The 51,316-nt window shown below is 57.2% G+C and overlaps 7 protein-coding genes across 7 annotated transcripts; all 7 read left to right on the top strand.

Moving 5' to 3' along the window:
* Nucleotides 1-1,242: 1,242 nt before the first annotated feature.
* Nucleotides 1,243-1,930, top strand: LOC138559165 (histone H1-like). The gene has a single exon (XM_069642731.1). The coding sequence runs from the start codon at nucleotides 1,243-1,245 to the stop codon at nucleotides 1,924-1,926; it is 684 nt and encodes a 227-aa protein (XP_069498832.1). The 3' UTR covers nucleotides 1,927-1,930.
* A 7,112-nt stretch (nucleotides 1,931-9,042) lies between these two features.
* Nucleotides 9,043-9,820, top strand: LOC138559134 (histone H1-like). Its single transcript, XM_069642699.1, has one exon. The coding sequence runs from the start codon at nucleotides 9,091-9,093 to the stop codon at nucleotides 9,757-9,759; it is 669 nt and encodes a 222-aa protein (XP_069498800.1). The 5' UTR covers nucleotides 9,043-9,090; the 3' UTR covers nucleotides 9,760-9,820.
* Nucleotides 9,821-16,915: 7,095 nt separating this feature from the next.
* LOC138559135 (histone H1-like) lies at nucleotides 16,916-17,588 on the top strand. The gene has a single exon (XM_069642700.1). The coding sequence runs from the start codon at nucleotides 16,916-16,918 to the stop codon at nucleotides 17,582-17,584; it is 669 nt and encodes a 222-aa protein (XP_069498801.1). The 3' UTR covers nucleotides 17,585-17,588.
* Nucleotides 17,589-24,736: 7,148 nt separating this feature from the next.
* On the top strand, nucleotides 24,737-25,424 carry LOC138559133 (histone H1-like). Its single transcript, XM_069642697.1, has one exon. The coding sequence runs from the start codon at nucleotides 24,737-24,739 to the stop codon at nucleotides 25,418-25,420; it is 684 nt and encodes a 227-aa protein (XP_069498798.1). The 3' UTR covers nucleotides 25,421-25,424.
* Nucleotides 25,425-32,536: 7,112 nt separating this feature from the next.
* On the top strand, nucleotides 32,537-34,075 carry LOC138559150 (histone H1-like). The gene has a single exon (XM_069642715.1). It carries the CDS (start codon nucleotides 32,585-32,587, stop codon nucleotides 33,251-33,253), a length of 669 nt encoding a protein of 222 aa, XP_069498816.1. The 5' UTR covers nucleotides 32,537-32,584; the 3' UTR covers nucleotides 33,254-34,075.
* A 6,319-nt stretch (nucleotides 34,076-40,394) lies between these two features.
* On the top strand, nucleotides 40,395-41,078 carry LOC138559149 (histone H1-like). The gene has a single exon (XM_069642714.1). It carries the CDS (start codon nucleotides 40,395-40,397, stop codon nucleotides 41,076-41,078), a length of 684 nt encoding a protein of 227 aa, XP_069498815.1.
* Nucleotides 41,079-48,194: 7,116 nt separating this feature from the next.
* Nucleotides 48,195-48,972, top strand: LOC138559151 (histone H1-like). Its single transcript, XM_069642716.1, has one exon. It carries the CDS (start codon nucleotides 48,243-48,245, stop codon nucleotides 48,909-48,911), a length of 669 nt encoding a protein of 222 aa, XP_069498817.1. The 5' UTR covers nucleotides 48,195-48,242; the 3' UTR covers nucleotides 48,912-48,972.
* The last annotated feature ends 2,344 nt before the right edge of the window (nucleotides 48,973-51,316 follow it).

Below are 51,316 nucleotides of genomic sequence, written 5' to 3'. Positions count from 1 at the left end.
GATTACGCCTCCCTTGGGTGGGAAAGGGCTCTACACCTAAAGTTCCGTATTGGAATTCTGCCAATTGCCGCATTTCGGCATAGATGGAACAATGCCGTTTCAACATCATGTATTCTTTGAGGCGAGCCCGAGGAGACTGTTCAACATTACTTATTACTCTGTCCGGCCACTAAGCCACTGAGGAAGCGCTTTTTGAAGCCTTTGTTTCTAAGGCGCGGCCTGCAGGTCAGTAGGTGATGCCATGGCAATATGCCCGGACACTGCAGGCGTAGAGGCTGTTCTTGCTACTGCTAGTTATTTGAGTTGGGAAGGAAAAATACACACGAGAAAGGCTAAGGGAGTAGAATAATGCTTTGGGGTAGAGAAACCCATTTGCATTGGCTGTCAATTTTGGTAAAATGCTGATCCCGCTTTCATTTGCTTCCTCTGGCAACATGACGAATTTGTTTTCCGATTGGAAGTGATTCATGAGCTAAGTGATTACGATGTTGTTGCATTTGTGGTTTGGATATCTGTGTGTAGCTTTTATGACCTTTTTGTCGAATTAAAGCTAATAAAGTAAAAACAAAAAACAAAAAAAAGAAATCTCACACACACACAGGCGCGCGGGCGCGCGCCAGGATTGAACTCCAAAAACATAGAGCCGCTCTGGGCATGGAGCCCTGTGTCCATTTTCAAGGGGCGTTTCTAGCCTTGGCTAACACACACTCTCAGAGCTGTGTTATTTCCTTCCTCTTCGGTGCGCTTTTCCTTCGGTCCCCGGGCGGTGAGGGGAGCAGACTTGATCAGGCACCGTAGGGAAAGAAGGGAAAAAGGATATGCTCGCGCTGCTATGCGTGGGAGGTGAGCAAGAGAGGTCGAATATGAAGCGGAAAACAAAGTTTGCCCATGTTCCTGTCGCAGCTGAAGGCGGCATGCCGGCTTTACAAGACGCTTGCAAGGGAGCCGAGGCCCTGCCAAGGGGAAGCTACTTTTGTGTAAGAGCTGGGAGATGTTGCGGTCCTGGTGACACATGTAAAATGACATAAATGTATGCGTGTCGCTATTAAAAAATGGATCATTTAGGCGGAGGAAACACAGTGTGTCGTTCGCAGGGACGGTGCTGTGAGCTGGGACCTGCCTCCCCTTCTGTGGACCAATCAGAAGGAAGCTCCTCCCTATATATGCACGCCGCTTGCCGGGCCGCCCATTACTGATCTGATCTGATCTGTGAGCGCGCTGACCGAGTCCTCCTGCAGAACAATGGCTGAAACTGCTCCCGCTGCTGTGGCTCCGCCGGCGGAACCTGCCGCCTCCGCCGCCGCCGCCGCCGCCGCACCCAAGAAGAAGACGACGCAGAAGAAAGCAGCCGGCGCTGCCAAGGCCAAAAAGCCCACGGGGCCCAGCGTGGCCGACCTCGTCGTCAAGGTCGTGGCTGCCTCCACTGAGAGGAAGGGACTCTCCCTGCCCGCCATCAAGAAGGCTCTGAGCGCCCAGGGATACGACGTGGACAAGAACAACAGCAGAGTCAAGCTTGCCGTCAAGAGCCTGGTGAGCAAAGGAGCCCTAGCCCAGCTCAAGGGCACCGGTGCCTCTGGATCCTTCAAGCTCAACAAGAAGCAGTCGCAGGGCAAGGAGAAGGCGGCCAAGAAAGCGGCGGTGAAGAGCAAGACGCCCGCAGCAAAGAAGCCTGCCGGTGCTGCCAAGAAACCCAAAAAGGCTCCCGCCGGAGTCAAGAAGAGTCCCAAGAAGGTGAAGAAACCAGCAGGAGCCAAGAGCCCTAAAAAGCCCAAAGCTGCTCCAGCCAAGAAGGCCGCCAAGAGCCCCGCAAAAGCCAAAGCCGTGAAGGCGAAAGCGGCAAAGAAGAGCCCAGCCAAGGTCGTGAAGCCCAAGGCCGTCAAACCCAAAGCGGCAAAGCCCAAAAAGGCTGCACCCAAGAAGAAGTAGAGGCTTTCGCCGAGACCCTTCAAAAAACACACACAAAAAAACACAAAGGCTCTTTTAAGAGCCGCCCACAGCATCTGAAAAGCGAGCTAGCTCATGCCTCTTGCCAGACGCGTACTGCGATATACAACGGCATGTTTGAAAGCCAACATGTACCGGGCCCCGCGGCGAGAGTCTCCACTCGCTTCGGACGCCATGCGTGACCGTGGCCAGTGCGCCCCCACCTATAAGCCCCCACCAGTTGAGACATAAGGGCATCGTGTGCACAGATGTTGAGGCATGTGATCTGGCACAACCCCCCCGCCACCTCCTCCTCCTCCTCCTCCTCCTCCCCCCCCCCGCCCCTCCCCTCATCATAACCGCAGTGTTTCGAGGCGCTGCCATTGGGCTGGCCGCCGGCAAAGATGATGATGGTAGTGTGAAATGTCAGCGCGGGGGGCGGGGGGGCAGACTTCAGAGGCTGATTTGCCACTCTCGCTTGCCACCGGTCTGAAGGCTGGTGGGAGGTTGAATTGGGGCACGCAAGGGCTGGGTGGTGGGGCTATTTTATCTGTCCACAGCGACTCATGAAAGGCTGAGCACAACCCACGGCAATCTCTTTTTGCTTCCTGTTTATTGTTGGGCCAGCCAGCCAATCGAAGGCTTCCCATTCCTGCGTCACCGCTTCATAGCCATACCTTCGGACAGCGACCAATCACAGCGCAACGCGGGCTTTTTTCAAACCTGCGCCTGTTATCGCCTCAGCCAATGAGAGGAGAGCTTGGTCTTCATATACCAGCTCCCCGCCAGAGGAGCGCCATTGTATCTCGTAGAGAGAAAGCAGATCTAGCAGCGCTGCCATGGCCCGTACTAAGCAGACCGCCCGCAAGTCCACAGGAGGCAAGGCGCCTCGCAAGCAGCTGGCCACCAAGGCTGCCCGGAAGAGCGCCCCCGCCACTGGCGGCGTCAAGAAACCTCACCGCTACCGACCCGGCACTGTGGCTCTGAGGGAGATCCGCCGCTACCAGAAATCCACCGAGCTGCTCATCCGAAAGCTGCCCTTCCAGCGCCTGGTGCGAGAAATCGCCCAGGACTTCAAGACCGACCTGCGCTTCCAGAGCTCGGCCGTCATGGCCCTGCAGGAGGCCAGCGAGGCCTACCTGGTTGGGCTCTTTGAGGACACCAACCTCTGCGCCATCCACGCCAAGCGGGTCACCATCATGCCCAAGGACATCCAGCTGGCCCGCCGCATCCGGGGCGAGAGGGCTTGAGGCACACGGCAGCACCGCAACAACCGCAGAAAACACCACAAAGGCTCTTTTAAGAGCCGCCACATTGTCACAGACGAGCTGCTCCTATCCGCCCCTGCTCTTCGCTTGGCTACGCTCGTAGCTCGGGCGAGCTTTTGGCTTCAGAGGCAAAAGCCAAACATCCATTTGGCCCCATAGTTCACAGGGCTTTTCCGTGGCATGGAAGGCCCTCCAGTGTTGGGTGACGGAGGGGGGGATTTGAGGTATGCCCAAGATGCATTACTTATTCACCTGCCGGGCACACCCGGGGTCCCCCCCCCCCCCCCCCCCACGGTAGCCGCAGGCATTATTTACGCACCATGCCAGGTTTGCGCCCGTGGTCAGCGGTCCTCTTGAGTGCTCGGAAGAGAGTGCAGGGTGCCCTGACTCTGAAGCGCTTGGAAGCAGCTCCTTTTCTGATCAGTGTTTGCAACGCGCCGTGGGGGCAAGTGGGGAGGCGGGGGATGCCGCCGACGGCATGGTGCCTGCCCCTAAACCATCAGAAGCGGCAGCTGGCTGTGAGTTCTTTGTTTGGCAGGCTCTCCCACCTACGCTACCCCGCCCAGAGACCAACGGCTAGTAAGCGCGGTCATTTCGAAACGCTGCCGTCTCCCCGCCCACCCGGCCCTGCGCACGACCGCCAGCAGCCCTCCCTCTGGTCCGCCATGGGTGCATATAAGGAGCGGCTCAGGCGCTGAACCCGTCATTCTCCGCTCGCTTGTGAAGAAGAGAAGAGTCAGCATGTCTGGACGCGGCAAAGGAGGGAAAGGGCTCGGCAAAGGCGGCGCCAAGAGGCACAGGAAAGTGCTGCGAGACAACATCCAGGGCATCACCAAGCCCGCCATCCGCCGCCTGGCCCGCCGTGGCGGAGTCAAGCGCATCTCCGGCCTCATCTACGAGGAGACCCGGGGCGTGCTGAAGGTCTTCCTGGAGAACGTGATCCGGGATGCCGTCACCTACACCGAGCACGCCAAGAGGAAGACGGTCACCGCCATGGATGTGGTCTATGCCCTGAAGCGCCAGGGACGCACCCTCTACGGATTCGGGGGCTGAGCAGACCCCCACCCCCCACCGGACCCCACCTCTCGTTCCGACACCACAACACCAAAGGCTCTTTTAAGAGCCGCCCACACCCTCCCCGACCGAGCTGCTCATCTGCACTCTGCTTAAGCACCATACTCTGGCCCGCCTGAGCCAAAGTAGAGGGGCGTGCAAGGTTTATGTTTTGACTAGCAAGCCAGCGCCTTGAAAAAAAACCTCAGGCGAGTCTTGCACACTGATTTTATGAATGTCGCTTGTGTGTGAATGAAGAAAGAGATCAGAGCAAGCACATGGCGTTTTTGTGTCCTACTTGACAATTCTTTCTTTGCGCCCAGAATGTACCTGCAGGAGAAGGCAAAATCCTATGCCGAAGGTAAGGTCTTTCACACGGCTGTGCCTTCTGCCCCCGTGGCTATGAGGAGCGCTGGCTCTTGCCTAGAATGGGCCTGGCTACCAGTCGCGCCTTGAAACACTTGTGTATAGGCGCCTTTATAAATGCCATATGTCCTATCATATCATATCGGGGTCGGGGCCAAGCCGGCCCGAATCCCCTCCAGTGCGCTAGGGCTTCTCGCTCTCGCCGAGGGGCAGGCTTTCCGATTGATTTACCCTTTGAACGCATTCGGGGTTGACCACAGCGCCGCCCTTTAACGCAAGGGGGCAACTGCACTCGGGGTTTGTGTATCCAGAAGGGAGAGCCAGGTGTCTGTGTCCTGCTCAGTTTGCCCCTCTACCCATTCTCCTGAGCGTGTGAATGGGGTGAGCGTTGCCGGAGGCCTCTGCGCGCGTCATGCTGGTCAGAGAGTTGCTGGTTAGTTAGTTAGTTAGTGAGGCACGCAAAGCGTCAAGGCCCACCATGGCCTCCTCCCCACACTCCTACCTACCACTGGCCTCTGCAGAGAGCTGCCCGTCTCACTTCCTTGCTTTGCCACTGCCAAGCCCTCTCACTGAGATAGATAGATACATTGTACACCGTGTTGGGAGAGTGGCAGATGAGGGGAGGGACCTGTCTGGGGATTCCACTCATTACCCTAAGGGAAGTGCAAGGGTTCCTGGGAGGCATGCATGAACCGTTTGACTCCAAGAAAGGAAGGCCTGGCCGAGATATGAAACCCAGAGTGGCCCATTTCACCCTTTTTTTTCCCTTTCTTTCCTTTTAGTGTTTTGGTGGGCAGGCGGAGGGCCCTCTCTCTCAAACCTCACTCTAACTTGCTCAGGTGCTGTGCCCAGTGGGGTCTGCTGGGAATTTTGCCCGTCAAGGGCAAAGCCCGTCAAGGGCAAAGCACAGTGGCGTTTGTCAGGCGTTCGTCAGGCTTTCGGGGCAGGGGCCAGAACGCCTGGCTGGCTGGCTGGCTGGCTGGCTGCTGCAGCTGCTGCTGCTGCTGCTGCTGCTGCTGCTGCTTCTCCCAGAAACCCAGCCCAGTGTCCCCAAGGACAGGCCTCTCCTCCCAGCGATGAGAAGAGGAGAAAGGAAGATCAAAGTGGGGCTGAGGCTTCCTCAGAAGGGTCAGGCCCTGTCGCGAACCAGAAGATGGACTCGGACTCAGAAGGGTCAGGCCCTGTGGCGAACCAGAAGATGGACTCGGACTACAGTGGGTCTTGGTGGAGACTTGTTTATTCAGATAAAAGAAACACGCCTATCGGCTCTCCCGCTATGAGGGAAGTTCCCTGCCTTCTAAAACAAAAACAAAGGGCGCCCGTCGAAGTCCAAGAATGAAAGAGCCCTGCCTGAGTCCACACTCCTAGTTGCTGACTGGCCCTCCCACGTTAGAAAACCTCGCTAAAAGGAAAAGGAGGCTTGCACAATAGCCTCGGAAGTGCGCGTCTGTCTGGCCCGACTCGTAGAGGGCTCATTTGCACAGCCCACACTTCTCCAGATCCCACCTTTATGGCACCGGGACTCCCCAAAGTCAAGTCCTGTGGCTCTTTGGCAGGGTTATTGGCTCTCAGTCCAATTCATCTCGTATATTTGTCGGCTTTCCCAGCCTTGGCAACAAGCACGCGCATCCATTGCCCTCCTTTGTTCACAGGGCGGGTGCCCATTCGCTTCTCTTAGGATCTAGTACTGGGGCGGATACCCCAGCCTTGGTAGACCGTGTTTGGATCTCTTCCCCTCTGTTTAACTTGGCTCGCACGCCCGTTCCACCCCTTTCAGAATGTCGTACGTTGGGCGGCTTCTCCAGCCGTGATATGCAGTATTTGTATCTCTTTCACTCTCTTTTGCTTGGGTCGTGGGCCCGTTCCGCTCTTTCAGACTTTCACACGCTTGGCGGCTTCTCCAGCGGTGACATGCAGTATTCGAGCCCCTCTCACGCTCGGTCTTACCTGGGTCTTGTGGCCGTCCATTTTCCCAGCCTCTCCTGCCGTGGACGGCTTCTCCAGTCTTTGCCCCCAACGTTTACAGCCCTCCCTCCCGTCCTCACGTTGGGAGTGTTTGCATCGCTGTTTGTGCTCGTCTGGTCGGTACAGGCACTCGCCGGGTGGGGCTCGGGGACTCTGGCTCCTTCCTGTTCCCTAGTCTCGGCGTCGGTCGCTGGGCGCCGGGCCCACCACTGTTCTCTAGCCGTCGCGCCCCCGGGGAAGGCGGTTTTCTTCCCGTCTTGGCTCCGCTCCTGACCCGGGGCCTCTTTGATATTAATTTTGTTTAACTATTTTCTTCTACCATTCTCCAAAGTCTCACGTGCTCAAAAGTCTGAAAACACACATCCAAAATAAAAAAGACTCTCTAATACCTGCTCGGTCAGAGCTCCCGCCTTGTAGCCTCCAGCTAGCGGGTCTCGCTTTGGCTAGGCCAACCGCTGGCTCGGGCCCTCCAGGACGTATCCACAGCGGCTCGCCTCTGCGTGTGGAGGATTCTCCTCCCGTCTGCACGAGTCGGTCACGGCGTAGGAGGTGTCTCCCCATTCACAGTTCTTACTGTGTTTAAGCACGTCGGTACTTGCCCAGGCCCCTAGGCCGGAGGGTCTTGCCGAGCGGGCTCACCTCCCTAGCCCTAGGCGGGGCAGGGCCGTCCCTGCCAACGCTTCTCCCTGCGTGTGCCCCAAGCGCTGATTTCTGCCCTTCCTGTCCCGCATATTGGAGGTTCCACCTTTGGGTGGCACGCCCCCCCGTGTGCCCGGCCTGCCACGCCCGAGCATGCTCCTTCATGGTCGAGGCCAGTGTCTGTGTGAAAAGGACATGGACTGGGACGAGGGGGCAGAAGGCCCGAGATCATGTAGGGTAAAGTGACTGCAAGCAAACACGGCCCCTGCATGCATGTAGAATGCAAAGACAATCTGGTTTCAGAGGCTGGCTGCCAGCAAATGGGCCCAGCAATTGAACCCTGGAAGCAAGGATAACCCCACGAAACATGAAATCAGGCACTTGTGGATGTTTTGTCCCAGCACGGGAGCGGTCCTTTAGAGTGGGCTGGTCACGTGAAAAGCTATTTGGGTTTGCTGGGTTTGGGGGAGTGCTGGTCAAATCCCTCAGCGATTACATCTGTTTCCAAGGAAGTGATTAAGAGTGCAGCAGGGGCAAAGGCCCGGCAGGGGACATTTTGGGGAAATCCAGGGCCTCGGAACAGCTGGCCCGATATGTTAGAATTTAGAAACGGGCGGGTTGCGAAGAGTACCTGGATTACGCCTCCCTTGGGTGGGAAAGGGCTCTACACCTAAAGTTCCGTATTGGAATTCTGCCAATTGCCGCATTTCGGCATAGATGGAACAATGCCGTTTCAACATCATGTATTCTTTGAGGCGAGCCCGAGGAGACTGTTCAACATTACTTATTACTCTGTCCGGCCACTAAGCCACTGAGGAAGCGCTTTTTGAAGCCTTTGTTTCTAAGGCGCGGCCTGCAGGTCAGTAGGTGATGCCATGGCAATATGCCCGGACACTGCAGGCGTAGAGGCTGTTCTTGCTACTGCTAGTTATTTGAGTTGGGAAGGAAAAATACACACGAGAAAGGCTAAGGGAGTAGAATAATGCTTTGGGGTAGAGAAACCCATTTGCATTGGCTGTCAATTTTGGTAAAATGCTGATCCCGCTTTCATTTGCTTCCTCTGGCAACATGACGAATTTGTTTTCCGATTGGAAGTGATTCATGAGCTAAGTGATTACGATGTTGTTGCATTTGTGGTTTGGATATCTGTGTGTAGCTTTTATGACCTTTTTGTCGAATTAAAGCTAATAAAGTAAAAACAAAAAACAAAAAAAAGAAATCTCACACACACACAGGCGCGCGGGCGCGCGCCAGGATTGAACTCCAAAAACATAGAGCCGCTCTGGGCATGGAGCCCTGTGTCCATTTTCAAGGGGCGTTTCTAGCCTTGGCTAACACACACTCTCAGAGCTGTGTTATTTCCTTCCTCTTCGGTGCGCTTTTCCTTCGGTCCCCGGGCGGTGAGGGGAGCAGACTTGATCAGGCACCGTAGGGAAAGAAGGGAAAAAGGATATGCTCGCGCTGCTATGCGTGGGAGGTGAGCAAGAGAGGTCGAATATGAAGCGGAAAACAAAGTTTGCCCATGTTCCTGTCGCAGCTGAAGGCGGCATGCCGGCTTTACAAGACGCTTGCAAGGGAGCCGAGGCCCTGCCAAGGGGAAGCTACTTTTGTGTAAGAGCTGGGAGATGTTGCGGTCCTGGTGACACATGTAAAATGACATAAATGTATGCGTGTCGCTATTAAAAAATGGATCATTTAGGCGGAGGAAACACAGTGTGTCGTTCGCAGGGACGGTGCTGTGAGCTGGGACCTGCCTCCCCTTCTGTGGACCAATCAGAAGGAAGCTCCTCCCTATATATGCACGCCGCTTGCCGGGCCGCCCATTACTGATCTGATCTGATCTGTGAGCGCGCTGACCGAGTCCTCCTGCAGAACAATGGCTGAAACTGCTCCCGCTGCTGTGGCTCCGCCGGCGGAACCTGCCGCCGCCGCCGCACCCAAGAAGAAGACGACGCAGAAGAAAGCAGCCGGCGCTGCCAAGGCCAAAAAGCCCACGGGGCCCAGCGTGGCCGACCTCGTCGTCAAGGTCGTGGCTGCCTCCACTGAGAGGAAGGGACTCTCCCTGCCCGCCATCAAGAAGGCTCTGAGCGCCCAGGGATACGACGTGGACAAGAACAACAGCAGAGTCAAGCTTGCCGTCAAGAGCCTGGTGAGCAAAGGAGCCCTAGCCCAGCTCAAGGGCACCGGTGCCTCTGGATCCTTCAAGCTCAACAAGAAGCAGTCGCAGGGCAAGGAGAAGGCGGCCAAGAAAGCGGCGGTGAAGAGCAAGACGCCCGCAGCAAAGAAGCCTGCCGGTGCTGCCAAGAAACCCAAAAAGGCTCCCGCCGGAGTCAAGAAGAGTCCCAAGAAGGTGAAGAAACCAGCAGGAGCCAAGAGCCCTAAAAAGCCCAAAGCTGCTCCAGCCAAGAAGGCCGCCAAGAGCCCCGCAAAAGCCAAAGCCGTGAAGGCGAAAGCGGCAAAGAAGAGCCCAGCCAAGGTCGTGAAGCCCAAGGCCGTCAAACCCAAAGCGGCAAAGCCCAAAAAGGCTGCACCCAAGAAGAAGTAGAGGCTTTCGCCGAGACCCTTCAAAAAACACACACAAAAAAACACAAAGGCTCTTTTAAGAGCCGCCCACAGCATCTGAAAAGCGAGCTAGCTCATGCCTCTTGCCAGACGCGTACTGCGATATACAACGGCATGTTTGAAAGCCAACATGTACCGGGCCCCGCGGCGAGAGTCTCCACTCGCTTCGGACGCCATGCGTGACCGTGGCCAGTGCGCCCCCACCTATAAGCCCCCACCAGTTGAGACATAAGGGCATCGTGTGCACAGATGTTGAGGCATGTGATCTGGCACAACCCCCCCGCCACCTCCTCCTCCTCCTCCTCCTCCTCCCCCCCCCCGCCCCTCCCCTCATCATAACCGCAGTGTTTCGAGGCGCTGCCATTGGGCTGGCCGCCGGCAAAGATGATGATGGTAGTGTGAAATGTCAGCGCGGGGGGCGGGGGGGCAGACTTCAGAGGCTGATTTGCCACTCTCGCTTGCCACCGGTCTGAAGGCTGGTGGGAGGTTGAATTGGGGCACGCAAGGGCTGGGTGGTGGGGCTATTTTATCTGTCCACAGCGACTCATGAAAGGCTGAGCACAACCCACGGCAATCTCTTTTTGCTTCCTGTTTATTGTTGGGCCAGCCAGCCAATCGAAGGCTTCCCATTCCTGCGTCACCGCTTCATAGCCATACCTTCGGACAGCGACCAATCACAGCACAACGCGGGCTTTTTTCAAACCTGCGCCTGTTATCGCCTCAGCCAATGAGAGGAGAGCTTGGTCTTCATATACCAGCTCCCCGCCAGAGGAGCGCCATTGTATCTCGTAGAGAGAAAGCAGATCTAGCAGCGCTGCCATGGCCCGTACTAAGCAGACCGCCCGCAAGTCCACAGGAGGCAAGGCGCCTCGCAAGCAGCTGGCCACCAAGGCTGCCCGGAAGAGCGCCCCCGCCACTGGCGGCGTCAAGAAACCTCACCGCTACCGACCCGGCACTGTGGCTCTGAGGGAGATCCGCCGCTACCAGAAATCCACCGAGCTGCTCATCCGAAAGCTGCCCTTCCAGCGCCTGGTGCGAGAAATCGCCCAGGACTTCAAGACCGACCTGCGCTTCCAGAGCTCGGCCGTCATGGCCCTGCAGGAGGCCAGCGAGGCCTACCTGGTTGGGCTCTTTGAGGACACCAACCTCTGCGCCATCCACGCCAAGCGGGTCACCATCATGCCCAAGGACATCCAGCTGGCCCGCCGCATCCGGGGCGAGAGGGCTTGAGGCACACGGCAGCACCGCAACAACCGCAGAAAACACCACAAAGGCTCTTTTAAGAGCCGCCACATTGTCACAGACGAGCTGCTCCTATCCGCCCCTGCTCTTCGCTTGGCTACGCTCGTAGCTCGGGCGAGCTTTTGGCTTCAGAGGCAAAAGCCAAACATCCATTTGGCCCCATAGTTCACAGGGCTTTTCCGTGGCATGGAAGGCCCTCCAGTGTTGGGTGACGGAGGGGGGGATTTGAGGTATGCCCAAGATGCATTACTTATTCACCTGCCGGGCACACCCGGGGTCCCCCCCCCCCCCCCCCACGGTAGCCGCAGGCATTATTTACGCACCATGCCAGGTTTGCGCCCGTGGTCAGCGGTCCTCTTGAGTGCTCGGAAGAGAGTGCAGGGTGCCCTGACTCTGAAGCGCTTGGAAGCAGCTCCTTTTCTGATCAGTGTTTGCAACGCGCCGTGGGGGCAAGTGGGGAGGCGGGGGATGCCGCCGACGGCATGGTGCCTGCCCCTAAACCATCAGAAGCGGCAGCTGGCTGTGAGTTCTTTGTTTGGCAGGCTCTCCCACCTACGCTACCCCGCCCAGAGACCAACGGCTAGTAAGCGCGGTCATTTCGAAACGCTGCCGTCTCCCCGCCCACCCGGCCCTGCGCACGACCGCCAGCAGCCCTCCCTCTGGTCCGCCATGGGTGCATATAAGGAGCGGCTCAGGCGCTGAACCCGTCATTCTCCGCTCGCTTGTGAAGAAGAGAAGAGTCAGCATGTCTGGACGCGGCAAAGGAGGGAAAGGGCTCGGCAAAGGCGGCGCCAAGAGGCACAGGAAAGTGCTGCGAGACAACATCCAGGGCATCACCAAGCCCGCCATCCGCCGCCTGGCCCGCCGTGGCGGAGTCAAGCGCATCTCCGGCCTCATCTACGAGGAGACCCGGGGCGTGCTGAAGGTCTTCCTGGAGAACGTGATCCGGGATGCCGTCACCTACACCGAGCACGCCAAGAGGAAGACGGTCACCGCCATGGATGTGGTCTATGCCCTGAAGCGCCAGGGACGCACCCTCTACGGATTCGGGGGCTGAGCAGACCCCCACCCCCCACCGGACCCCACCTCTCGTTCCGACACCACAACACCAAAGGCTCTTTTAAGAGCCGCCCACACCCTCCCCGACCGAGCTGCTCATCTGCACTCTGCTTAAGCACCATACTCTGGCCCGCCTGAGCCAAAGTAGAGGGGCGTGCAAGGTTTATGTTTTGACTAGCAAGCCAGCGCCTTGAAAAAAAACCTCAGGCGAGTCTTGCACACTGATTTTATGAATGTCGCTTGTGTGTGAATGAAGAAAGAGATCAGAGCAAGCACATGGCGTTTTTGTGTCCTACTTGACAATTCTTTCTTTGCGCCCAGAATGTACCTGCAGGAGAAGGCAAAATCCTATGCCGAAGGTAAGGTCTTTCACACGGCTGTGCCTTCTGCCCCCGTGGCTATGAGGAGCGCTGGCTCTTGCCTAGAATGGGCCTGGCTACCAGTCGCGCCTTGAAACACTTGTGTATAGGCGCCTTTATAAATGCCATATGTCCTATCATATCATATCGGGGTCGGGGCCAAGCCGGCCCGAATCCCCTCCAGTGCGCTAGGGCTTCTCGCTCTCGCCGAGGGGCAGGCTTTCCGATTGATTTACCCTTTGAACGCATTCGGGGTTGACCACAGCGCCGCCCTTTAACGCAAGGGGGCAACTGCACTCGGGGTTTGTGTATCCAGAAGGGAGAGCCAGGTGTCTGTGTCCTGCTCAGTTTGCCCCTCTACCCATTCTCCTGAGCGTGTGAATGGGGTGAGCGTTGCCGGAGGCCTCTGCGCGCGTCATGCTGGTCAGAGAGTTGCTGGTTAGTTAGTTAGTTAGTGAGGCACGCAAAGCGTCAAGGCCCACCATGGCCTCCTCCCCACACTCCTACCTACCACTGGCCTCTGCAGAGAGCTGCCCGTCTCACTTCCTTGCTTTGCCACTGCCAAGCCCTCTCACTGAGATAGATAGATACATTGTACACCGTGTTGGGAGAGTGGCAGATGAGGGGAGGGACCTGTCTGGGGATTCCACTCATTACCCTAAGGGAAGTGCAAGGGTTCCTGGGAGGCATGCATGAACCGTTTGACTCCAAGAAAGGAAGGCCTGGCCGAGATATGAAACCCAGAGTGGCCCATTTCACCCTTTTTTTTCCCTTTCTTTCCTTTTAGTGTTTTGGTGGGCAGGCGGAGGGCCCTCTCTCTCAAACCTCACTCTAACTTGCTCAGGTGCTGTGCCCAGTGGGGTCTGCTGGGAATTTTGCCCGTCAAGGGCAAAGCCCGTCAAGGGCAAAGCACAGTGGCGTTTGTCAGGCGTTCGTCAGGCTTTCGGGGCAGGGGCCAGAACGCCTGGCTGGCTGGCTGGCTGGCTGGCTGCTGCAGCTGCTGCTGCTGCTGCTGCTGCTGCTTCTCCCAGAAACCCAGCCCAGTGTCCCCAAGGACAGGCCTCTCCTCCCAGCGATGAGAAGAGGAGAAAGGAAGATCAAAGTGGGGCTGAGGCTTCCTCAGAAGGGTCAGGCCCTGTCGCGAACCAGAAGATGGACTCGGACTCAGAAGGGTCAGGCCCTGTGGCGAACCAGAAGATGGACTCGGACTACAGTGGGTCTTGGTGGAGACTTGTTTATTCAGATAAAAGAAACACGCCTATCGGCTCTCCCGCTATGAGGGAAGTTCCCTGCCTTCTAAAACAAAAACAAAGGGCGCCCGTCGAAGTCCAAGAATGAAAGAGCCCTGCCTGAGTCCACACTCCTAGTTGCTGACTGGCCCTCCCACGTTAGAAAACCTCGCTAAAAGGAAAAGGAGGCTTGCACAATAGCCTCGGAAGTGCGCGTCTGTCTGGCCCGACTCGTAGAGGGCTCATTTGCACAGCCCACACTTCTCCAGATCCCACCTTTATGGCACCGGGACTCCCCAAAGTCAAGTCCTGTGGCTCTTTGGCAGGGTTATTGGCTCTCAGTCCAATTCATCTCGTATATTTGTCGGCTTTCCCAGCCTTGGCAACAAGCACGCGCATCCATTGCCCTCCTTTGTTCACAGGGCGGGTGCCCATTCGCTTCTCTTAGGATCTAGTACTGGGGCGGATACCCCAGCCTTGGTAGACCGTGTTTGGATCTCTTCCCCTCTGTTTAACTTGGCTCGCACGCCCGTTCCACCCCTTTCAGAATGTCGTACGTTGGGCGGCTTCTCCAGCCGTGATATGCAGTATTTGTATCTCTTTCACTCTCTTTTGCTTGGGTCGTGGGCCCGTTCCGCTCTTTCAGACTTTCACACGCTTGGCGGCTTCTCCAGCGGTGACATGCAGTATTCGAGCCCCTCTCACGCTCGGTCTTACCTGGGTCTTGTGGCCGTCCATTTTCCCAGCCTCTCCTGCCGTGGACGGCTTCTCCAGTCTTTGCCCCCAACGTTTACAGCCCTCCCTCCCGTCCTCACGTTGGGAGTGTTTGCATCGCTGTTTGTGCTCGTCTGGTCGGTACAGGCACTCGCCGGGTGGGGCTCGGGGACTCTGGCTCCTTCCTGTTCCCTAGTCTCGGCGTCGGTCGCTGGGCGCCGGGCCCACCACTGTTCTCTAGCCGTCGCGCCCCCGGGGAAGGCGGTTTTCTTCCCGTCTTGGCTCCGCTCCTGACCCGGGGCCTCTTTGATATTAATTTTGTTTAACTATTTTCTTCTACCATTCTCCAAAGTCTCACGTGCTCAAAAGTCTGAAAACACACATCCAAAATAAAAAAGACTCTCTAATACCTGCTCGGTCAGAGCTCCCGCCTTGTAGCCTCCAGCTAGCGGGTCTCGCTTTGGCTAGGCCAACCGCTGGCTCGGGCCCTCCAGGACGTATCCACAGCGGCTCGCCTCTGCGTGTGGAGGATTCTCCTCCCGTCTGCACGAGTCGGTCACGGCGTAGGAGGTGTCTCCCCATTCACAGTTCTTACTGTGTTTAAGCACGTCGGTACTTGCCCAGGCCCCTAGGCCGGAGGGTCTTGCCGAGCGGGCTCACCTCCCTAGCCCTAGGCGGGGCAGGGCCGTCCCTGCCAACGCTTCTCCCTGCGTGTGCCCCAAGCGCTGATTTCTGCCCTTCCTGTCCCGCATATTGGAGGTTCCACCTTTGGGTGGCACGCCCCCCCGTGTGCCCGGCCTGCCACGCCCGAGCATGCTCCTTCATGGTCGAGGCCAGTGTCTGTGTGAAAAGGACATGGACTGGGACGAGGGGGCAGAAGGCCCGAGATCATGTAGGGTAAAGTGACTGCAAGCAAACACGGCCCCTGCATGCATGTAGAATGCAAAGACAATCTGGTTTCAGAGGCTGGCTGCCAGCAAATGGGCCCAGCAATTGAACCCTGGAAGCAAGGATAACCCCACGAAACATGAAATCAGGCACTTGTGGATGTTTTGTCCCAGCACGGGAGCGGTCCTTTAGAGTGGGCTGGTCACGTGAAAAGCTATTTGGGTTTGCTGGGTTTGGGGGAGTGCTGGTCAAATCCCTCAGCGATTACATCTGTTTCCAAGGAAGTGATTAAGAGTGCAGCAGGGGCAAAGGCCCGGCAGGGGACATTTTGGGGAAATCCAGGGCCTCGGAACAGCTGGCCCGATATGTTAGAATTTAGAAACGGGCGGGTTGCGAAGAGTACCTGGATTACGCCTCCCTTGGGTGGGAAAGGGCTCTACACCTAAAGTTCCGTATTGGAATTCTGCCAATTGCCGCATTTCGGCATAGATGGAACAATGCCGTTTCAACATCATGTATTCTTTGAGGCGAGCCCGAGGAGACTGTTCAACATTACTTATTACTCTGTCCGGCCACTAAGCCACTGAGGAAGCGCTTTTTGAAGCCTTTGTTTCTAAGGCGCGGCCTGCAGGTCAGTAGGTGATGCCATGGCAATATGCCCGGACACTGCAGGCGTAGAGGCTGTTCTTGCTACTGCTAGTTATTTGAGTTGGGAAGGAAAAATACACACGAGAAAGGCTAAGGGAGTAGAATAATGCTTTGGGGTAGAGAAACCCATTTGCATTGGCTGTCAATTTTGGTAAAATGCTGATCCCGCTTTCATTTGCTTCCTCTGGCAACATGACGAATTTGTTTTCCGATTGGAAGTGATTCATGAGCTAAGTGATTACGATGTTGTTGCATTTGTGGTTTGGATATCTGTGTGTAGCTTTTATGACCTTTTTGTCGAATTAAAGCTAATAAAGTAAAAACAAAAAACAAAAAAAAGAAATCTCACACACACACAGGCGCGCGGGCGCGCGCCAGGATTGAACTCCAAAAACATAGAGCCGCTCTGGGCATGGAGCCCTGTGTCCATTTTCAAGGGGCGTTTCTAGCCTTGGCTAACACACACTCTCAGAGCTGTGTTATTTCCTTCCTCTTCGGTGCGCTTTTCCTTCGGTCCCCGGGCGGTGAGGGGAGCAGACTTGATCAGGCACCGTAGGGAAAGAAGGGAAAAAGGATATGCTCGCGCTGCTATGCGTGGGAGGTGAGCAAGAGAGGTCGAATATGAAGCGGAAAACAAAGTTTGCCCATGTTCCTGTCGCAGCTGAAGGCGGCATGCCGGCTTTACAAGACGCTTGCAAGGGAGCCGAGGCCCTGCCAAGGGGAAGCTACTTTTGTGTAAGAGCTGGGAGATGTTGCGGTCCTGGTGACACATGTAAAATGACATAAATGTATGCGTGTCGCTATTAAAAAATGGATCATTTAGGCGGAGGAAACACAGTGTGTCGTTCGCAGGGACGGTGCTGTGAGCTGGGACCTGCCTCCCCTTCTGTGGACCAATCAGAAGGAAGCTCCTCCCTATATATGCACGCCGCTTGCCGGGCCGCCCATTACTGATCTGATCTGATCTGTGAGCGCGCTGACCGAGTCCTCCTGCAGAACAATGGCTGAAACTGCTCCCGCTGCTGTGGCTCCGCCGGCGGAACCTGCCGCCGCCGCCGCACCCAAGAAGAAGACGACGCAGAAGAAAGCAGCCGGCGCTGCCAAGGCCAAAAAGCCCACGGGGCCCAGCGTGGCCGACCTCGTCGTCAAGGTCGTGGCTGCCTCCACTGAGAGGAAGGGACTCTCCCTGCCCGCCATCAAGAAGGCTCTGAGCGCCCAGGGATACGACGTGGACAAGAACAACAGCAGAGTCAAGCTTGCCGTCAAGAGCCTGGTGAGCAAAGGAGCCCTAGCCCAGCTCAAGGGCACCGGTGCCTCTGGATCCTTCAAGCTCAACAAGAAGCAGTCGCAGGGCAAGGAGAAGGCGGCCAAGAAAGCGGCGGTGAAGAGCAAGACGCCCGCAGCAAAGAAGCCTGCCGGTGCTGCCAAGAAACCCAAAAAGGCTCCCGCCGGAGTCAAGAAGAGTCCCAAGAAGGTGAAGAAACCAGCAGGAGCCAAGAGCCCTAAAAAGCCCAAAGCTGCTCCAGCCAAGAAGGCCGCCAAGAGCCCCGCAAAAGCCAAAGCCGTGAAGGCGAAAGCGGCAAAGAAGAGCCCAGCCAAGGTCGTGAAGCCCAAGGCCGTCAAACCCAAAGCGGCAAAGCCCAAAAAGGCTGCACCCAAGAAGAAGTAGAGGCTTTCGCCGAGACCCTTCAAAAAACACACACAAAAAAACACAAAGGCTCTTTTAAGAGCCGCCCACAGCATCTGAAAAGCGAGCTAGCTCATGCCTCTTGCCAGACGCGTACTGCGATATACAACGGCATGTTTGAAAGCCAACATGTACCGGGCCCCGCGGCGAGAGTCTCCACTCGCTTCGGACGCCATGCGTGACCGTGGCCAGTGCGCCCCCACCTATAAGCCCCCACCAGTTGAGACATAAGGGCATCGTGTGCACAGATGTTGAGGCATGTGATCTGGCACAACCCCCCCGCCACCTCCTCCTCCTCCTCCTCCTCCTCCCCCCCCCCGCCCCTCCCCTCATCATAACCGCAGTGTTTCGAGGCGCTGCCATTGGGCTGGCCGCCGGCAAAGATGATGATGGTAGTGTGAAATGTCAGCGCGGGGGGCGGGGGGGCAGACTTCAGAGGCTGATTTGCCACTCTCGCTTGCCACCGGTCTGAAGGCTGGTGGGAGGTTGAATTGGGGCACGCAAGGGCTGGGTGGTGGGGCTTATTTTATCTGTCCACAGCGACTCATGAAAGGCTGAGCACAACCCACGGCAATCTCTTTTTGCTTCCTGTTTATTGTTGGGCCAGCCAGCCAATCGAAGGCTTCCCATTCCTGCGTCACCGCTTCATAGCCATACCTTCGGACAGCGACCAATCACAGCGCAACGCGGGCTTTTTTCAAACCTGCGCCTGTTATCGCCTCAGCCAATGAGAGGAGAGCTTGGTCTTCATATACCAGCTCCCCGCCAGAGGAGCGCCATTGTATCTCGTAGAGAGAAAGCAGATCTAGCAGCGCTGCCATGGCCCGTACTAAGCAGACCGCCCGCAAGTCCACAGGAGGCAAGGCGCCTCGCAAGCAGCTGGCCACCAAGGCTGCCCGGAAGAGCGCCCCCGCCACTGGCGGCGTCAAGAAACCTCACCGCTACCGACCCGGCACTGTGGCTCTGAGGGAGATCCGCCGCTACCAGAAATCCACCGAGCTGCTCATCCGAAAGCTGCCCTTCCAGCGCCTGGTGCGAGAAATCGCCCAGGACTTCAAGACCGACCTGCGCTTCCAGAGCTCGGCCGTCATGGCCCTGCAGGAGGCCAGCGAGGCCTACCTGGTTGGGCTCTTTGAGGACACCAACCTCTGCGCCATCCACGCCAAGCGGGTCACCATCATGCCCAAGGACATCCAGCTGGCCCGCCGCATCCGGGGCGAGAGGGCTTGAGGCACACGGCAGCACCGCAACAACCGCAGAAAACACCACAAAGGCTCTTTTAAGAGCCGCCACATTGTCACAGACGAGCTGCTCCTATCCGCCCCTGCTCTTCGCTTGGCTACGCTCGTAGCTCGGGCGAGCTTTTGGCTTCAGAGGCAAAAGCCAAACATCCATTTGGCCCCATAGTTCACAGGGCTTTTCCGTGGCATGGAAGGCCCTCCAGTGTTGGGTGACGGAGGGGGGGATTTGAGGTATGCCCAAGATGCATTACTTATTCACCTGCCGGGCACACCCGGGGTCCCCCCCCCCCCCCCCCCCCCCACGGTAGCCGCAGGCATTATTTACGCACCATGCCAGGTTTGCGCCCGTGGTCAGCGGTCCTCTTGAGTGCTCGGAAGAGAGTGCAGGGTGCCCTGACTCTGAAGCGCTTGGAAGCAGCTCCTTTTCTGATCAGTGTTTGCAACGCGCCGTGGGGGCAAGTGGGGAGGCGGGGGATGCCGCCGACGGCATGGTGCCTGCCCCTAAACCATCAGAAGCGGCAGCTGGCTGTGAGTTCTTTGTTTGGCAGGCTCTCCCACCTACGCTACCCCGCCCAGAGACCAACGGCTAGTAAGCGCGGTCATTTCGAAACGCTGCCGTCTCCCCGCCCACCCGGCCCTGCGCACGACCGCCAGCAGCCCTCCCTCTGGTCCGCCATGGGTGCATATAAGGAGCGGCTCAGGCGCTGAACCCGTCATTCTCCGCTCGCTTGTGAAGAAGAGAAGAGTCAGCATGTCTGGACGCGGCAAAGGAGGGAAAGGGCTCGGCAAAGGCGGCGCCAAGAGGCACAGGAAAGTGCTGCGAGACAACATCCAGGGCATCACCAAGCCCGCCATCCGCCGCCTGGCCCGCCGTGGCGGAGTCAAGCGCATCTCCGGCCTCATCTACGAGGAGACCCGGGGCGTGCTGAAGGTCTTCCTGGAGAACGTGATCCGGGATGCCGTCACCTACACCGAGCACGCCAAGAGGAAGACGGTCACCGCCATGGATGTGGTCTATGCCCTGAAGCGCCAGGGACGCACCCTCTACGGATTCGGGGGCTGAGCAGACCCCCACCCCCCACCGGACCCCACCTCTCGTTCCGACACCACAACACCAAAGGCTCTTTTAAGAGCCGCCCACACCCTCCCCGACCGAGCTGCTCATCTGCACTCTGCTTAAGCACCATACTCTGGCCCGCCTGAGCCAAAGTAGAGGGGCGTGCAAGGTTTATGTTTTGACTAGCAAGCCAGCGCCTTGAAAAAAAACCTCAGGCGAGTCTTGCACACTGATTTTATGAATGTCGCTTGTGTGTGAATGAAGAAAGAGATCAGAGCAAGCACATGGCGTTTTTGTGTCCTACTTGACAATTCTTTCTTTGCGCCCAGAATGTACCTGCAGGAGAAGGCAAAATCCTATGCCGAAGGTAAGGTCTTTCACACGGCTGTGCCTTCTGCCCCCGTGGCTATGAGGAGCGCTGGCTCTTGCCTAGAATGGGCCTGGCTACCAGTCGCGCCTTGAAACACTTGTGTATAGGCGCCTTTATAAATGCCATATGTCCTATCATATCATATCGGGGTCGGGGCCAAGCCGGCCCGAATCCCCTCCAGTGCGCTAGGGCTTCTCGCTCTCGCCGAGGGGCAGGCTTTCCGATTGATTTACCCTTTGAACGCATTCGGGGTTGACCACAGCGCCGCCCTTTAACGCAAGGGGGCAACTGCACTCGGGGTTTGTGTATCCAGAAGGGAGAGCCAGGTGTCTGTGTCCTGCTCAGTTTGCCCCTCTACCCATTCTCCTGAGCGTGTGAATGGGGTGAGCGTTGCCGGAGGCCTCTGCGCGCGTCATGCTGGTCAGAGAGTTGCTGGTTAGTTAGTTAGTTAGTGAGGCACGCAAAGCGTCAAGGCCCACCATGGCCTCCTCCCCACACTCCTACCTACCACTGGCCTCTGCAGAGAGCTGCCCGTCTCACTTCCTTGCTTTGCCACTGCCAAGCCCTCTCACTGAGATAGATAGATACATTGTACACCGTGTTGGGAGAGTGGCAGATGAGGGGAGGGACCTGTCTGGGGATTCCACTCATTACCCTAAGGGAAGTGCAAGGGTTCCTGGGAGGCATGCATGAACCGTTTGACTCCAAGAAAGGAAGGCCTGGCCGAGATATGAAACCCAGAGTGGCCCATTTCACCCTTTTTTTTCCCTTTCTTTCCTTTTAGTGTTTTGGTGGGCAGGCGGAGGGCCCTCTCTCTCAAACCTCACTCTAACTTGCTCAGGTGCTGTGCCCAGTGGGGTCTGCTGGGAATTTTGCCCGTCAAGGGCAAAGCACAGTGGCGTTTGTCAGGCGTTCGTCAGGCTTTCGGGGCAGGGGCCAGAACGCCTGGCTGGCTGGCTGGCTGGCTGGCTGCTGCAGCTGCTGCTGCTGCTGCTGCTGCTGCTGCTGCTTCTCCCAGAAACCCAGCCCAGTGTCCCCAAGGACAGGCCTCTCCTCCCAGCGATGAGAAGAGGAGAAAGGAAGATCAAAGTGGGGCTGAGGCTTCCTCAGAAGGGTCAGGCCCTGTCGCGAACCAGAAGATGGACTCGGACTCAGAAGGGTCAGGCCCTGTGGCGAACCAGAAGATGGACTCGGACTACAGTGGGTCTTGGTGGAGACTTGTTTATTCAGATAAAAGAAACACGCCTATCGGCTCTCCCGCTATGAGGGAAGTTCCCTGCCTTCTAAAACAAAAACAAAGGGCGCCCGTCGAAGTCCAAGAATGAAAGAGCCCTGCCTGAGTCCACACTCCTAGTTGCTGACTGGCCCTCCCACGTTAGAAAACCTCGCTAAAAGGAAAAGGAGGCTTGCACAATAGCCTCGGAAGTGCGCGTCTGTCTGGCCCGACTCGTAGAGGGCTCATTTGCACAGCCCACACTTCTCCAGATCCCACCTTTATGGCACCGGGACTCCCCAAAGTCAAGTCCTGTGGCTCTTTGGCAGGGTTATTGGCTCTCAGTCCAATTCATCTCGTATATTTGTCGGCTTTCCCAGCCTTGGCAACAAGCACGCGCATCCATTGCCCTCCTTTGTTCACAGGGCGGGTGCCCATTCGCTTCTCTTAGGATCTAGTACTGGGGCGGATACCCCAGCCTTGGTAGACCGTGTTTGGATCTCTTCCCCTCTGTTTAACTTGGCTCGCACGCCCGTTCCACCCCTTTCAGAATGTCGTACGTTGGGCGGCTTCTCCAGCCGTGATATGCAGTATTTGTATCTCTTTCACTCTCTTTTGCTTGGGTCGTGGGCCCGTTCCGCTCTTTCAGACTTTCACACGCTTGGCGGCTTCTCCAGCGGTGACATGCAGTATTCGAGCCCCTCTCACGCTCGGTCTTACCTGGGTCTTGTGGCCGTCCATTTTCCCAGCCTCTCCTGCCGTGGACGGCTTCTCCAGTCTTTGCCCCCAACGTTTACAGCCCTCCCTCCCGTCCTCACGTTGGGAGTGTTTGCATCGCTGTTTGTGCTCGTCTGGTCGGTACAGGCACTCGCCGGGTGGGGCTCGGGGACTCTGGCTCCTTCCTGTTCCCTAGTCTCGGCGTCGGTCGCTGGGCGCCGGGCCCACCACTGTTCTCTAGCCGTCGCGCCCCCGGGGAAGGCGGTTTTCTTCCCGTCTTGGCTCCGCTCCTGACCCGGGGCCTCTTTGATATTAATTTTGTTTAACTATTTTCTTCTACCATTCTCCAAAGTCTCACGTGCTCAAAAGTCTGAAAACACACATCCAAAATAAAAAAGACTCTCTAATACCTGCTCGGTCAGAGCTCCCGCCTTGTAGCCTCCAGCTAGCGGGTCTCGCTTTGGCTAGGCCAACCGCTGGCTCGGGCCCTCCAGGACGTATCCACAGCGGCTCGCCTCTGCGTGTGGAGGATTCTCCTCCCGTCTGCACGAGTCGGTCACGGCGTAGGAGGTGTCTCCCCATTCACAGTTCTTACTGTGTTTAAGCACGTCGGTACTTGCCCAGGCCCCTAGGCCGGAGGGTCTTGCCGAGCGGGCTCACCTCCCTAGCCCTAGGCGGGGCAGGGCCGTCCCTGCCAACGCTTCTCCCTGCGTGTGCCCCAAGCGCTGATTTCTGCCCTTCCTGTCCCGCATATTGGAGGTTCCACCTTTGGGTGGCACGCCCCCCCGTGTGCCCGGCCTGCCACGCCCGAGCATGCTCCTTCATGGTCGAGGCCAGTGTCTGTGTGAAAAGGACATGGACTGGGACGAGGGGGCAGAAGGCCCGAGATCATGTAGGGTAAAGTGACTGCAAGCAAACACGGCCCCTGCATGCATGTAGAATGCAAAGACAATCTGGTTTCAGAGGCTGGCTGCCAGCAAATGGGCCCAGCAATTGAACCCTGGAAGCAAGGATAACCCCACGAAACATGAAATCAGGCACTTGTGGATGTTTTGTCCCAGCACGGGAGCGGTCCTTTAGAGTGGGCTGGTCACGTGAAAAGCTATTTGGGTTTGCTGGGTTTGGGGGAGTGCTGGTCAAATCCCTCAGCGATTACATCTGTTTCCAAGGAAGTGATTAAGAGTGCAGCAGGGGCAAAGGCCCGGCAGGGGACATTTTGGGGAAATCCAGGGCCTCGGAACAGCTGGCCCGATATGTTAGAATTTAGAAACGGGCGGGTTGCGAAGAGTACCTGGATTACGCCTCCCTTGGGTGGGAAAGGGCTCTACACCTAAAGTTCCGTATTGGAATTCTGCCAATTGCCGCATTTCGGCATAGATGGAACAATGCCGTTTCAACATCATGTATTCTTTGAGGCGAGCCCGAGGAGACTGTTCAACATTACTTATTACTCTGTCCGGCCACTAAGCCACTGAGGAAGCGCTTTTTGAAGCCTTTGTTTCTAAGGCGCGGCCTGCAGGTCAGTAGGTGATGCCATGGCAATATGCCCGGACACTGCAGGCGTAGAGGCTGTTCTTGCTACTGCTAGTTATTTGAGTTGGGAAGGAAAAATACACACGAGAAAGGCTAAGGGAGTAGAATAATGCTTTGGGGTAGAGAAACCCATTTGCATTGGCTGTCAATTTTGGTAAAATGCTGATCCCGCTTTCATTTGCTTCCTCTGGCAACATGACGAATTTGTTTTCCGATTGGAAGTGATTCATGAGCTAAGTGATTACGATGTTGTTGCATTTGTGGTTTGGATATCTGTGTGTAGCTTTTATGACCTTTTTGTCGAATTAAAGCTAATAAAGTAAAAACAAAAAACAAAAAAAAGAAATCTCACACACACACAGGCGCGCGGGCGCGCGCCAGGATTGAACTCCAAAAACATAGAGCCGCTCTGGGCATGGAGCCCTGTGTCCATTTTCAAGGGGCGTTTCTAGCCTTGGCTAACACACACTCTCAGAGCTGTGTTATTTCCTTCCTCTTCGGTGCGCTTTTCCTTCGGTCCCCGGGCGGTGAGGGGAGCAGACTTGATCAGGCACCGTAGGGAAAGAAGGGAAAAAGGATATGCTCGCGCTGCTATGCGTGGGAGGTGAGCAAGAGAGGTCGAATATGAAGCGGAAAACAAAGTTTGCCCATGTTCCTGTCGCAGCTGAAGGCGGCATGCCGGCTTTACAAGACGCTTGCAAGGGAGCCGAGGCCCTGCCAAGGGGAAGCTACTTTTGTGTAAGAGCTGGGAGATGTTGCGGTCCTGGTGACACATGTAAAATGACATAAATGTATGCGTGTCGCTATTAAAAAATGGATCATTTAGGCGGAGGAAACACAGTGTGTCGTTCGCAGGGACGGTGCTGTGAGCTGGGACCTGCCTCCCCTTCTGTGGACCAATCAGAAGGAAGCTCCTCCCTATATATGCACGCCGCTTGCCGGGCCGCCCATTACTGATCTGATCTGATCTGTGAGCGCGCTGACCGAGTCCTCCTGCAGAACAATGGCTGAAACTGCTCCCGCTGCTGTGGCTCCGCCGGCGGAACCTGCCGCCTCCGCCGCCGCCGCCGCCGCCGCACCCAAGAAGAAGACGACGCAGAAGAAAGCAGCCGGCGCTGCCAAGGCCAAAAAGCCCACGGGGCCCAGCGTGGCCGACCTCGTCGTCAAGGTCGTGGCTGCCTCCACTGAGAGGAAGGGACTCTCCCTGCCCGCCATCAAGAAGGCTCTGAGCGCCCAGGGATACGACGTGGACAAGAACAACAGCAGAGTCAAGCTTGCCGTCAAGAGCCTGGTGAGCAAAGGAGCCCTAGCCCAGCTCAAGGGCACCGGTGCCTCTGGATCCTTCAAGCTCAACAAGAAGCAGTCGCAGGGCAAGGAGAAGGCGGCCAAGAAAGCGGCGGTGAAGAGCAAGACGCCCGCAGCAAAGAAGCCTGCCGGTGCTGCCAAGAAACCCAAAAAGGCTCCCGCCGGAGTCAAGAAGAGTCCCAAGAAGGTGAAGAAACCAGCAGGAGCCAAGAGCCCTAAAAAGCCCAAAGCTGCTCCAGCCAAGAAGGCCGCCAAGAGCCCCGCAAAAGCCAAAGCCGTGAAGGCGAAAGCGGCAAAGAAGAGCCCAGCCAAGGTCGTGAAGCCCAAGGCCGTCAAACCCAAAGCGGCAAAGCCCAAAAAGGCTGCACCCAAGAAGAAGTAGAGGCTTTCGCCGAGACCCTTCAAAAAACACACACAAAAAAACACAAAGGCTCTTTTAAGAGCCGCCCACAGCATCTGAAAAGCGAGCTAGCTCATGCCTCTTGCCAGACGCGTACTGCGATATACAACGGCATGTTTGAAAGCCAACATGTACCGGGCCCCGCGGCGAGAGTCTCCACTCGCTTCGGACGCCATGCGTGACCGTGGCCAGTGCGCCCCCACCTATAAGCCCCCACCAGTTGAGACATAAGGGCATCGTGTGCACAGATGTTGAGGCATGTGATCTGGCACAACCCCCCCGCCACCTCCTCCTCCTCCTCCTCCTCCTCCCCCCCCCCGCCCCTCCCCTCATCATAACCGCAGTGTTTCGAGGCGCTGCCATTGGGCTGGCCGCCGGCAAAGATGATGATGGTAGTGTGAAATGTCAGCGCGGGGGGCGGGGGGGCAGACTTCAGAGGCTGATTTGCCACTCTCGCTTGCCACCGGTCTGAAGGCTGGTGGGAGGTTGAATTGGGGCACGCAAGGGCTGGGTGGTGGGGCTATTTTATCTGTCCACAGCGACTCATGAAAGGCTGAGCACAACCCACGGCAATCTCTTTTTGCTTCCTGTTTATTGTTGGGCCAGCCAGCCAATCGAAGGCTTCCCATTCCTGCGTCACCGCTTCATAGCCATACCTTCGGACAGCGACCAATCACAGCGCAACGCGGGCTTTTTTCAAACCTGCGCCTGTTATCGCCTCAGCCAATGAGAGGAGAGCTTGGTCTTCATATACCAGCTCCCCGCCAGAGGAGCGCCATTGTATCTCGTAGAGAGAAAGCAGATCTAGCAGCGCTGCCATGGCCCGTACTAAGCAGACCGCCCGCAAGTCCACAGGAGGCAAGGCGCCTCGCAAGCAGCTGGCCACCAAGGCTGCCCGGAAGAGCGCCCCCGCCACTGGCGGCGTCAAGAAACCTCACCGCTACCGACCCGGCACTGTGGCTCTGAGGGAGATCCGCCGCTACCAGAAATCCACCGAGCTGCTCATCCGAAAGCTGCCCTTCCAGCGCCTGGTGCGAGAAATCGCCCAGGACTTCAAGACCGACCTGCGCTTCCAGAGCTCGGCCGTCATGGCCCTGCAGGAGGCCAGCGAGGCCTACCTGGTTGGGCTCTTTGAGGACACCAACCTCTGCGCCATCCACGCCAAGCGGGTCACCATCATGCCCAAGGACATCCAGCTGGCCCGCCGCATCCGGGGCGAGAGGGCTTGAGGCACACGGCAGCACCGCAACAACCGCAGAAAACACCACAAAGGCTCTTTTAAGAGCCGCCACATTGTCACAGACGAGCTGCTCCTATCCGCCCCTGCTCTTCGCTTGGCTACGCTCGTAGCTCGGGCGAGCTTTTGGCTTCAGAGGCAAAAGCCAAACATCCATTTGGCCCCATAGTTCACAGGGCTTTTCCGTGGCATGGAAGGCCCTCCAGTGTTGGGTGACGGAGGGGGGGATTTGAGGTATGCCCAAGATGCATTACTTATTCACCTGCCGGGCACACCCGGGGTCCCCCCCCCCCCCCCCCCCACGGTAGCCGCAGGCATTATTTACGCACCATGCCAGGTTTGCGCCCGTGGTCAGCGGTCCTCTTGAGTGCTCGGAAGAGAGTGCAGGGTGCCCTGACTCTGAAGCGCTTGGAAGCAGCTCCTTTTCTGATCAGTGTTTGCAACGCGCCGTGGGGGCAAGTGGGGAGGCGGGGGATGCCGCCGACGGCATGGTGCCTGCCCCTAAACCATCAGAAGCGGCAGCTGGCTGTGAGTTCTTTGTTTGGCAGGCTCTCCCACCTACGCTACCCCGCCCAGAGACCAACGGCTAGTAAGCGCGGTCATTTCGAAACGCTGCCGTCTCCCCGCCCACCCGGCCCTGCGCACGACCGCCAGCAGCCCTCCCTCTGGTCCGCCATGGGTGCATATAAGGAGCGGCTCAGGCGCTGAACCCGTCATTCTCCGCTCGCTTGTGAAGAAGAGAAGAGTCAGCATGTCTGGACGCGGCAAAGGAGGGAAAGGGCTCGGCAAAGGCGGCGCCAAGAGGCACAGGAAAGTGCTGCGAGACAACATCCAGGGCATCACCAAGCCCGCCATCCGCCGCCTGGCCCGCCGTGGCGGAGTCAAGCGCATCTCCGGCCTCATCTACGAGGAGACCCGGGGCGTGCTGAAGGTCTTCCTGGAGAACGTGATCCGGGATGCCGTCACCTACACCGAGCACGCCAAGAGGAAGACGGTCACCGCCATGGATGTGGTCTATGCCCTGAAGCGCCAGGGACGCACCCTCTACGGATTCGGGGGCTGAGCAGACCCCCACCCCCCACCGGACCCCACCTCTCGTTCCGACACCACAACACCAAAGGCTCTTTTAAGAGCCGCCCACACCCTCCCCGACCGAGCTGCTCATCTGCACTCTGCTTAAGCACCATACTCTGGCCCGCCTGAGCCAAAGTAGAGGGGCGTGCAAGGTTTATGTTTTGACTAGCAAGCCAGCGCCTTGAAAAAAAACCTCAGGCGAGTCTTGCACACTGATTTTATGAATGTCGCTTGTGTGTGAATGAAGAAAGAGATCAGAGCAAGCACATGGCGTTTTTGTGTCCTACTTGACAATTCTTTCTTTGCGCCCAGAATGTACCTGCAGGAGAAGGCAAAATCCTATGCCGAAGGTAAGGTCTTTCACACGGCTGTGCCTTCTGCCCCCGTGGCTATGAGGAGCGCTGGCTCTTGCCTAGAATGGGCCTGGCTACCAGTCGCGCCTTGAAACACTTGTGTATAGGCGCCTTTATAAATGCCATATGTCCTATCATATCATATCGGGGTCGGGGCCAAGCCGGCCCGAATCCCCTCCAGTGCGCTAGGGCTTCTCGCTCTCGCCGAGGGGCAGGCTTTCCGATTGATTTACCCTTTGAACGCATTCGGGGTTGACCACAGCGCCGCCCTTTAACGCAAGGGGGCAACTGCACTCGGGGTTTGTGTATCCAGAAGGGAGAGCCAGGTGTCTGTGTCCTGCTCAGTTTGCCCCTCTACCCATTCTCCTGAGCGTGTGAATGGGGTGAGCGTTGCCGGAGGCCTCTGCGCGCGTCATGCTGGTCAGAGAGTTGCTGGTTAGTTAGTTAGTTAGTGAGGCACGCAAAGCGTCAAGGCCCACCATGGCCTCCTCCCCACACTCCTACCTACCACTGGCCTCTGCAGAGAGCTGCCCGTCTCACTTCCTTGCTTTGCCACTGCCAAGCCCTCTCACTGAGATAGATAGATACATTGTACACCGTGTTGGGAGAGTGGCAGATGAGGGGAGGGACCTGTCTGGGGATTCCACTCATTACCCTAAGGGAAGTGCAAGGGTTCCTGGGAGGCATGCATGAACCGTTTGACTCCAAGAAAGGAAGGCCTGGCCGAGATATGAAACCCAGAGTGGCCCATTTCACCCTTTTTTTTCCCTTTCTTTCCTTTTAGTGTTTTGGTGGGCAGGCGGAGGGCCCTCTCTCTCAAACCTCACTCTAACTTGCTCAGGTGCTGTGCCCAGTGGGGTCTGCTGGGAATTTTGCCCGTCAAGGGCAAAGCCCGTCAAGGGCAAAGCACAGTGGCGTTTGTCAGGCGTTCGTCAGGCTTTCGGGGCAGGGGCCAGAACGCCTGGCTGGCTGGCTGGCTGGCTGGCTGCTGCAGCTGCTGCTGCTGCTGCTGCTGCTGCTGCTGCTTCTCCCAGAAACCCAGCCCAGTGTCCCCAAGGACAGGCCTCTCCTCCCAGCGATGAGAAGAGGAGAAAGGAAGATCAAAGTGGGGCTGAGGCTTCCTCAGAAGGGTCAGGCCCTGTCGCGAACCAGAAGATGGACTCGGACTCAGAAGGGTCAGGCCCTGTGGCGAACCAGAAGATGGACTCGGACTACAGTGGGTCTTGGTGGAGACTTGTTTATTCAGATAAAAGAAACACGCCTATCGGCTCTCCCGCTATGAGGGAAGTTCCCTGCCTTCTAAAACAAAAACAAAGGGCGCCCGTCGAAGTCCAAGAATGAAAGAGCCCTGCCTGAGTCCACACTCCTAGTTGCTGACTGGCCCTCCCACGTTAGAAAACCTCGCTAAAAGGAAAAGGAGGCTTGCACAATAGCCTCGGAAGTGCGCGTCTGTCTGGCCCGACTCGTAGAGGGCTCATTTGCACAGCCCACACTTCTCCAGATCCCACCTTTATGGCACCGGGACTCCCCAAAGTCAAGTCCTGTGGCTCTTTGGCAGGGTTATTGGCTCTCAGTCCAATTCATCTCGTATATTTGTCGGCTTTCCCAGCCTTGGCAACAAGCACGCGCATCCATTGCCCTCCTTTGTTCACAGGGCGGGTGCCCATTCGCTTCTCTTAGGATCTAGTACTGGGGCGGATACCCCAGCCTTGGTAGACCGTGTTTGGATCTCTTCCCCTCTGTTTAACTTGGCTCGCACGCCCGTTCCACCCCTTTCAGAATGTCGTACGTTGGGCGGCTTCTCCAGCCGTGATATGCAGTATTTGTATCTCTTTCACTCTCTTTTGCTTGGGTCGTGGGCCCGTTCCGCTCTTTCAGACTTTCACACGCTTGGCGGCTTCTCCAGCGGTGACATGCAGTATTCGAGCCCCTCTCACGCTCGGTCTTACCTGGGTCTTGTGGCCGTCCATTTTCCCAGCCTCTCCTGCCGTGGACGGCTTCTCCAGTCTTTGCCCCCAACGTTTACAGCCCTCCCTCCCGTCCTCACGTTGGGAGTGTTTGCATCGCTGTTTGTGCTCGTCTGGTCGGTACAGGCACTCGCCGGGTGGGGCTCGGGGACTCTGGCTCCTTCCTGTTCCCTAGTCTCGGCGTCGGTCGCTGGGCGCCGGGCCCACCACTGTTCTCTAGCCGTCGCGCCCCCGGGGAAGGCGGTTTTCTTCCCGTCTTGGCTCCGCTCCTGACCCGGGGCCTCTTTGATATTAATTTTGTTTAACTATTTTCTTCTACCATTCTCCAAAGTCTCACGTGCTCAAAAGTCTGAAAACACACATCCAAAATAAAAAAGACTCTCTAATACCTGCTCGGTCAGAGCTCCCGCCTTGTAGCCTCCAGCTAGCGGGTCTCGCTTTGGCTAGGCCAACCGCTGGCTCGGGCCCTCCAGGACGTATCCACAGCGGCTCGCCTCTGCGTGTGGAGGATTCTCCTCCCGTCTGCACGAGTCGGTCACGGCGTAGGAGGTGTCTCCCCATTCACAGTTCTTACTGTGTTTAAGCACGTCGGTACTTGCCCAGGCCCCTAGGCCGGAGGGTCTTGCCGAGCGGGCTCACCTCCCTAGCCCTAGGCGGGGCAGGGCCGTCCCTGCCAACGCTTCTCCCTGCGTGTGCCCCAAGCGCTGATTTCTGCCCTTCCTGTCCCGCATATTGGAGGTTCCACCTTTGGGTGGCACGCCCCCCCGTGTGCCCGGCCTGCCACGCCCGAGCATGCTCCTTCATGGTCGAGGCCAGTGTCTGTGTGAAAAGGACATGGACTGGGACGAGGGGGCAGAAGGCCCGAGATCATGTAGGGTAAAGTGACTGCAAGCAAACACGGCCCCTGCATGCATGTAGAATGCAAAGACAATCTGGTTTCAGAGGCTGGCTGCCAGCAAATGGGCCCAGCAATTGAACCCTGGAAGCAAGGATAACCCCACGAAACATGAAATCAGGCACTTGTGGATGTTTTGTCCCAGCACGGGAGCGGTCCTTTAGAGTGGGCTGGTCACGTGAAAAGCTATTTGGGTTTGCTGGGTTTGGGGGAGTGCTGGTCAAATCCCTCAGCGATTACATCTGTTTCCAAGGAAGTGATTAAGAGTGCAGCAGGGGCAAAGGCCCGGCAGGGGACATTTTGGGGAAATCCAGGGCCTCGGAACAGCTGGCCCGATATGTTAGAATTTAGAAACGGGCGGGTTGCGAAGAGTACCTGGATTACGCCTCCCTTGGGTGGGAAAGGGCTCTACACCTAAAGTTCCGTATTGGAATTCTGCCAATTGCCGCATTTCGGCATAGATGGAACAATGCCGTTTCAACATCATGTATTCTTTGAGGCGAGCCCGAGGAGACTGTTCAACATTACTTATTACTCTGTCCGGCCACTAAGCCACTGAGGAAGCGCTTTTTGAAGCCTTTGTTTCTAAGGCGCGGCCTGCAGGTCAGTAGGTGATGCCATGGCAATATGCCCGGACACTGCAGGCGTAGAGGCTGTTCTTGCTACTGCTAGTTATTTGAGTTGGGAAGGAAAAATACACACGAGAAAGGCTAAGGGAGTAGAATAATGCTTTGGGGTAGAGAAACCCATTTGCATTGGCTGTCAATTTTGGTAAAATGCTGATCCCGCTTTCATTTGCTTCCTCTGGCAACATGACGAATTTGTTTTCCGATTGGAAGTGATTCATGAGCTAAGTGATTACGATGTTGTTGCATTTGTGGTTTGGATATCTGTGTGTAGCTTTTATGACCTTTTTGTCGAATTAAAGCTAATAAAGTAAAAACAAAAAACAAAAAAAAGAAATCTCACACACACACAGGCGCGCGGGCGCGCGCCAGGATTGAACTCCAAAAACATAGAGCCGCTCTGGGCATGGAGCCCTGTGTCCATTTTCAAGGGGCGTTTCTAGCCTTGGCTAACACACACTCTCAGAGCTGTGTTATTTCCTTCCTCTTCGGTGCGCTTTTCCTTCGGTCCCCGGGCGGTGAGGGGAGCAGACTTGATCAGGCACCGTAGGGAAAGAAGGGAAAAAGGATATGCTCGCGCTGCTATGCGTGGGAGGTGAGCAAGAGAGGTCGAATATGAAGCGGAAAACAAAGTTTGCCCATGTTCCTGTCGCAGCTGAAGGCGGCATGCCGGCTTTACAAGACGCTTGCAAGGGAGCCGAGGCCCTGCCAAGGGGAAGCTACTTTTGTGTAAGAGCTGGGAGATGTTGCGGTCCTGGTGACACATGTAAAATGACATAAATGTATGCGTGTCGCTATTAAAAAATGGATCATTTAGGCGGAGGAAACACAGTGTGTCGTTCGCAGGGACGGTGCTGTGAGCTGGGACCTGCCTCCCCTTCTGTGGACCAATCAGAAGGAAGCTCCTCCCTATATATGCACGCCGCTTGCCGGGCCGCCCATTACTGATCTGATCTGATCTGTGAGCGCGCTGACCGAGTCCTCCTGCAGAACAATGGCTGAAACTGCTCCCGCTGCTGTGGCTCCGCCGGCGGAACCTGCCGCCGCCGCCGCACCCAAGAAGAAGACGACGCAGAAGAAAGCAGCCGGCGCTGCCAAGGCCAAAAAGCCCACGGGGCCCAGCGTGGCCGACCTCGTCGTCAAGGTCGTGGCTGCCTCCACTGAGAGGAAGGGACTCTCCCTGCCCGCCATCAAGAAGGCTCTGAGCGCCCAGGGATACGACGTGGACAAGAACAACAGCAGAGTCAAGCTTGCCGTCAAGAGCCTGGTGAGCAAAGGAGCCCTAGCCCAGCTCAAGGGCACCGGTGCCTCTGGATCCTTCAAGCTCAACAAGAAGCAGTCGCAGGGCAAGGAGAAGGCGGCCAAGAAAGCGGCGGTGAAGAGCAAGACGCCCGCAGCAAAGAAGCCTGCCGGTGCTGCCAAGAAACCCAAAAAGGCTCCCGCCGGAGTCAAGAAGAGTCCCAAGAAGGTGAAGAAACCAGCAGGAGCCAAGAGCCCTAAAAAGCCCAAAGCTGCTCCAGCCAAGAAGGCCGCCAAGAGCCCCGCAAAAGCCAAAGCCGTGAAGGCGAAAGCGGCAAAGAAGAGCCCAGCCAAGGTCGTGAAGCCCAAGGCCGTCAAACCCAAAGCGGCAAAGCCCAAAAAGGCTGCACCCAAGAAGAAGTAGAGGCTTTCGCCGAGACCCTTCAAAAAACACACACAAAAAAACACAAAGGCTCTTTTAAGAGCCGCCCACAGCATCTGAAAAGCGAGCTAGCTCATGCCTCTTGCCAGACGCGTACTGCGATATACAACGGCATGTTTGAAAGCCAACATGTACCGGGCCCCGCGGCGAGAGTCTCCACTCGCTTCGGACGCCATGCGTGACCGTGGCCAGTGCGCCCCCACCTATAAGCCCCCACCAGTTGAGACATAAGGGCATCGTGTGCACAGATGTTGAGGCATGTGATCTGGCACAACCCCCCCGCCACCTCCTCCTCCTCCTCCTCCTCCTCCCCCCCCCCGCCCCTCCCCTCATCATAACCGCAGTGTTTCGAGGCGCTGCCATTGGGCTGGCCGCCGGCAAAGATGATGATGGTAGTGTGAAATGTCAGCGCGGGGGGCGGGGGGGCAGACTTCAGAGGCTGATTTGCCACTCTCGCTTGCCACCGGTCTGAAGGCTGGTGGGAGGTTGAATTGGGGCACGCAAGGGCTGGGTGGTGGGGCTATTTTATCTGTCCACAGCGACTCATGAAAGGCTGAGCACAACCCACGGCAATCTCTTTTTGCTTCCTGTTTATTGTTGGGCCAGCCAGCCAATCGAAGGCTTCCCATTCCTGCGTCACCGCTTCATAGCCATACCTTCGGACAGCGACCAATCACAGCACAACGCGGGCTTTTTTCAAACCTGCGCCTGTTATCGCCTCAGCCAATGAGAGGAGAGCTTGGTCTTCATATACCAGCTCCCCGCCAGAGGAGCGCCATTGTATCTCGTAGAGAGAAAGCAGATCTAGCAGCGCTGCCATGGCCCGTACTAAGCAGACCGCCCGCAAGTCCACAGGAGGCAAGGCGCCTCGCAAGCAGCTGGCCACCAAGGCTGCCCGGAAGAGCGCCCCCGCCACTGGCGGCGTCAAGAAACCTCACCGCTACCGACCCGGCACTGTGGCTCTGAGGGAGATCCGCCGCTACCAGAAATCCACCGAGCTGCTCATCCGAAAGCTGCCCTTCCAGCGCCTGGTGCGAGAAATCGCCCAGGACTTCAAGACCGACCTGCGCTTCCAGAGCTCGGCCGTCATGGCCCTGCAGGAGGCCAGCGAGGCCTACCTGGTTGGGCTCTTTGAGGACACCAACCTCTGCGCCATCCACGCCAAGCGGGTCACCATCATGCCCAAGGACATCCAGCTGGCCCGCCGCATCCGGGGCGAGAGGGCTTGAGGCACACGGCAGCACCGCAACAACCGCAGAAAACACCACAAAGGCTCTTTTAAGAGCCGCCACATTGTCACAGACGAGCTGCTCCTATCCGCCCCTGCTCTTCGCTTGGCTACGCTCGTAGCTCGGGCGAGCTTTTGGCTTCAGAGGCAAAAGCCAAACATCCATTTGGCCCCATAGTTCACAGGGCTTTTCCGTGGCATGGAAGGCCCTCCAGTGTTGGGTGACGGAGGGGGGGATTTGAGGTATGCCCAAGATGCATTACTTATTCACCTGCCGGGCACACCCGGGGTCCCCCCCCCCCCACGGTAGCCGCAGGCATTATTTACGCACCATGCCAGGTTTGCGCCCGTGGTCAGCGGTCCTCTTGAGTGCTCGGAAGAGAGTGCAGGGTGCCCTGACTCTGAAGCGCTTGGAAGCAGCTCCTTTTCTGATCAGTGTTTGCAACGCGCCGTGGGGGCAAGTGGGGAGGCGGGGGATGCCGCCGACGGCATGGTGCCTGCCCCTAAACCATCAGAAGCGGCAGCTGGCTGTGAGTTCTTTGTTTGGCAGGCTCTCCCACCTACGCTACCCCGCCCAGAGACCAACGGCTAGTAAGCGCGGTCATTTCGAAACGCTGCCGTCTCCCCGCCCACCCGGCCCTGCGCACGACCGCCAGCAGCCCTCCCTCTGGTCCGCCATGGGTGCATATAAGGAGCGGCTCAGGCGCTGAACCCGTCATTCTCCGCTCGCTTGTGAAGAAGAGAAGAGTCAGCATGTCTGGACGCGGCAAAGGAGGGAAAGGGCTCGGCAAAGGCGGCGCCAAGAGGCACAGGAAAGTGCTGCGAGACAACATCCAGGGCATCACCAAGCCCGCCATCCGCCGCCTGGCCCGCCGTGGCGGAGTCAAGCGCATCTCCGGCCTCATCTACGAGGAGACCCGGGGCGTGCTGAAGGTCTTCCTGGAGAACGTGATCCGGGATGCCGTCACCTACACCGAGCACGCCAAGAGGAAGACGGTCACCGCCATGGATGTGGTCTATGCCCTGAAGCGCCAGGGACGCACCCTCTACGGATTCGGGGGCTGAGCAGACCCCCACCCCCCACCGGACCCCACCTCTCGTTCCGACACCACAACACCAAAGGCTCTTTTAAGAGCCGCCCACACCCTCCCCGACCGAGCTGCTCATCTGCACTCTGCTTAAGCACCATACTCTGGCCCGCCTGAGCCAAAGTAGAGGGGCGTGCAAGGTTTATGTTTTGACTAGCAAGCCAGCGCCTTGAAAAAAAACCTCAGGCGAGTCTTGCACACTGATTTTATGAATGTCGCTTGTGTGTGAATGAAGAAAGAGATCAGAGCAAGCACATGGCGTTTTTGTGTCCTACTTGACAATTCTTTCTTTGCGCCCAGAATGTACCTGCAGGAGAAGGCAAAATCCTATGCCGAAGGTAAGGTCTTTCACACGGCTGTGCCTTCTGCCCCCGTGGCTATGAGGAGCGCTGGCTCTTGCCTAGAATGGGCCTGGCTACCAGTCGCGCCTTGAAACACTTGTGTATAGGCGCCTTTATAAATGCCATATGTCCTATCATATCATATCGGGGTCGGGGCCAAGCCGGCCCGAATCCCCTCCAGTGCGCTAGGGCTTCTCGCTCTCGCCGAGGGGCAGGCTTTCCGATTGATTTACCCTTTGAACGCATTCGGGGTTGACCACAGCGCCGCCCTTTAACGCAAGGGGGCAACTGCACTCGGGGTTTGTGTATCCAGAAGGGAGAGCCAGGTGTCTGTGTCCTGCTCAGTTTGCCCCTCTACCCATTCTCCTGAGCGTGTGAATGGGGTGAGCGTTGCCGGAGGCCTCTGCGCGCGTCATGCTGGTCAGAGAGTTGCTGGTTAGTTAGTTAGTTAGTGAGGCACGCAAAGCGTCAAGGCCCACCATGGCCTCCTCCCCACACTCCTACCTACCACTGGCCTCTGCAGAGAGCTGCCCGTCTCACTTCCTTGCTTTGCCACTGCCAAGCCCTCTCACTGAGATAGATAGATACATTGTACACCGTGTTGGGAGAGTGGCAGATGAGGGGAGGGACCTGTCTGGGGATTCCACTCATTACCCTAAGGGAAGTGCAAGGGTTCCTGGGAGGCATGCATGAACCGTTTGACTCCAAGAAAGGAAGGCCTGGCCGAGATATGAAACCCAGAGTGGCCCATTTCACCCTTTTTTTTCCCTTTCTTTCCTTTTAGTGTTTTGGTGGGCAGGCGGAGGGCCCTCTCTCTCAAACCTCACTCTAACTTGCTCAGGTGCTGTGCCCAGTGGGGTCTGCTGGGAATTTTGCCCGTCAAGGGCAAAGCACAGTGGCGTTTGTCAGGCGTTCGTCAGGCTTTCGGGGCAGGGGCCAGAACGCCTGGCTGGCTGGCTGGCTGGCTGGCTGCTGCAGCTGCTGCTGCTGCTGCTGCTGCTGCTGCTGCTTCTCCCAGAAACCCAGCCCAGTGTCCCCAAGGACAGGCCTCTCCTCCCAGCGATGAGAAGAGGAGAAAGGAAGATCAAAGTGGGGCTGAGGCTTCCTCAGAAGGGTCAGGCCCTGTCGCGAACCAGAAGATGGACTCGGACTCAGAAGGGTCAGGCCCTGTGGCGAACCAGAAGATGGACTCGGACTACAGTGGGTCTTGGTGGAGACTTGTTTATTCAGATAAAAGAAACACGCCTATCGGCTCTCCCGCTATGAGGGAAGTTCCCTGCCTTCTAAAACAAAAACAAAGGGCGCCCGTCGAAGTCCAAGAATGAAAGAGCCCTGCCTGAGTCCACACTCCTAGTTGCTGACTGGCCCTCCCACGTTAGAAAACCTCGCTAAAAGGAAAAGGAGGCTTGCACAATAGCCTCGGAAGTGCGCGTCTGTCTGGCCCGACTCGTAGAGGGCTCATTTGCACAGCCCACACTTCTCCAGATCCCACCTTTATGGCACCGGGACTCCCCAAAGTCAAGTCCTGTGGCTCTTTGGCAGGGTTATTGGCTCTCAGTCCAATTCATCTCGTATATTTGTCGGCTTTCCCAGCCTTGGCAACAAGCACGCGCATCCATTGCCCTCCTTTGTTCACAGGGCGGGTGCCCATTCGCTTCTCTTAGGATCTAGTACTGGGGCGGATACCCCAGCCTTGGTAGACCGTGTTTGGATCTCTTCCCCTCTGTTTAACTTGGCTCGCACGCCCGTTCCACCCCTTTCAGAATGTCGTACGTTGGGCGGCTTCTCCAGCCGTGATATGCAGTATTTGTATCTCTTTCACTCTCTTTTGCTTGGGTCGTGGGCCCGTTCCGCTCTTTCAGACTTTCACACGCTTGGCGGCTTCTCCAGCGGTGACATGCAGTATTCGAGCCCCTCTCACGCTCGGTCTTACCTGGGTCTTGTGGCCGTCCATTTTCCCAGCCTCTCCTGCCGTGGACGGCTTCTCCAGTCTTTGCCCCCAACGTTTACAGCCCTCCCTCCCGTCCTCACGTTGGGAGTGTTTGCATCGCTGTTTGTGCTCGTCTGGTCGGTACAGGCACTCGCCGGGTGGGGCTCGGGGACTCTGGCTCCTTCCTGTTCCCTAGTCTCGGCGTCGGTCGCTGGGCGCCGGGCCCACCACTGTTCTCTAGCCGTCGCGCCCCCGGGGAAGGCGGTTTTCTTCCCGTCTTGGCTCCGCTCCTGACCCGGGGCCTCTTTGATATTAATTTTGTTTAACTATTTTCTTCTACCATTCTCCAAAGTCTCACGTGCTCAAAAGTCTGAAAACACACATCCAAAATAAAAAAGACTCTCTAATACCTGCTCGGTCAGAGCTCCCGCCTTGTAGCCTCCAGCTAGCGGGTCTCGCTTTGGCTAGGCCAACCGCTGGCTCGGGCCCTCCAGGACGTATCCACAGCGGCTCGCCTCTGCGTGTGGAGGATTCTCCTCCCGTCTGCACGAGTCGGTCACGGCGTAGGAGGTGTCTCCCCATTCACAGTTCTTACTGTGTTTAAGCACGTCGGTACTTGCCCAGGCCCCTAGGCCGGAGGGTCTTGCCGAGCGGGCTCACCTCCCTAGCCCTAGGCGGGGCAGGGCCGTCCCTGCCAACGCTTCTCCCTGCGTGTGCCCCAAGCGCTGATTTCTGCCCTTCCTGTCCCGCATATTGGAGGTTCCACCTTTGGGTGGCACGCCCCCCCGTGTGCCCGGCCTGCCACGCCCGAGCATGCTCCTTCATGGTCGAGGCCAGTGTCTGTGTGAAAAGGACATGGACTGGGACGAGGGGGCAGAAGGCCCGAGATCATGTAGGGTAAAGTGACTGCAAGCAAACACGGCCCCTGCATGCATGTAGAATGCAAAGACAATCTGGTTTCAGAGGCTGGCTGCCAGCAAATGGGCCCAGCAATTGAACCCTGGAAGCAAGGATAACCCCACGAAACATGAAATCAGGCACTTGTGGATGTTTTGTCCCAGCACGGGAGCGGTCCTTTAGAGTGGGCTGGTCACGTGAAAAGCTATTTGGGTTTGCTGGGTTTGGGGGAGTGCTGGTCAAATCCCTCAGCGATTACATCTGTTTCCAAGGAAGTGATTAAGAGTGCAGCAGGGGCAAAGGCCCGGCAGGGGACATTTTGGGGAAATCCAGGGCCTCGGAACAGCTGGCCCGATATGTTAGAATTTAGAAACGGGCGGGTTGCGAAGAGTACCTGGATTACGCCTCCCTTGGGTGGGAAAGGGCTCTACACCTAAAGTTCCGTATTGGAATTCTGCCAATTGCCGCATTTCGGCATAGATGGAACAATGCCGTTTCAACATCATGTATTCTTTGAGGCGAGCCCGAGGAGACTGTTCAACATTACTTATTACTCTGTCCGGCCACTAAGCCACTGAGGAAGCGCTTTTTGAAGCCTTTGTTTCTAAGGCGCGGCCTGCAGGTCAGTAGGTGATGCCATGGCAATATGCCCGGACACTGCAGGCGTAGAGGCTGTTCTTGCTACTGCTAGTTATTTGAGTTGGGAAGGAAAAATACACACGAGAAAGGCTAAGGGAGTAGAATAATGCTTTGGGGTAGAGAAACCCATTTGCATTGGCTGTCAATTTTGGTAAAATGCTGATCCCGCTTTCATTTGCTTCCTCTGGCAACATGACGAATTTGTTTTCCGATTGGAAGTGATTCATGAGCTAAGTGATTACGATGTTGTTGCATTTGTGGTTTGGATATCTGTGTGTAGCTTTTATGACCTTTTTGTCGAATTAAAGCTAATAAAGTAAAAACAAAAAACAAAAAAAAGAAATCTCACACACACACAGGCGCGCGGGCGCGCGCCAGGATTGAACTCCAAAAACATAGAGCCGCTCTGGGCATGGAGCCCTGTGTCCATTTTCAAGGGGCGTTTCTAGCCTTGGCTAACACACACTCTCAGAGCTGTGTTATTTCCTTCCTCTTCGGTGCGCTTTTCCTTCGGTCCCCGGGCGGTGAGGGGAGCAGACTTGATCAGGCACCGTAGGGAAAGAAGGGAAAAAGGATATGCTCGCGCTGCTATGCGTGGGAGGTGAGCAAGAGAGGTCGAATATGAAGCGGAAAACAAAGTTTGCCCATGTTCCTGTCGCAGCTGAAGGCGGCATGCCGGCTTTACAAGACGCTTGCAAGGGAGCCGAGGCCCTGCCAAGGGGAAGCTACTTTTGTGTAAGAGCTGGGAGATGTTGCGGTCCTGGTGACACATGTAAAATGACATAAATGTATGCGTGTCGCTATTAAAAAATGGATCATTTAGGCGGAGGAAACACAGTGTGTCGTTCGCAGGGACGGTGCTGTGAGCTGGGACCTGCCTCCCCTTCTGTGGACCAATCAGAAGGAAGCTCCTCCCTATATATGCACGCCGCTTGCCGGGCCGCCCATTACTGATCTGATCTGATCTGTGAGCGCGCTGACCGAGTCCTCCTGCAGAACAATGGCTGAAACTGCTCCCGCTGCTGTGGCTCCGCCGGCGGAACCTGCCGCCTCCGCCGCCGCCGCCGCCGCCGCACCCAAGAAGAAGACGACGCAGAAGAAAGCAGCCGGCGCTGCCAAGGCCAAAAAGCCCACGGGGCCCAGCGTGGCCGACCTCGTCGTCAAGGTCGTGGCTGCCTCCACTGAGAGGAAGGGACTCTCCCTGCCCGCCATCAAGAAGGCTCTGAGCGCCCAGGGATACGACGTGGACAAGAACAACAGCAGAGTCAAGCTTGCCGTCAAGAGCCTGGTGAGCAAAGGAGCCCTAGCCCAGCTCAAGGGCACCGGTGCCTCTGGATCCTTCAAGCTCAACAAGAAGCAGTCGCAGGGCAAGGAGAAGGCGGCCAAGAAAGCGGCGGTGAAGAGCAAGACGCCCGCAGCAAAGAAGCCTGCCGGTGCTGCCAAGAAACCCAAAAAGGCTCCCGCCGGAGTCAAGAAGAGTCCCAAGAAGGTGAAGAAACCAGCAGGAGCCAAGAGCCCTAAAAAGCCCAAAGCTGCTCCAGCCAAGAAGGCCGCCAAGAGCCCCGCAAAAGCCAAAGCCGTGAAGGCGAAAGCGGCAAAGAAGAGCCCAGCCAAGGTCGTGAAGCCCAAGGCCGTCAAACCCAAAGCGGCAAAGCCCAAAAAGGCTGCACCCAAGAAGAAGTAGAGGCTTTCGCCGAGACCCTTCAAAAAACACACACAAAAAAACACAAAGGCTCTTTTAAGAGCCGCCCACAGCATCTGAAAAGCGAGCTAGCTCATGCCTCTTGCCAGACGCGTACTGCGATATACAACGGCATGTTTGAAAGCCAACATGTACCGGGCCCCGCGGCGAGAGTCTCCACTCGCTTCGGACGCCATGCGTGACCGTGGCCAGTGCGCCCCCACCTATAAGCCCCCACCAGTTGAGACATAAGGGCATCGTGTGCACAGATGTTGAGGCATGTGATCTGGCACAACCCCCCCGCCACCTCCTCCTCCTCCTCCTCCTCCTCCCCCCCCCCGCCCCTCCCCTCATCATAACCGCAGTGTTTCGAGGCGCTGCCATTGGGCTGGCCGCCGGCAAAGATGATGATGGTAGTGTGAAATGTCAGCGCGGGGGGCGGGGGGGCAGACTTCAGAGGCTGATTTGCCACTCTCGCTTGCCACCGGTCTGAAGGCTGGTGGGAGGTTGAATTGGGGCACGCAAGGGCTGGGTGGTGGGGCTATTTTATCTGTCCACAGCGACTCATGAAAGGCTGAGCACAACCCACGGCAATCTCTTTTTGCTTCCTGTTTATTGTTGGGCCAGCCAGCCAATCGAAGGCTTCCCATTCCTGCGTCACCGCTTCATAGCCATACCTTCGGACAGCGACCAATCACAGCGCAACGCGGGCTTTTTTCAAACCTGCGCCTGTTATCGCCTCAGCCAATGAGAGGAGAGCTTGGTCTTCATATACCAGCTCCCCGCCAGAGGAGCGCCATTGTATCTCGTAGAGAGAAAGCAGATCTAGCAGCGCTGCCATGGCCCGTACTAAGCAGACCGCCCGCAAGTCCACAGGAGGCAAGGCGCCTCGCAAGCAGCTGGCCACCAAGGCTGCCCGGAAGAGCGCCCCCGCCACTGGCGGCGTCAAGAAACCTCACCGCTACCGACCCGGCACTGTGGCTCTGAGGGAGATCCGCCGCTACCAGAAATCCACCGAGCTGCTCATCCGAAAGCTGCCCTTCCAGCGCCTGGTGCGAGAAATCGCCCAGGACTTCAAGACCGACCTGCGCTTCCAGAGCTCGGCCGTCATGGCCCTGCAGGAGGCCAGCGAGGCCTACCTGGTTGGGCTCTTTGAGGACACCAACCTCTGCGCCATCCACGCCAAGCGGGTCACCATCATGCCCAAGGACATCCAGCTGGCCCGCCGCATCCGGGGCGAGAGGGCTTGAGGCACACGGCAGCACCGCAACAACCGCAGAAAACACCACAAAGGCTCTTTTAAGAGCCGCCACATTGTCACAGACGAGCTGCTCCTATCCGCCCCTGCTCTTCGCTTGGCTACGCTCGTAGCTCGGGCGAGCTTTTGGCTTCAGAGGCAAAAGCCAAACATCCATTTGGCCCCATAGTTCACAGGGCTTTTCCGTGGCATGGAAGGCCCTCCAGTGTTGGGTGACGGAGGGGGGGATTTGAGGTATGCCCAAGATGCATTACTTATTCACCTGCCGGGCACACCCGGGGTCCCCCCCCCCCCCCCCCCCACGGTAGCCGCAGGCATTATTTACGCACCATGCCAGGTTTGCGCCCGTGGTCAGCGGTCCTCTTGAGTGCTCGGAAGAGAGTGCAGGGTGCCCTGACTCTGAAGCGCTTGGAAGCAGCTCCTTTTCTGATCAGTGTTTGCAACGCGCCGTGGGGGCAAGTGGGGAGGCGGGGGATGCCGCCGACGGCATGGTGCCTGCCCCTAAACCATCAGAAGCGGCAGCTGGCTGTGAGTTCTTTGTTTGGCAGGCTCTCCCACCTACGCTACCCCGCCCAGAGACCAACGGCTAGTAAGCGCGGTCATTTCGAAACGCTGCCGTCTCCCCGCCCACCCGGCCCTGCGCACGACCGCCAGCAGCCCTCCCTCTGGTCCGCCATGGGTGCATATAAGGAGCGGCTCAGGCGCTGAACCCGTCATTCTCCGCTCGCTTGTGAAGAAGAGAAGAGTCAGCATGTCTGGACGCGGCAAAGGAGGGAAAGGGCTCGGCAAAGGCGGCGCCAAGAGGCACAGGAAAGTGCTGCGAGACAACATCCAGGGCATCACCAAGCCCGCCATCCGCCGCCTGGCCCGCCGTGGCGGAGTCAAGCGCATCTCCGGCCTCATCTACGAGGAGACCCGGGGCGTGCTGAAGGTCTTCCTGGAGAACGTGATCCGGGATGCCGTCACCTACACCGAGCACGCCAAGAGGAAGACGGTCACCGCCATGGATGTGGTCTATGCCCTGAAGCGCCAGGGACGCACCCTCTACGGATTCGGGGGCTGAGCAGACCCCCACCCCCCACCGGACCCCACCTCTCGTTCCGACACCACAACACCAAAGGCTCTTTTAAGAGCCGCCCACACCCTCCCCGACCGAGCTGCTCATCTGCACTCTGCTTAAGCACCATACTCTGGCCCGCCTGAGCCAAAGTAGAGGGGCGTGCAAGGTTTATGTTTTGACTAGCAAGCCAGCGCCTTGAAAAAAAACCTCAGGCGAGTCTTGCACACTGATTTTATGAATGTCGCTTGTGTGTGAATGAAGAAAGAGATCAGAGCAAGCACATGGCGTTTTTGTGTCCTACTTGACAATTCTTTCTTTGCGCCCAGAATGTACCTGCAGGAGAAGGCAAAATCCTATGCCGAAGGTAAGGTCTTTCACACGGCTGTGCCTTCTGCCCCCGTGGCTATGAGGAGCGCTGGCTCTTGCCTAGAATGGGCCTGGCTACCAGTCGCGCCTTGAAACACTTGTGTATAGGCGCCTTTATAAATGCCATATGTCCTATCATATCATATCGGGGTCGGGGCCAAGCCGGCCCGAATCCCCTCCAGTGCGCTAGGGCTTCTCGCTCTCGCCGAGGGGCAGGCTTTCCGATTGATTTACCCTTTGAACGCATTCGGGGTTGACCACAGCGCCGCCCTTTAACGCAAGGGGGCAACTGCACTCGGGGTTTGTGTATCCAGAAGGGAGAGCCAGGTGTCTGTGTCCTGCTCAGTTTGCCCCTCTACCCATTCTCCTGAGCGTGTGAATGGGGTGAGCGTTGCCGGAGGCCTCTGCGCGCGTCATGCTGGTCAGAGAGTTGCTGGTTAGTTAGTTAGTTAGTGAGGCACGCAAAGCGTCAAGGCCCACCATGGCCTCCTCCCCACACTCCTACCTACCACTGGCCTCTGCAGAGAGCTGCCCGTCTCACTTCCTTGCTTTGCCACTGCCAAGCCCTCTCACTGAGATAGATAGATACATTGTACACCGTGTTGGGAGAGTGGCAGATGAGGGGAGGGACCTGTCTGGGGATTCCACTCATTACCCTAAGGGAAGTGCAAGGGTTCCTGGGAGGCATGCATGAACCGTTTGACTCCAAGAAAGGAAGGCCTGGCCGAGATATGAAACCCAGAGTGGCCCATTTCACCCTTTTTTTTCCCTTTCTTTCCTTTTAGTGTTTTGGTGGGCAGGCGGAGGGCCCTCTCTCTCAAACCTCACTCTAACTTGCTCAGGTGCTGTGCCCAGTGGGGTCTGCTGGGAATTTTGCCCGTCAAGGGCAAAGCCCGTCAAGGGCAAAGCACAGTGGCGTTTGTCAGGCGTTCGTCAGGCTTTCGGGGCAGGGGCCAGAACGCCTGGCTGGCTGGCTGGCTGGCTGGCTGCTGCAGCTGCTGCTGCTGCTGCTGCTGCTGCTGCTGCTTCTCCCAGAAACCCAGCCCAGTGTCCCCAAGGACAGGCCTCTCCTCCCAGCGATGAGAAGAGGAGAAAGGAAGATCAAAGTGGGGCTGAGGCTTCCTCAGAAGGGTCAGGCCCTGTCGCGAACCAGAAGATGGACTCGGACTCAGAAGGGTCAGGCCCTGTGGCGAACCAGAAGATGGACTCGGACTACAGTGGGTCTTGGTGGAGACTTGTTTATTCAGATAAAAGAAACACGCCTATCGGCTCTCCCGCTATGAGGGAAGTTCCCTGCCTTCTAAAACAAAAACAAAGGGCGCCCGTCGAAGTCCAAGAATGAAAGAGCCCTGCCTGAGTCCACACTCCTAGTTGCTGACTGGCCCTCCCACGTTAGAAAACCTCGCTAAAAGGAAAAGGAGGCTTGCACAATAGCCTCGGAAGTGCGCGTCTGTCTGGCCCGACTCGTAGAGGGCTCATTTGCACAGCCCACACTTCTCCAGATCCCACCTTTATGGCACCGGGACTCCCCAAAGTCAAGTCCTGTGGCTCTTTGGCAGGGTTATTGGCTCTCAGTCCAATTCATCTCGTATATTTGTCGGCTTTCCCAGCCTTGGCAACAAGCACGCGCATCCATTGCCCTCCTTTGTTCACAGGGCGGGTGCCCATTCGCTTCTCTTAGGATCTAGTACTGGGGCGGATACCCCAGCCTTGGTAGACCGTGTTTGGATCTCTTCCCCTCTGTTTAACTTGGCTCGCACGCCCGTTCCACCCCTTTCAGAATGTCGTACGTTGGGCGGCTTCTCCAGCCGTGATATGCAGTATTTGTATCTCTTTCACTCTCTTTTGCTTGGGTCGTGGGCCCGTTCCGCTCTTTCAGACTTTCACACGCTTGGCGGCTTCTCCAGCGGTGACATGCAGTATTCGAGCCCCTCTCACGCTCGGTCTTACCTGGGTCTTGTGGCCGTCCATTTTCCCAGCCTCTCCTGCCGTGGACGGCTTCTCCAGTCTTTGCCCCCAACGTTTACAGCCCTCCCTCCCGTCCTCACGTTGGGAGTGTTTGCATCGCTGTTTGTGCTCGTCTGGTCGGTACAGGCACTCGCCGGGTGGGGCTCGGGGACTCTGGCTCCTTCCTGTTCCCTAGTCTCGGCGTCGGTCGCTGGGCGCCGGGCCCACCACTGTTCTCTAGCCGTCGCGCCCCCGGGGAAGGCGGTTTTCTTCCCGTCTTGGCTCCGCTCCTGACCCGGGGCCTCTTTGATATTAATTTTGTTTAACTATTTTCTTCTACCATTCTCCAAAGTCTCACGTGCTCAAAAGTCTGAAAACACACATCCAAAATAAAAAAGACTCTCTAATACCTGCTCGGTCAGAGCTCCCGCCTTGTAGCCTCCAGCTAGCGGGTCTCGCTTTGGCTAGGCCAACCGCTGGCTCGGGCCCTCCAGGACGTATCCACAGCGGCTCGCCTCTGCGTGTGGAGGATTCTCCTCCCGTCTGCACGAGTCGGTCACGGCGTAGGAGGTGTCTCCCCATTCACAGTTCTTACTGTGTTTAAGCACGTCGGTACTTGCCCAGGCCCCTAGGCCGGAGGGTCTTGCCGAGCGGGCTCACCTCCCTAGCCCTAGGCGGGGCAGGGCCGTCCCTGCCAACGCTTCTCCCTGCGTGTGCCCCAAGCGCTGATTTCTGCCCTTCCTGTCCCGCATATTGGAGGTTCCACCTTTGGGTGGCACGCCCCCCCGTGTGCCCGGCCTGCCACGCCCGAGCATGCTCCTTCATGGTCGAGGCCAGTGTCTGTGTGAAAAGGACATGGACTGGGACGAGGGGGCAGAAGGCCCGAGATCATGTAGGGTAAAGTGACTGCAAGCAAACACGGCCCCTGCATGCATGTAGAATGCAAAGACAATCTGGTTTCAGAGGCTGGCTGCCAGCAAATGGGCCCAGCAATTGAACCCTGGAAGCAAGGATAACCCCACGAAACATGAAATCAGGCACTTGTGGATGTTTTGTCCCAGCACGGGAGCGGTCCTTTAGAGTGGGCTGGTCACGTGAAAAGCTATTTGGGTTTGCTGGGTTTGGGGGAGTGCTGGTCAAATCCCTCAGCGATTACATCTGTTTCCAAGGAAGTGATTAAGAGTGCAGCAGGGGCAAAGGCCCGGCAGGGGACATTTTGGGGAAATCCAGGGCCTCGGAACAGCTGGCCCGATATGTTAGAATTTAGAAACGGGCGGGTTGCGAAGAGTACCTGGATTACGCCTCCCTTGGGTGGGAAAGGGCTCTACACCTAAAGTTCCGTATTGGAATTCTGCCAATTGCCGCATTTCGGCATAGATGGAACAATGCCGTTTCAACATCATGTATTCTTTGAGGCGAGCCCGAGGAGACTGTTCAACATTACTTATTACTCTGTCCGGCCACTAAGCCACTGAGGAAGCGCTTTTTGAAGCCTTTGTTTCTAAGGCGCGGCCTGCAGGTCAGTAGGTGATGCCATGGCAATATGCCCGGACACTGCAGGCGTAGAGGCTGTTCTTGCTACTGCTAGTTATTTGAGTTGGGAAGGAAAAATACACACGAGAAAGGCTAAGGGAGTAGAATAATGCTTTGGGGTAGAGAAACCCATTTGCATTGGCTGTCAATTTTGGTAAAATGCTGATCCCGCTTTCATTTGCTTCCTCTGGCAACATGACGAATTTGTTTTCCGATTGGAAGTGATTCATGAGCTAAGTGATTACGATGTTGTTGCATTTGTGGTTTGGATATCTGTGTGTAGCTTTTATGACCTTTTTGTCGAATTAAAGCTAATAAAGTAAAAACAAAAAACAAAAAAAAGAAATCTCACACACACACAGGCGCGCGGGCGCGCGCCAGGATTGAACTCCAAAAACATAGAGCCGCTCTGGGCATGGAGCCCTGTGTCCATTTTCAAGGGGCGTTTCTAGCCTTGGCTAACACACACTCTCAGAGCTGTGTTATTTCCTTCCTCTTCGGTGCGCTTTTCCTTCGGTCCCCGGGCGGTGAGGGGAGCAGACTTGATCAGGCACCGTAGGGAAAGAAGGGAAAAAGGATATGCTCGCGCTGCTATGCGTGGGAGGTGAGCAAGAGAGGTCGAATATGAAGCGGAAAACAAAGTTTGCCCATGTTCCTGTCGCAGCTGAAGGCGGCATGCCGGCTTTACAAGACGCTTGCAAGGGAGCCGAGGCCCTGCCAAGGGGAAGCTACTTTTGTGTAAGAGCTGGGAGATGTTGCGGTCCTGGTGACACATGTAAAATGACATAAATGTATGCGTGTCGCTATTAAAAAATGGATCATTTAGGCGGAGGAAACACAGTGTGTCGTTCGCAGGGACGGTGCTGTGAGCTGGGACCTGCCTCCCCTTCTGTGGACCAATCAGAAGGAAGCTCCTCCCTATATATGCACGCCGCTTGCCGGGCCGCCCATTACTGATCTGATCTGATCTGTGAGCGCGCTGACCGAGTCCTCCTGCAGAACAATGGCTGAAACTGCTCCCGCTGCTGTGGCTCCGCCGGCGGAACCTGCCGCCGCCGCCGCACCCAAGAAGAAGACGACGCAGAAGAAAGCAGCCGGCGCTGCCAAGGCCAAAAAGCCCACGGGGCCCAGCGTGGCCGACCTCGTCGTCAAGGTCGTGGCTGCCTCCACTGAGAGGAAGGGACTCTCCCTGCCCGCCATCAAGAAGGCTCTGAGCGCCCAGGGATACGACGTGGACAAGAACAACAGCAGAGTCAAGCTTGCCGTCAAGAGCCTGGTGAGCAAAGGAGCCCTAGCCCAGCTCAAGGGCACCGGTGCCTCTGGATCCTTCAAGCTCAACAAGAAGCAGTCGCAGGGCAAGGAGAAGGCGGCCAAGAAAGCGGCGGTGAAGAGCAAGACGCCCGCAGCAAAGAAGCCTGCCGGTGCTGCCAAGAAACCCAAAAAGGCTCCCGCCGGAGTCAAGAAGAGTCCCAAGAAGGTGAAGAAACCAGCAGGAGCCAAGAGCCCTAAAAAGCCCAAAGCTGCTCCAGCCAAGAAGGCCGCCAAGAGCCCCGCAAAAGCCAAAGCCGTGAAGGCGAAAGCGGCAAAGAAGAGCCCAGCCAAGGTCGTGAAGCCCAAGGCCGTCAAACCCAAAGCGGCAAAGCCCAAAAAGGCTGCACCCAAGAAGAAGTAGAGGCTTTCGCCGAGACCCTTCAAAAAACACACACAAAAAAACACAAAGGCTCTTTTAAGAGCCGCCCACAGCATCTGAAAAGCGAGCTAGCTCATGCCTCTTGCCAGACGCGTACTGCGATATACAACGGCATGTTTGAAAGCCAACATGTACCGGGCCCCGCGGCGAGAGTCTCCACTCGCTTCGGACGCCATGCGTGACCGTGGCCAGTGCGCCCCCACCTATAAGCCCCCACCAGTTGAGACATAAGGGCATCGTGTGCACAGATGTTGAGGCATGTGATCTGGCACAACCCCCCCGCCACCTCCTCCTCCTCCTCCTCCTCCTCCCCCCCCCCGCCCCTCCCCTCATCATAACCGCAGTGTTTCGAGGCGCTGCCATTGGGCTGGCCGCCGGCAAAGATGATGATGGTAGTGTGAAATGTCAGCGCGGGGGGCGGGGGGGCAGACTTCAGAGGCTGATTTGCCACTCTCGCTTGCCACCGGTCTGAAGGCTGGTGGGAGGTTGAATTGGGGCACGCAAGGGCTGGGTGGTGGGGCTATTTTATCTGTCCACAGCGACTCATGAAAGGCTGAGCACAACCCACGGCAATCTCTTTTTGCTTCCTGTTTATTGTTGGGCCAGCCAGCCAATCGAAGGCTTCCCATTCCTGCGTCACCGCTTCATAGCCATACCTTCGGACAGCGACCAATCACAGCACAACGCGGGCTTTTTTCAAACCTGCGCCTGTTATCGCCTCAGCCAATGAGAGGAGAGCTTGGTCTTCATATACCAGCTCCCCGCCAGAGGAGCGCCATTGTATCTCGTAGAGAGAAAGCAGATCTAGCAGCGCTGCCATGGCCCGTACTAAGCAGACCGCCCGCAAGTCCACAGGAGGCAAGGCGCCTCGCAAGCAGCTGGCCACCAAGGCTGCCCGGAAGAGCGCCCCCGCCACTGGCGGCGTCAAGAAACCTCACCGCTACCGACCCGGCACTGTGGCTCTGAGGGAGATCCGCCGCTACCAGAAATCCACCGAGCTGCTCATCCGAAAGCTGCCCTTCCAGCGCCTGGTGCGAGAAATCGCCCAGGACTTCAAGACCGACCTGCGCTTCCAGAGCTCGGCCGTCATGGCCCTGCAGGAGGCCAGCGAGGCCTACCTGGTTGGGCTCTTTGAGGACACCAACCTCTGCGCCATCCACGCCAAGCGGGTCACCATCATGCCCAAGGACATCCAGCTGGCCCGCCGCATCCGGGGCGAGAGGGCTTGAGGCACACGGCAGCACCGCAACAACCGCAGAAAACACCACAAAGGCTCTTTTAAGAGCCGCCACATTGTCACAGACGAGCTGCTCCTATCCGCCCCTGCTCTTCGCTTGGCTACGCTCGTAGCTCGGGCGAGCTTTTGGCTTCAGAGGCAAAAGCCAAACATCCATTTGGCCCCATAGTTCACAGGGCTTTTCCGTGGCATGGAAGGCCCTCCAGTGTTGGGTGACGGAGGGGGGGATTTGAGGTATGCCCAAGATGCATTACTTATTCACCTGCCGGGCACACCCGGGGTCCCCCCCCCCCCCCCCCCACGGTAGCCGCAGGCATTATTTACGCACCATGCCAGGTTTGCGCCCGTGGTCAGCGGTCCTCTTGAGTGCTCGGAAGAGAGTGCAGGGTGCCCTGACTCTGAAGCGCTTGGAAGCAGCTCCTTTTCTGATCAGTGTTTGCAACGCGCCGTGGGGGCAAGTGGGGAGGCGGGGGATGCCGCCGACGGCATGGTGCCTGCCCCTAAACCATCAGAAGCGGCAGCTGGCTGTGAGTTCTTTGTTTGGCAGGCTCTCCCACCTACGCTACCCCGCCCAGAGACCAACGGCTAGTAAGCGCGGTCATTTCGAAACGCTGCCGTCTCCCCGCCCACCCGGCCCTGCGCACGACCGCCAGCAGCCCTCCCTCTGGTCCGCCATGGGTGCATATAAGGAGCGGCTCAGGCGCTGAACCCGTCATTCTCCGCTCGCTTGTGAAGAAGAGAAGAGTCAGCATGTCTGGACGCGGCAAAGGAGGGAAAGGGCTCGGCAAAGGCGGCGCCAAGAGGCACAGGAAAGTGCTGCGAGACAACATCCAGGGCATCACCAAGCCCGCCATCCGCCGCCTGGCCCGCCGTGGCGGAGTCAAGCGCATCTCCGGCCTCATCTACGAGGAGACCCGGGGCGTGCTGAAGGTCTTCCTGGAGAACGTGATCCGGGATGCCGTCACCTACACCGAGCACGCCAAGAGGAAGACGGTCACCGCCATGGATGTGGTCTATGCCCTGAAGCGCCAGGGACGCACCCTCTACGGATTCGGGGGCTGAGCAGACCCCCACCCCCCACCGGACCCCACCTCTCGTTCCGACACCACAACACCAAAGGCTCTTTTAAGAGCCGCCCACACCCTCCCCG

Source organism: Ambystoma mexicanum, unplaced genomic scaffold (genome assembly GCF_040938575.1).
Source record: "Ambystoma mexicanum isolate Mex_15411 unplaced genomic scaffold, UKY_AmexF1_1 Mex_scaf45, whole genome shotgun sequence".
NCBI classification, from domain to species: Eukaryota; Metazoa; Chordata; class Amphibia; order Caudata; family Ambystomatidae; genus Ambystoma; species Ambystoma mexicanum.
This window is presented reverse-complemented; position numbering and strand designations above follow the sequence as displayed.

Excerpts from the sequence above, each read along its gene's own strand:
- LOC138559135 (XM_069642700.1), top strand. The coding sequence starts at position 16,916 with ATGGCTGAAACTGCTCCCGCTGCTGTGGCTCCGCCGGCGGAACCTGCC.
- LOC138559133 (XM_069642697.1), top strand. The coding sequence starts at position 24,737 with ATGGCTGAAACTGCTCCCGCTGCTGTGGCTCCGCCGGCGGAACCTGCC.
- LOC138559150 (XM_069642715.1), top strand. The coding sequence starts at position 32,585 with ATGGCTGAAACTGCTCCCGCTGCTGTGGCTCCGCCGGCGGAACCTGCC.
- LOC138559165 (XM_069642731.1), top strand. The coding sequence starts at position 1,243 with ATGGCTGAAACTGCTCCCGCTGCTGTGGCTCCGCCGGCGGAACCTGCC.
- LOC138559134 (XM_069642699.1), top strand. The coding sequence starts at position 9,091 with ATGGCTGAAACTGCTCCCGCTGCTGTGGCTCCGCCGGCGGAACCTGCC.
- LOC138559151 (XM_069642716.1), top strand. The coding sequence starts at position 48,243 with ATGGCTGAAACTGCTCCCGCTGCTGTGGCTCCGCCGGCGGAACCTGCC.
- LOC138559149 (XM_069642714.1), top strand. The coding sequence starts at position 40,395 with ATGGCTGAAACTGCTCCCGCTGCTGTGGCTCCGCCGGCGGAACCTGCC.